This window comes from Arachis ipaensis, chromosome B7 (assembly GCF_059453495.1).
Source record: "Arachis ipaensis isolate K30076 ecotype BB chromosome B7, ASM5945349v1, whole genome shotgun sequence".
Taxonomy (NCBI): domain Eukaryota; kingdom Viridiplantae; phylum Streptophyta; class Magnoliopsida; order Fabales; family Fabaceae; genus Arachis; species Arachis ipaensis.
In genome coordinates, this window is record NC_142442.1 from 6,890,552 (window position 1) to 6,962,640 (window position 72,089).

Genomic DNA, 72,089 nt, shown 5'->3' on the forward strand with positions numbered 1-72,089 from the left:
TTTTCTTTTGATAAGATGTTATATGCTGAAGGGTAACTCAATAATTTTTTGGCTCCACTTTTTGATGTGATATTGAGAAATGAATATGCATATACTTTGTGTCCTTATGTTTTGGAGTTACATATATAGGGCTATAAAAGCTGTGTTACTTTGGCCATACATGACTTATTGATAACAAGTAACAGGACTTGAAAAGTGATAGGATTTGCATTCTTAACTTGCCACCTTAAAGTAACGGTTATCATGAACAATGTGGAATCATATATACATATAGATTCCCTATAATAAAAGGCATCTTATTAGTAGCTTCATTAATTACCAATAATCAATATACCTGTTGTTCAGTCTTGTTCACTCTTATTTATCTTTGTTTTTGTACCTGATTTAATTTGGAAAATTCTAATTCACCAACTATCAACCGGGATAAAATCAGAATTTTTTTTAGTCAAAATTAAAAATTCAAATTTTAGTCAGAGAATAAATGAATAATTTAACCATCTTTAATTACTAATACAATTATTTAAGAGTATTTTTAATGCTAATTCTAATTTTAGTTTTATTTTGGATCCTACAAAAATATTTGTAGGATCATGTCATAAATAGTGATTTACAATTAAAAGTAAAACTTGCTCCTCTAATGTTTAATTTTAGTTTATTTAAAATTTTATATTATTTTTAATTATTTTATCAATATAATTATACGAGTGTCAAAATTTTATTAGTTCTTCATCAAAATGATACCGTATCTCTAAGGTGATACCAATTTTATTTTATAAATCAATTTCAATACATATTTCAATTATAAATCAATTTATTTTTTTAAAGTACCAAAAATGATACTTTAAAAATACTCTATTAGAGATGTTCTAAAGTTCTAGTATTTCTGTTTAAAAATCTTGTGTTACTAATTTCAATTTATTCTTCTTGATGTAGTAATCATAATGATCATGCGTTATGATTGATGAATAATTGAATGTAGGTGTATTAATCTGCAGCTAACACATGATATCAACTTTATCTAAGATAAAGTTATTTTAAAGTGAGAGAGTGAATGAGTGTTCATTCTTTGATCAACAAAGTATGCTTTTATTAACAAGAATGAAAAATCTTAGTCTAGAGATAAGTCCATTTTAGAAGTAAATATTAAATTGTTAAAGTTAAATATACATAATAAATAATATACAAATAATATATTTATAGTCATTTTTTTATTTTTATTAAAATATACCGAATAAATAAATTAAAGTAATTAGATTTCACATAGCTGTAAAAAAATAACATAATTTAAAAAAAAAAATCATATACAAGTAATATTTTTTAAGAAAATTGAATCAGATAACTAAAATGTTTCATTTCAATATATATTACAACTCTATTTTTGAGTTAATTATTAGAAGAATAAATTACATGTTATAATTAGTAAAACATAATAATTAGAAGATGAATTGTGAACTATTATGAGTTATGAAAACGATTATCTAGAGACAAATTATTAAACTTTATTATTTAGTAGTAATAGTAATTAATAAATAGATTTAGCTAATATGTATTTTACTAAAAGTACTTGATAAATTTACTATTAGTGAAATATTTTAAATATTTATTTAATAAATACAAAACAAATACATTAAAAACTTAAATTTTTTTATATTTTTAATAAAAAAAATTTAATTTATAAACTTATAAATAAACCCTTAATATGTTCAGGAAAAAGCCTTTAATTTGCGCCGCTAAAATTAAAAGAGGGTTTTAGTTTTTCAGACTCAGAGACTTGGTTATGCCTTTCATTAATATTCATACATCATATTGGCTTTCCTACAAAGCAAATTAAGAGCATTGTGGTTTAATACTTTAATTATTTTGTTGGTGGAAATAATTAACATAATAAATTTGTTAGTTAGTAGTAATAGTAATTAATAAATTTGAGGAAGAAGTCTTTAATTTGCGCCGCTAAAATTAAAAGAGGGTTTTGATTTTTCAAAACAAAAAATTTGGTAATACCGTCCATTATTATTGATCCATTCTATTGGCTTTCCTACTAAGCAAATTAAAAGCATCGTGGTTTAATTAATGATCTTGTTTGGTTCATAAATTGTGAACTCTTATCAAATTGAAGCGTTCTGGCAATTTGCGTTGACAAATTGTAACCATTAATCTTAGACTAAGAAAGAGAAAAAAAAAAACACACTCTATTGAGTTAAATACTCCTCATAAAAAGTTAATTACCTTAGCTAATTAGTTCTCGTTCCGAGCTCAAAATTCTTCACTAATAATCTTCTCCTAAAAATTATTTAAAAAAAAAATCAGTAGATAATTTTTAGTGGACAGGGAAAATCTTGATTGAAACTCGGTATTTTTCACATATTTTAATTTATGTCAGAAAAATCATAGTTCTGTCCTGTCTTTTTCCCATAAATCTTTTTCTTTTTCTTTTTCTCCTCTTCTTCTTTTATTTACTTATTTATTATCTATTTTTCTTTTTTGTGGTCAGAATTTCCCCCTATGTTCCGTAAACTATTTTTGTATCTCTTATAACCAGTTATTCTTTTGAATAAGTATAATAAAAAAGATTTAAATTATTCATGGCAAAGAAACACATTTATCATCATTGTAAGCTAGCTCTTTATTATTATTATTTTTTTAATTTACGTAAATTGTTGTGTGCTGCGTATATGCATAGGCTACTAGCTTAGCCAATAAGAGAATAACTGCAAGAGAATGTCTCTCAGATTCTTCAGCCACATTGCATTTCCAAATATATATATATATATATATATATATATATACGCAATTCTACACTACTCCTCTTCGTCTTATTTTCTTCTTTATCATAAACAAAATAATAATAATAACAATAATTAAATTTAATAATATTGCTGCTACTAATATATAGAAAATAGATATAATCATATTATTTAAAATTATATGTAGTTTGAATTAGATATAGTTTGAAGAAAATAGAAAAAAAAAACTTTACGCACGTATATTATTTAGTGTCCCTTATCTTTGCCGTTTGTTAAAAAAAGGACAGAGGCTAAATTGTAAAATTTATTATTATTACTATTATATAATATGATAGACAGCATTGGAAGCTTACTAGTGTTATTTGGTCAAGTTAAAATTACTCCGAAAGTTAGGCATAGGGGATTTAATTTGATTTTGCCAACAAATTTGTAGGGCCATGCATGCATCATATGTAACGTCCAAAATCTCATTTGTAATAAATCACACATATCATGCATTGTGGGTCCTACTTTAACTGTTTGTTTGGATGCTATATAATAATAATTTAATGTGCACACAAACACAGAGCGAAATTTTTATTTTTAATATCGGAGTGGTAATGGTATTTTTTTAAAATGTGGATTGTTAGGGTTATACTTAAATGTGGAATCGTTTAACTAGAGAAGTAGAAATTAGACTGTTCGATTTATTATAGGTATATAAATCGGACTGTCCGATTTGTGTTTAAAAAATTAAAAAATTTGAAGTACAGAAATCGAACCCTCTAATTTATATATTTTCCACAATTTTAAAAAATACCAAAAATTACAATATTAAAATATATCACCACTTCTACTTTCATAACCAAAAAAAATTAGCCACACAGTGCATACTCCCCTTAAGAATTTCTCATCATATATTATATTACTATTTATCATCATTTTCAATAATTGTTCAAATGGCCCTAAATATTGAAAGCCCCACACCCACTTGTTAATTTCGTGACCAAATGGGACTTCAGAATTGGCGCTGTACTTGATGTTAGATTTTGTCGGATTTATTTCAGAGAATATAATATCAACGTAATTTAAATATAGATCAATAACAATACGTATTTGTAGAAGAAATTCATATATGATATGGTACTTGCGAAAAGTCTATACCTCCATTATATATTGGTACTCAAAAACACACCTATTTAATCTCTATATATGGAGATGGCATAAGATAGATTTGTTAGTTATTAAAAAAATTAGATAAGAGTATAGATAATTTTTTTTCTTAAAATATGTATATATAATGTTTAAATTTTAACTAAAAAAATTTAAATCATATTTTATATTATTATCTTATCTTATTATGTACACCAATTATAAAATTTAATAAGAACTAATTAATAATGCATTATGGTATTCAAAACTCGAAATGAAATCTCAGTCGCTTCATATATTTATGGTATTCAACTTATTTTAATAAAGACAAAAGTCAACAATCAATTCGTTACGAAAAATTCTAAATCTTGAGACAAAAGGATAATGATTCTATCTTTTCATCATTTTCCTGAATATTTTTACAACATGTATAAATGAACCACCCACACGTATACAATAATCATATATTGATGAATTATGGTAAATTTGAGAAGCAAAATAAATTAGGTGACGTGTTAAATTATTTCTAGTGTCCAAACAACTTTGTTTACATGATTGTTGAAAGTGCTTATGAGTAATGAGTATATTTCTGATTTTAACTACTTTTGCTGGTCCAAATTGAAATGATAGGCGTGTGAAGAGTAGTGGGGTCTGTGGCATATGTCATATGGCATAATGCTTAGAAAAATATTTATTGCATGCACTTTAGTGTTTTACCCTCCAAATACCAGATCTTTAGGCAACTTTCTTTTTGGTCAGACAAATCTTGAACAGCTATAGCAACTCTAGAACATACTTCATTCATATCCTACTTTTATGATGATGGCAACGAAATATTTTCAGGTTTGCTTTGTAGTAGTTATGATTCTTATCAATAAAATACAATTTGTTAATAAACAAGTGAGATGATGTTTGTGAATCTTTCATATACTTTTATGATTATGATTTCTATAGCCCCTCTCTCTTTTTTCCATTGTTAATGTGAAATTGTAAACGGATTCAAAATGTTGAATTTCACTATTGAAAGAATGGGAAAATCCCTCTAAAGTAGGAAGATTAATACAATGATAGAGTAAAGGATTAATTATTATTAATTTTATTATTTTTATAATGTGTGAATTATAATATTTTGATTGAAAGTGTTAGTGTTGTAAGTGAGAAAGGGTAGCTATTAGCTACACTTGATATAATAGATGTGTGGTGTGACCCTTCTTACTATATATAGCAGAAAAAACTCTTGTAAACATACTTTCTAATACAATTCCAAAAGCATGTTCTCTTCTAATTTTATTTCTCTTAATGAAAATCTAATATGATATCAAGAGCTTCAAGATCAAGTTTTTGATCATGGCCTTCCTTATTTCTACTTCATCCTTAACAAAACAACCTCTCATTCCCATAGCTGAAAAGCTTGATGACACCAATTTCAATACATGGTGCCATCAAGCATGGTTCATAATTCAGAGTCTTTCAATGGAGACTCATCTTAATTGGGCTAATGCTCCTAATAGATTTGAACATGTAACGAAGTCTCTGCTTGCAGCAGCATCAAAAGTTGATGCAACTACCAAATCGGATTCTGTAAAAGATACTGCAACAGATCTGCTACAAGAAACTGAAGCATTCAAGATCTGAAAGCAAGATGATCTCTCCCTTACCACATGGCTCATGGCTTCAATGACTACATCATACAAGAACAAGATTGTTCATTGTGCCCGCTTCTGTGATGCGTGGACCACCATCATCACCTACTTCTCCTCAACATCCAAGACAAGAATTCAAAACTTGAAATCCCACTTAAAATGTGTCAAGAGCACAGGTACAGTTTATGATTATCTCTCCAAAATTCAAAAGCTAGTTGACTCCCTTTCTGCTATTGGGTATCAATTGGATAATGATGATCCATCAGTAATAGCTTGGATATGATCATACGCTTGATCAATTGGATGATGATGATCATATCAATTGGATGATGATGATCATATCAAGCATATCAATTGGGCACTTTCTCTGTTAGCGAGGCAGAAATGATTCTTCAAGCGTACGATGATATGCTTGATAGATTCAAGACTCCATCCTCATCAATTTTCGTGGCAAATTTCACACAAGCTTTCTTCCCGTCATCAACTAGAGGAATGGGTGCAATACGAGGTCGTGGTGGTAGTAGATCCTAAAGGGGTGGTCGGAGCTCATGGCAACCTCCAAGAATAAACTTCCAAATTTGTGGCAGAGTAGGTCATGCAACATGGAGCTGCTACCATCGCTTTGATCAGCAGTTCCAATTAAACCCAGCACGTCCTACTCCTTCACCACAATTTTCTTTTTCCAATACATGCCCTTCATCACCATCTGTCTCATTCCATCAGCCACAAGCATATATGTTTACAACATCCTCCATTGGAGACTCATCCTGGTATGCTGACTCAGGAGCATCTCATCATGTCACTGCCAATCCCAACAATTTGTTCTCTCATTCTCCAAGCAATCTTGATCATGAGCAACTTTTTGTAGGTAATGGTGCAGGTATTTCTATTCATAAATCAGGTTCCTCTTTTCTCGTTAATAAAAATAACAATCTTGGTTTTAAATTGACAAATCTATTATATATTCCAACAATCACACAAAATTTACTCAGTGTTTCGAAATTTGTCCAAAAAAATAGTGTTTTCTTTGAATTTTGGCCTTATCATTGTACCATTCGTGATCAGGTAACTCGGGCCCCTCTTCTTCAGGGAATCACTAAGAATGGCATCTATACATTTGATGATCTTTATATGCCAAAATCAGTTCCTCTGTCTGAAACCCAATTGCATAATAACTCTCATACTGCTGCTACAAAATTTTCTTCTTCTATAAATTTTCATTGTAATTTAAACAATTATAAGCTTAGTTTTAGGAATCATAATGCTGCTTTAACAGCAACTTGTACAAGTGTTCATGATGTAGAAATTTGGCACAAACGATTGGGCCACACTTTAATGAATAATCTCTTTCGTGTTCTTAAACAATGTGATATTCCTTTACCTACAAAACCACCTCATTCTAAAATTTGTGAAATCTACTCTATTTCTAAGATTCATACTTTACCTTTTAGTGATTCTAATACTACATATAATTATCCTCTAGAGTTAATCTTTGCTGACATATGGGGACCATCCCCTATTGCATCTAGAAATGGTATGAAATATTACATTAGTTTTGTAAATGCGTGTACTAAATATACATATATTTACTTGTTGACTAATAAGTCCCAAGCTCTTAATGCCCTTCAGAACTTTAAAAATCAAATGGAGATGATGACTGGACATAAATTAAAATCTTTGCAAACAGATAATGGAAGAGAATTTGTATGTGCTGTCTTCACTACCTTTTTAACTGATAATGGTATTAGACATAGACTCTCATGTCCATATACACATCAACAGCAGGGTAGTGTAGAGAGAAGACATAGAAGTGTAGTTGAGATTGGTCTTTTATTATTGGCAACAGCATCTCTTCCCATGTAATTTTGGGAAGATGCTTTTGCTACTGCTGTTCATATAATGAATAGACTACCTACTGTTGTTCTTGATTTTATGTCACCATTTGAAAAATTGCATAATCGAAAACCAGATTATAGTGCGTTAAAGGTGTTTGGGTGCACTTGTTTTTCATTTCTTCGACCATACAATAAGCATAAACTTGAATATCACTTTGAGAAATGTTTATTTTTAGGCTATGACACTAAATTTCATGGATATAAATGTATGAGTAAGTCTGGAAAAGTTTATATATCTCGCCATGTGATCTTTGATGAGTTGAGTTTTTCTTATCATGATTTGTTTCAAAATTCTTTTGCTCACATAACTAACACTGAATCTGTTCCTAGCTATATTACTGATGCTTATTACAGCTTACCCTCCACATTAAAGTCACCAAATACTACCATGACAAGTAACTTGCTCGCAAATCAAACTCAAACTGGTGGAACAAATTTGCAATCACCTACACCTACTAGTTTGCAGGACATTAGTATTACCCCTAACCCAGTTTTAGAGACTAATGTCTCTATGCATAGTGAAGTCCCTAGTCAGGGACTTGATCCCCCTCCAAGTCAGGTTCCTCATCTAACCACCAATACACACAATATGGTAACAAGATCAAAGGCGGGTATACACAAGCCAAAGGCCTATATTACACATATTGATATTGATCTTAAACAACAAGTACCTAAAACTGCTGCTCAAGCTATCCAAACCTCTGACTAAAAGGAGGCTATGGATGCTGAGCTTAAAGCACTAAGGCAATGCAATACTTGGTGTCTTGTGACTCCCCCGCCGAATGCAACTATAGTAGGGAGCAAGTGGATTTTTGCCACTAAACGAAACACTAATAGTGAGGTTTTCATTATAAAGCTCGTCTGGTTGCCAAAGATTTTCATCAAACCGAAGGCATAGACTATGAGCAGATATATAGTCCTGTGATAAGACCTTCTTCTATTCGTGTTGTGCTTACTCTAGCCATCACACAAGGATGGGTTCTATGTCAGTTTGATTTTAATAATGCTTTCTTAAATGGAATTTTAATGGAACATGTTTTTATGACTCAACCACAAGGCTATGAGGACAGCAATACTAACCTGGTATGCAAGCTGAATAGGACCCTGTACGGCCTGAAACAGGCACCACGGACATGGTACTTAACTTTGAAAGAAACATTGACAAAGTTTGGGTTTGAAAGTACTCGATCTGATATTTTCCTGTTTATAAGAAAAAATCCTAAATCAGTCGTATACATGTTAGTATATATCGATGACATTGTTGTCACTGGAAATGATGCTAATGAAATTGATCTATTAATTAAGCAACTCAATACAAATTTCCCTCTTAAAGATCTTGGTAATTTAAATTTTTTTCTTGGCATAGAATTTTCTTATTTACAGGGAGGACGTGTACACCTATTTCAAAAGAAATATGCAATGAAAATTTTGAAAAAGGCCAACATGGAAACAGCAAATGCCTTACCTACTCCTATGGTTGGGAATTTGAAACTCTATACAAATGATTCTAAACCTTGCTCTGATCCGAAGCTTTATCGTTCTATAGTAGGGGCTCTCCAATATTTGACTATGACAAGGCCTGATCTTGTGTTTTATGTGAATAAAGTTTTCGCAATTTATGCACAACCCCACTCTTAATCACTGAAAAGCAGTGAAGAGGATCTTGCGGTATTTGAAAGGGACGGTAAGTGATGGATTATCTTTTCAAAGTGTACTAATTTTAGACTCTTGGATTTTGCTGATGCAGATTGGGCAAGTGATCTCGATGACCGGCGGTCTGTCACTGGCTACTGTGTATATCTAGGGACAAATCTAATTTCCTAGAAGTGCCATAAACAATCTAAAGTTAGTCATAGTAGCACAGAGACTGAGTATCGTGCGTTGGCTTCCGTGCAGTCTGAACTTGTGTCACTACAGCATCTTCTTAATGAACTGGGTGTGTCTCAAAAGATTGCTCCAACAATTTACTGTGACAACCAGAGTGCGTGTATGCTTGCAGCCAATCCAGTTCTCCATAGTCGTTGCAAACATTTGGAATTAGACTTGCATTCATTAAAAGAAATGGTGAATAAGAAAGAACTGTTTGTAGTTAACATTCCTGCACTTGACCAAATTGCAGATGTGTTAACAAAACCATTATCTTCTAGGTTGTTTGAATTTTTCAAAGGCAAACTTAGGATCAGTAGTTGACTCCCCCAAAGTTTGAGAGGGGGTGTTAGTGTTGTAAGTGAGAAAGGGTAGCTATTAGCTACACTTGATATAATAAGTGTGTGGTGTGACCCCTGTTACTATATATAGCAGAGAAAACTCTTGTAAACACACTTTCTAATATAATTCCAAAAGCATTTTTTCTTCTAATTTCATTTCTCTTACTAAAAATCTAATAGAAAGGTAATAAAAATTTTATTTTTTATTTTATTAATTATTTTTTTGGTGTCTACATATGAAAGGAGAAAAAAGAAAAAAACAAAAGAAAAAGAGAAAAAAAAAAGACAAATTAATTGGCTTAGTTTTATCTAAGGATACGAAATTATGCGAAAAAATTTGGTAACAAAAAGAATTAGGTAAAATTAGTCTGAATTTGTCTTATTTAAGATCCGTTTGGAAAGTTTTAAAAGTAATTTTTTTGAGTTTTTGACTTATGAAAAGTAGTAGTATAGTATTAATGTCTAATGTAATTTTCAAAACTAAATTGCAGCTTTTAGAAACTTATAGAGAAGTTAAAAAAAATGACTTCTCTTATAATACTACTATTTTTTATCACATTTCTATAAAATAAGCACTTTTAGAACTAAAAACCCAAATACAAAATAACTTATTTATAAGTTACTTTTAATATAATCATTTATTATTTAAGCTATTTTTCAAAAGGAACCTAATTAAGCTGCTTACCAAACTGAACCTTAATATTTATTAATTGTTGTAATAACTAATGAATGCTAAATAAAATAACTTTTGTCTAATTTTTTTTTATTTCCCTAATATTATTCATTTTAAAACTAAACTCAATCCACATAGTTTTCTGTCAAATAATGCTAGAAAGACAAAAAAAAAAAAATAAAATTTATCTTATTTAATATTTATTAATTATTATTAAAACTAATAAATACTAACTAAAACAAATTCTAACTATTTTTTGCTAATATTTTTTTGTTACCAAATACTTTTGTTTTCTGTATTTGAATTAATAGTTTAGTCATAAGATCAATTATATGATTAGTTGTTCTTTAAGTCAAAAGAATACAACTCTTTTAATTCCAACTCAGAGCCTCGTGAACCTTCCTTAACTGTTTCATCTTTGGAGAAGTTTGATATTGAAAGGATATATGGAACTTATTATATATAATTAATGATGAGATCTAACGTAGCTCTAAATGGATCTGTGAGCACAGAGGATCTATTGACGTGAGTTCTGCTAAGTTGGTAACTCTAACTTCCCATTCATTATCTCTATTTACCCTATTTCCAATTTGACTGAATAGTGGAAACATATAGATTTAAAAAAAAAAAAAAATCTTAAAACAAAGGTGAATTTAAATATTTAATGACTAATTTTACTAATTAATCTTAGAAACAATATACTAGTTGGAGGACTAAATTTGCACAGTGGTCCTAAAATTTACGATTTTTATTATTTTAGTCCCTCAAATTTAAAATTTATTATATTGATTTTCGAGATCCATCTCTAAGCACTATATTGATTCCTGAACCCTTTCTAGTATTGAGTCAATGAACGAAATGCTAAACTAGCTTTAATTTGTAACTTTAGACACATGATTAAACAGTATCTTTTGACTTTAACTCTTAAATAAGATAAAAACGAAATTGTTTTAAAGAATGAAAGAAGATATATTGATTTGCACATCATATAATTTTTTTTTATTTTTATCTTATTTAAGTGTCAAAAAAAAATAACGCTGTTTAACAATGTATCTAATATGACACGTCTTAACCAATTCAGCACTTAGTTTGCTTATTCAATACTAAAAGGAGTTCAGAAATTAATATAGTACTCACAACAGAATCTTAAGAATCAGTATAGATCATTTTAAATTTAAAAAATTAAAATAATAAAATTGTGAATTTAAAGGACCACTTTGAAGGTGAATTTAAAAGACCACTTTGAAGATTTAATCTGAAGGCTTAGAGGATCAAAGGAAGGTGAATAATAATAGTGTCTATGAACCCAAGCTGAATAATTGTGATACTGATATGTCATGTTGAGTTTTCTTTTTGTGAAAATCCAATGTCCATTTAGATCTTGTCCAATTTAGGCCATGACTTTTTGGAGTTTAGAACCCATTCATCATGTGTCGCTAAGCTATTAAAATAAGGCTTAGGCCCAAGGAAATTTGATATTACTATTTAGTAATCATTCTCAGCATCAACTTCAAGCAAGGGTTTTTCACTTTTTCTTCATCAATGAGAACCAAAAGACTGAATTTAATAAGTTAATAATCAAAGTCAGAAGACAAATTCCACTCTAATACTAATATAATGTGAAAGGTGTTGGGATAAACATGAAATGAATGCCCATTTATCAATTGGGCGGTTAATAATCTTTCCCATGCAAAGATTTATTTTCAAGGAAGAAATTTGAAGACCAACCTTTAATGAAGGTTGATTTTGTACTACTATAAATAAGGCATCATAGCCTTTACGTACAACACACAACAAGAAATAAAAATACTCTCTCTTTCTTTCTTACACAGAAGCAAGAAATCTATTCCCTCTTTATGCTACAATCAAATACTATTCTCCTTATATTTCTACTACAATTCTTTCTCCTATTTTATTTTATAAGTATTTTAAATTCTATTTTCTATTACTCTTTACATATAATATTAATAGCAATATTAACCATCTTTATTATATTGAAATTGCAACAATAAACAGATGCGATTCTCTCTCTCTTTATTTTTAATACTTCTTTCTATCTTTGTATATATATACACATTACAACATATAATATTATTATATATATATAAATTATTATTGGGCTAATTATTTTAATACTAGAGTCTTCTATTTGTACATCTCTATTATATATATCTTTTATTTCACAACACGTTATCAGCACGAGGCTCTGATCAAATCTTTAGGAAGACTCAGGTAACAAATTTTCATTATGTCGAAACTCTCTCATCTTGAATTCAATGCTCTCGATATATCTGGAAACAATTATTTATCATGGATACTAGATGCTGAAATCCATCTTGATTCAATGGATCTTGGAGATACCATTAAGGCTGAAAATAATGCATCCCAGAAGGATAAAGCTAAAGCCATGATTTTTCTCCGTCGTCATCTTGACGAAGGATTGAAAAATGAGTATCTTACATTAAAAGATCCTGCAGATCTTTGGAAAGACCTTGAAGAAAGGTATAATCATCAGAAAACGGTGATACTTCCTCAGGCCCGATATGAATGGACGCATTTGCGTTTACAAGATTTTAAATCTATAAATGAATATAATTCTGCAATGTTTCGAATCACCTCACGAATGAAATTGTGTGGGGAAAAAATAACTGATCATGATATGTTGGAGAAAACTTTCTCAACCTTCCATGCCTCGAATGTGCTCCTGCAGCAGCAGTATCGAGAGAAAGGGTTTAAGAAATATTCTGAGTTAATTTCTTGCCTTCTTGTTGCCGAACGCAACAATGAGTTGTTATTGAAAAATCATGAAGCGCGCCCAGCTGGCGCCGCCCCATTTCCTGAAGTAAATGCGGCAAATCATTACCCCAGAAGAGGTAAATGGCAAGCTTTTAATAACAAGAAAAATTATGGAAGGAAAAAGAATTATGTTCAAAAGAGAGGATCTCACCAGAAGTGGGACAAAGAAAAGAATATCGGGCAGAATAAATCAACTGAGGAGAAGTGTTTCCGCTGTGGTGGAAAGGGCCATTGGTCTCGTACCTGTCGTACCCCAAGGCACCTAGTCGATCTTTACCAGGCATCTTTGAAAAAGAACGACAAAGGGAAGGAAGCAAATTTTGTTTCAAATGATGCTGAGAACTCCACCACTCATTATGATGTATCTGATTTCTTTGAGGATCCTGAAGGAAATATTGGTCATTTGATCAATGATGGAATAGTTTAATCTATGGGATTGTGAAGTATATAGATAATGTAAAGAACTTATTGTTAAGTTTTATTTTCTATGTATTTAAGTTTCAAATGTGATGTACATAAATAATGAAATATTAATATTTATGAATTTTGAAATTATTAATTGTGTCAAATTTTAAAATAAAATTTCAGTATATGACATTATTTTATGTACAGTGTTTCTTAGAAAAATAATTCTGATCAAGTATTCAATTTAACTGTGCATACTACTCATTTAATTATTATTTGTTTTTGAAGAATGGCAAGGATATGTAATGAAGATGTATGCCTTGCGGATAGTGCAAGTTCACACACTATTCTCAAAAGTGATATATATTTTACCCATCTTGTGCCAAAAGAGGAATATGTTAACACTATTATTGGCTCAGGCAATGTGATAGAAGGCTCCGGAAGAGCTATAATTTTGTTTCCTGGAGGAACAAAATTTATAATAAATAATGCACTATTATCTACCAAGTCTCTGAGAAACTTGTTAAGTTTCAAAGATATTCGCCGAAATGGATATCATGTTGAGACGATGAATGAGGGAAATCATGAGTATTTATGTATAACAACTCATGATTCAAATAAGAAAGTTATATTAGAAAAATTACCCTCACTTTCATCTGGGTTGTATTATACCAAGATTAGTGCAATTGAATCACATGCCACTGTAAACCAGAAGTTTACTAACTCAAATGAGTTCATAACTTGGCACGACCGATTGGGTCATCCGGGAACAACCATGATGAGAAGAATTATTGAAAACTCTCATGGACATTCACTAAAGAACCAGAAGATTCTTAAATCTAGTGAATTTTGTTGTGCTGCATGTTCTCAAGGGAAATTAATTTTAAGGCCATCACCAGTAAAGATTGGATTTGAGTCCCCTGAATTCCTAGAAAGGATTCAAGGTGATATATGTGGACCTATTCATCCACCATGTGGATCCTTTAGATATTTTATGGTCCTGATAGACGCATCTTCGAGATGGTCACATGTGTGCTTATTATCTTCTCGCAACCTGGCGTTTGCGAGATTACTGGCTCAAATTATTCGATTAAAAGCACAATTTCCAGAAAATCCAATTAAAGCAATTCGTCTTGATAATGCTGGTGAATTTACTTCCCAAGCTTTTGATGCTTATTGTATGGCTAATGGAATAAGTGTTGAACATCCAGTAGCTTATGTTCACACACAAAATGGGTTAGCAGAATCACTTATTAAGCGCCTCCAATTAATTGCTAGACCCTTGCTTATGAGAACAAATCTCCCAACCTCGGTTTGGGGGCATGCTATTTTACATGCCGCAGCACTTATTCGTTTGAGGCCAACGAGTTATCATCAATTCTCTCCTATACAATTAGCTTTTGGCCAGCAGCCAAATGTTTCCCATTTAAGAATATTTGGGTGTGCGATATATGTTCCCATTGCACCACCTAATCGCACCAAAATGGGACCTCAAAGAAAATTGGGGATATATGTTGGATATGATTCTCCCTCTATAGTGAGGTATCTTGAGATACAAACTGGTGATGTGTTTAAAGCCCGGTTTGCGGATTGTCATTTTGATGAATCAAAATTTCCAACATTAGGGGGAGAGAATAAGCTTCCTGAAAAGGAACTTAATTGGAATGCATCATCATTGATGCATTTAGATCCTCGATCAGGGCAATGTGAACTGGAAGTTCAAAAGATTATACATTTGCAAAGAATAGCAAATGAATTGCCTGATGCATTTTCCGATACAAAGAGGATAACCAAGTCGTATATACCAGCGGAAAATGCCCCAATTCGAATTGATGTCCCAGTAGGACAAGTAGCCACTGAAGCAAATTCACGCCAGAAGCGTGGCAGGGCGGAAAATGCCCCAATTCGAATTGATGTCCCAGTTGGACAAACTGCCACTGAAGCAAATACACGCCAGAAGCGTGGCAGGCCTGTCGGTTCCAAAGACAAAAATCCTCGAAAGAGAAAAGAGGTAAATATGATTCCTGTTGAAAAAGACATAGTAGAGACACCCGCAGTTGTCCAAAATTCTGATATAACGCCAGAAGACGTTCAGGTACCTGAAAATTGTGAAAATGACGAGATCTCGATAAATTATGTCTTTACAGGAGAGAAATGGGACCGAAATAAGACAATTGTCAATGAAATATTTGCATATAATGTGGCATTAGATATCATGCATGAAAGTAAGGATCTTGAGCCAAGATCAGTTGAAGAATGTCGACAAAGAAATGATTGGCCAAAATGGGAAGCAGCCATGAAGGCTGAATTAGACTCACTTGCAAAACGTGAAGTCTTTGGACCTGTAGTCCGTACACCTGAAGATGTAAAACCTGTTGGATATAAGTGGGTATTTGTGAGAAAACGAAATGAGAAAAATGAAGTTGTGCGCTATAAAGCCCGACTTGTGGCACAAGGTTTTTCACAAAGGCCCGGTATAGATTATGAAGAAACGTATTCCCCTGTAGTGGATGCGATAACATTGCGTTATTTGGTCAGTTTATCTGCATATCATAAACTGCATATGCATTTAATGGATGTGGTAACAGCCTATTTATACGGCTCATTAGATCGTGATATCTATATGAAAGTCCCTGAAGGACTAAAGATATCTAAACCATCCAATGAATATTCGCAAGGGTTATACTCAGTCAAATTGCAAAGATCTTTATATGGTCTAAAGCAATCTGGACGAATGTGGTATAATCGTCTTACTGAGTATCTGGCCAAAAACGGATTCAAGAATGATGATATCTGCCCGTGTGTTTTCATAAAGAAATCTGCATCCGGATTCATTATAATTGCTGTGTACGTTGATGATTTAAATATCATTGGGACTCCTGAAGAGATTCCAACAATTATAAAAATTCTAAAAGAAGAGTTTGAGATGAAAGATCTTGGAAGAACTAAATTTTGTCTCGGCCTGCAGATCGAGCATATAAAAAGTGGGATCTTTATTCATCAAACAACATACACAGAAAAGATCTTGAAAAGATTTTATATGGATAAGTCACATCCATTAAGTACCCCAATGATTGTAAGATCTTTAGATGTGAAAAAGGATCAATTCCGTCCTAAAGAAGAAAATGAAGATATCCTTGGTCCTGAAGTACCATATCTTAGTGCCATTGGAGCACTAATGTATCTTGCTAATAATACGCGACCCGATATATCATTCGCGGTGAATTTACTAGCAAGGTATAGTTCCTCTCCAACCAGAAGACATTGGAGTGGAATCAAGCAAATTTTTCGATATCTTCATGGGACGGTTGATATGGGATTATTTTATCCCTATGGATCCAAGTCACAACTAGTTGGCTATGCAGATGCCGGATACCTGTCTGATCCACATAAAGGGAGGTCTCAAACAGGATACCTGTTCACATATGGTGGTACAGCTATCTCATGGAGGTCCACGAAACAAACGATTGCAGCAACCTCCTCTAATCATGCTGAAATACTGGCGATTCATGAAGCTAGTCGCGAGTGTTTTTGGCTGAGGAGTTTGATTCAATATATTATGTCATCATGTGGACTGATTGATCATAAGATAGCTCCAACTGTCCTGTTTGAAGATAATACAGCATGCATTGCTCAACTTAAGGGTGGATACATCAAAGGTGATAGAACAAAGCATATTTCTCCCAAATTCTTCTTCACTCATGACCTTCAAAATCAAGGGACAATTGATGTCCAACAGATCCGTTCAAGTGACAATCTGGCAGATTTATTCACAAAGTCACTCCCGAAATCCTCCTTTGAAAGATTGGTACATGAGATTGGAATGCGCCGATTTCGAGACATTAAATGATGTCGGCAAGAGGGGGAGACTGTACTCTTTTTCCCTTGGTCAGGTTTTTTCCCATTGGGTTTTTCTTGACAAGGTTTTTAATGAGGCAGTCCCCATCACTAAAGGATATTGTACTCTTTTTCCTTCACTAAGGTTTTTTCCCATTGGGTTTTCTTTAGTAAGGTTTTAACGAGGCATAATCCTTAATGGGCATTCAAGGGGGAGTGTTGGGATAAACATGAAATGAATGCCCATTTATCAATTGGGCGGTTAATAATCTTTCCCATGCAAAGATTTATTTTCAAGGAAGAAATTTGAAGACCAACCTTTAATGAAGGTTGATTTTGTACTACTATAAATAAGGCATCATAGCCTTTACGTACAACACACAACAAGAAATAAAAATACTCTCTCTTTTCTTTCTTACACAGAAGCAAGAAATCTATTCCCTCTTTATGCTACAATCAAATACTATTCTCCTTATATTTCTACTACAATTCTTTCTCCTATTTTATTTTATAAGTATTTTAAATTCTATTTTCTATTACTCTTTACATATAATATTAATAGCAATATTAACCATCTTTATTATATTGAAATTGCAACAATAAACAGATGCGATTCTCTCTCTCTTTATTTTTAATACTTCTTTCTATCTTTGTATATATATACACATTACAACATATAATATTATTATATATATATAAATTATTATTGGACTAATTATTTTAATACTAGAGTCTTCTATTTGTACATCTCTATTATATATATCTTTTATTTCACAACAAAAGGGAAGCATTCAAATCCATAATACATAATACCAGCAATCATTTAATTTTTTTCCCTCTTCTACATTTTTATATATAATAATATTTGCCTAAGATCATATTCCCTAGTTTCATCAAATGTGATCTTGACACAAAACTTAGGTCAGACTTGGAGAGAACAATCATCAAAGTCAAAATAATTCTTACTTCAAAAGACTTACTGAATTATTAACACACATGAAACAATACCATTTATTTATTAAATTAAATCACTAATTTGTGTGGAAAAAAAAAATAGCATACATTCTCCATTCTCAGGATCAGTGCCAGTAGATTACAATTTTTAGGTTCTAAGAAGCTTTAAGAAAAAAACTATCAGCTATCAGTATCAGACATTTGGCTAACTGATTTAAACCGTTCAAGCTCATCAGAGGGATCCCAATTCAATGTAGATGATTGAATCTTAGACAAAGTCATGAAAACCTCAGAGATGTTTGGTCTTGAATTGATGTCACGGGCAACACACTTTTTGGCCAATTCAGCCATAGAATATGCCAAATCCAAAGGATAAACACCCTCCAAAGAAGGATCCATGAATTCTCTAAGATTCTCCCTAACATTATCTCCTTCAAGAACTTGCCCTATAGTTGATGACAACAACACTTGGCGATCCTCACCAAATCCAACAGCTTCTCTTCCTGAAAGAAGCTCCAAAATCACAACCCCAAATGCAAAAACATCCATCTTTGGTGTGATCACTCCATTCTCAATGTACTCAGCTGGCATATAACCTTGTGTCCCAACAACATGCCTTGTCAATTGGAACCCTCCATCCCCATCATCACCTTGATCCTCAACGGCTCTTGCAAGCCCAAAGTTTGAAACTTTAGCCCTAAAATTACCATCCAATAGAATATTACCACTCTTCAAATTCTTATGAACATGAGAAGGGTTTGTATAGTTGTGAAGATAGTTAAGTGCATCAGCAACATCATGAGCAACCTGAACCCTTTGCTTCCAACTCAAGCCCAAATCTTTCTTCTTGTTACCATGATTATGAAGCCAATCATCAAGATCACCATTCTCAGCAAACTCATAAACAAGATAAGTGTTACCTTTGTGGACACAAAAACCAGACAATCTTGTAACATTGGTGTGATTGATCATCTTGAGAATGTTGATCTCAGCAGAAACATCACCTTTGAGAACCTTAACAGCAGCATCATCACCTTTAAAAGAAGCTCTATAAACAGAAGATCCCTTGATTCTATTATCCTCACCGAAGAATCCGGTAGCTTTCTGCAACTCCTCAAATCTGTAAACCGTTAAAGACTCAATTGCATAGCGTACACCTGCAGAAGAAATAGACCATGATTGAGTAGTAGAGGTGCTAGTTGTAGTAGTAACAACATCCAAAGAACCCTTTTTGACTTCTTCAGTGCTGGTAGAGTCATAGAAAGGCTTCGCCTTTGCCGCCTCCTCCGCCGTTTCCGGCTGCCGTGTACGGCGGCGGAAGCATATGAAAAACAGAACAAAACCTAGAACAAGAAGCAGAACGACAACCCCAATTACAACACCAACAACCACCCATTTCTTTGAATTCCCGGAGCCACCGCTTGGCGGAGTAGTCTCCACCGGTGGCGGCGGTGACTCCGGCGGCTGAGCCACCCTCTGCAACTTCTTTGGCGGCTCTGTTTTGAGAGGAACAGAGATCGGAGTAAAGTAGTAGATAACCGAACTTTCAGAAAGCTCATTAGCATCCAAAACGCTCTGTACATCAACCCCGAAGATCTCAGCAATGGAAGAAATCGATTCCCCCATGGAAACCAAGTAAGTGAGCAAGTACTTGAAGCCAGCATCACGCTGTTTTTTGGTGGGACACGCGCACCTGAGAGGCACGTGGACACGCTCACCGGCTTGAAGGTTTCGTTCGGGGAAAGAAGGGTTCTGAGCAATGAGAGCTTGACACGTGGTGAGTGCCTCGAAGGTGTTGTTGGCGAGGCTGAAGTAGGTGTCGTCGGCGGAGATAGTGTAGGTGGTGTTGTGCTGGTAATAGGTTTTGTTGAAGCATGAGCACGTGACGGGGATGGTGATGAGGGTGTCGGTTGGGATGACTTCAGAGACGGTTGAGAGGTTGTTGGAGGTGGTTATGTTGGTGGGTGTGGAGTTGAGGAGGGTGGAGATTGTGGAGGCTGTGTTGTGTTTTGTGGCGGATATGAAAGTGAGGTAGGATTGGCAGGTTGCGATGGAGTTGCAGGTGTTGCCTAAGGTTGAGTTGGTTATGGTGTCGCATGTTAGTTGGTCGTTGTTCAGGTATATCTGTTGCCCTTCTGTTAAGGTACTACTGATAAGGAACAAGAACAAGAAGGAGAAGAGTATGGAGGTTGTGGCCATGGTGTGGTGGTGTTTTCTGTTGAACTGGTTTTTGATTTTATGTTTATGTATTTGTGGTGGCTGGGTGTGATATAATAATAACCAAAGAACGCGTCTTTGTTTGCAAGTTTCTGACTTTGACTCTCTATATTCATATCTGCTCTCAAACTTGGAAGGTTTGGAAGCAAGTCAAACACGTCTGGCATAGAGTTTATGGATAATTTACTTTAATCTACTAACCCTGCTTTTTCAGTTTCAGTTGTATTTTGGGGTAACTACCAAGGTTTCAAATGAGAAAAATGTTACCCTTTTGATTCAGAATTGACAGAGGTTCAGACTTTAGAGCACTTGTATTAAGTAAGTCAACCTCACTATTTGTTATTATATTTTATTATTCCAAAGTGCATCAACTTGACAACTTGCTTTTGTTTCCACCTGTGTGTGTGTGTCTGCTGCTATAAAGAATTGTTCAAGGTGGAAATGGAAGACTTTAATGGAAGACTCACCACCGCATTTGAAGGGACAAACAAAGCATAGCGTCTACATCACTCAACTTAATTTTCACTATGTTTTGTTGGAAAATGAGAGTAGAAACATATGAAAACTACATATACGCAATGTAACCTATCTTTATTTTTTGTCTTGTCTGCATAGACTTCAAATAACAAGACACAAGCTAAACGTTAAGAAACATTAATATAAACATAGTTTACATGTATTCTATATGAACTGAGTCAAAAAGCAATCAATGAATCAATGGATTTAATGTTTCTTATTACTTTCATTTTTAGTACCATGTAATTGCTTTATACTGAAAATAATAATAATAATAATGTATGAATTGTGTGTTAACCACATGAGTCTCCAAAAGTGAAAAAATACCATTAGAATAATGCTAATCGTAATATAAAATTCAGTGAAAGTAGCAGATAAAGAAGTCAAATAAACAAGGAAAATAACTAAAATTTCACTAACTTAAACTATAAGCTGTTTTCATTTAGGATTAATTCATTAATGGAAACAGCATAAGAATACTACCCTATACATCTTATTGATCTATAATCACTGATGTTAATTAATTATGCAGAGGTTAAGAAGTGTTACACATTCTCCCTTTTGTGGGCTGTGTATGCAACACTATGCGTGTCGATCAATCGGGCTTCCTTTTGCTGCAGATTCCTTGTCGGGCGATTTTGATAACAGCATAAAGAAGCAGTACCAATACAAGAAGCAATACTGCAACGAAAAAAAAAAGAAAAAGGAAAAACATCATGAACTCAAAATCTCCATGTTTGTAAAACCAGAAATGCATTATACAATGAATAAATGCAGATAATCCAAGTTGGATTTGCAGATAGTTAAAGCAAATAGAAGTTAAGACAACTCACAAGCTAAGGAGACAAAAACTAGAATAGCGAGGCGATATCTGACAATCCATGGAAGACTAGATTCAGGAGTGCAGTTACATCCAGCAGCTTTCTCTGTGGAACAAGTCTGTGAATTTGATGCCTGTAGTTCTCTTAATGAAGTGTTGACACCTGAAACAGGACGGCCATTCTTGTCCCTGATTTCCAACTTCAGAGTTACTGGTTGAGATTCCCAGTTTATTTCAATAGCTCCAAAGTTCGGCTGGCCTAACAGAAATCCACATTTGAAACTTTAAAACATGAAAATCTAGGCGAACAAGGTTATCGAACTCTCCAGTTATCCTATACGAGTTTTACTAGTCTAGGTCTTGAAATCAAGTTTCTGAGTTGATCTTTGTGGTTTAAGTTTACCAAAGATCCACTAGTTTAGGATAACTCTAGAGTTTTGTTTCCTTGCAAGTGAAAAATAAAAATAAAAAATTAGGAGGAGAAGTTTACCATATATACAAGATTTGTATCTGCAGTTTTTGTCCTTCACCCTCATTGTGGATGGGACCAACCATGACACAAATCTCACAACAAAATGGAAGAAATCCGGCAGAGTCCCCTCAACTGATTGAGTAATCCCACTTGAGGTTACTTCATATAGCGGATAATCCCCGGCGCAATCATATCTTGAGATTTCCCCAAAGTGAACATCTCCACTTATGAAGAATACTCCACTCCTCTGCACACGAAGGACAACTAAGATTTTCGAGTAAATACCTTTTTCACAGCATGATGTAAATAATACCAATGTAAACCACCCCTAACAATAAATGTTAGATGTCAAATGTACAAGACAAAATGAATGCACTGAAGTTGTTACCTTACTATCTGCAATTAATTTGAAAAGGTGATCTCTTTCCTTCGGGTAACGAGTCCATGATTCCATATCAAAGAATGGCAGAGTGATTGCTGTATGATTTGGTATAACCTGGATATATAGAAAGTATATAATGAAATCAATACAACCAAGCAAGAGAAGGCCATTAAGAGAGAATTTCTCCTCATAAGCTTTCAAAGAATAAATCATGTAGTTTGGTTTATTCTAACAAAATGTCTCCATAGTGTTAGGAATTTAAGCATCACAAACTAAATTCACATAATGATGAATGTCAGAGATCACAAAGACTGATAGCTAAATATTGTACCTGAACAGAAGATGCAATGATGGTAATGGCTGTTGGAGGACCCTTTAGTTCTTTCTCAAACCATGACCATTGTGAATCACCCAACATGGTTCCATAACTTCCTACAGGGTCCCTATGGTATCTGGCATCCAAGAGGACAATCTGAAGCGTTTTGCACGGTAAACAACAATAGCATGTCTTAGCACAAGATGCATGCTTAAAACAACATCTAACATGTCTATTGGTAATAACATGTTAACATATTGAGTGCTTTATTTAAGTTGCAAGACATTTAAGGAGACCTTGTCGTGGCTACTGACACAGTGACCACGAGAAGATTTTATCATTGCAAGAAAAAGTTAAATTAGACATTCTAAATAAATAAATAAAACAGCAATGTTTCAGTTAATACCTTGACATCTCTACCTGCAGAACCATATGTATATGAGGTGTATACACCAGCCTGTTTCCGCCTGAAATACAAAACTGCAGTAAGTATCGAATTCTCTGATGCCTTTCAAAACATCTGAATCAGCGAATTCATATATATATACATTCAAATATTCAATTTCAATATGTATCAATAGTTCTCTTGGACAGAACATATATGAAATTCTAGCATGTAAATAGGTAGAACATGATAATTCAATGAAGGAGATTGTTGACCCACCTCGGGCTATCTTGAGGTTCATCTAAGAAATCAAGAAGTAACTTTTGGTTGGTTACTTTCCGATCAAACTCTTTTCCTGCATTATTTAATCCATAATCATGATCGTCCCATGTTCCAATAACCTATGACATTCCAAATATAAAAAAGTTAGGCTAAAGAAGTTGAGTAAACACATTCACCATTTCACTAAATGCACCCACATAAACATACTTTTTGACAAATATCTTTCCATGAGAATCTCAACCAGCAAAGAGGCATAGAAGCTTAGATTGAAGCACCTTAGCATTCTGACGAAGTCGAGTGTAGCCAGGGTGAGACTTAGCCTTCTTGTATTTAGCCTCCATCTCCTGCTCAGAGGAAGGAACAAATCGCGGAACATTCTTCCACGGTCCAATAGTCCTTTCCCGTCCAAATAGTTTAAACGGGTGTTTGATGTCTCCATAAATATTATCACCAAGCCATATAAAAACCTGGGGATGGAAGTCCACCACAGCATCCCAAATGGGCTGGCAGAACAACCAAAAAATTGGGATATGCATACATTAACATCCGAAATACAATTTGAAAGTTAAATCTAATATTCAGCTTGAGCCACATAGAAGACTGTTAAGTGTAAAGCATTGTTGAAAACTAAATTATCACTGAATCTGTAGCTCTAGCTCTGTGATTTCCAAAAATTTATATGTAGATGTAACATAATATAGATAGCTTGAATATGAAAAACTATAGAAGAGCATAAAAATATGTCATCAGGGTCCTACATATATATCATGTAGTAATATGCCACTACTACCTATACCTTCTAACCTAAAGGTGTGACTTCACTTTAGCCTGAACAATTTTTAAATGGTAAAAGTGCAAAACACACCTCCATAATAGAGTTATATCATGTCATGGATCATTATTCCAACCTATTCTTCACAGTTCACAGAACAGGGAACAGATTCTAGATATTAAGCTATAGCCAAATAGTATGTGTACTTAATCACTAATTGAATTGTTGAATAAAAATAGCAATATATACAAATGGATACTTTTTGGAAAAGAAATTCAAAGTCAAGCACAGAACCAAAGTTTGCTTAAGTTGACGTGACATGGAGATTGGAAATAGCATGTTGGTACGAGAATTGGGACATCATGAGTGAATCATTGAAATAACATACGACACTGCATCACATGGGTGAAACAGAAGAAAAAAAGAGAAGACAAAGAAGAAAGTACAAAAACAGAAAAAAGAAAACACTTCCAAAAGGAAAATAAATAAAAGACAGAAAATTTGGAACCTGAGGTGCACTTTGGTTGGAACATGATCCGAAGGCAATTCGAGACACCGTTTGTTGTTGTTGTTCGGAAGAAGTTAAGGTCACGGCCAACATTCCGACGAAGACGGCGCACCACCACCGCCACCGGCGAAGCTCGGAACCCATTCTGGCCAAAGTTCGAAACTTTGAAACAAATTTTTTGTGGGGTGATCAGAGAAAAGAGGACTTTCGGAAAAACAGAAGAACCTTTTTCTTCCTGTGTTTACGACATAAAACTTTTTTTTCTCCGTTTTTCTCTCTTGTTTTTGTTTTTGTTTTGCAATTGAAAAATTGAGAGAATTAAATAGCCTTTGCACCCTGTCACATTGAATGTTATTCTTTTGATGGAAAACAGTAATGTATAAGAAATAAAATAGAATGATTTTATGAGTATATTGTAACATTTATTTTCCTGTTTTAATGAACTCACATGCTCGGTTCTGTTATTGCATGATTCTTAAGATATGTCCAATAACATAAAATAAAAATCTTAAGAAAAAGGAAAGTCTGCAATTTAAGCTTTTTGATATTTTTAAAAGATTCATTTTTTTTATATATTATATTACTTAAAAAAATTTAACAAATGTCCAAATTTTTAACTATTCCTAAAATCAAATGTATAATTGTATAAAGCGCTTGACTGAGTCATTGTGTCGGAAATAATTGTAAGAAAAGGCAAAGTCTGTACAGGGAAAAAAAATGCAAAAGTCTGAATATATTTTAAGGGAAAAAAAAAAGAGTGAACAACTGAACTTAAATCCATGATATGAAGAAAGGACTTGGACTCTTGTGGCAATTCATTGAATCAGGTTATGAGCTGTGAACTGTTTGATGATCAAGGAATTTATGTTGACTGACTGTAGTTGACCAGTGACCAAACATGGAATCGATTTCTTCAAGAATAACATGACTGTAGTGTTTGTGAGTATCATTCTCATGCTTTCTTTTTTATCTTTTTAATTAGAAAAAAAATTGGAAATAAAAGCATGCCCTGAAAGCCAAAAATTCTGGACATCATTGCAACAAATCTACAATAATACCACCACCTTCAAAGCTTCAGCTTTCTAGACAGATTTACACTTTAATAGAAACAGCAACAGTTTCAACTTGTGATTTGTTAGTGGAGTTTTGGCTACATAAAGGTTTAATATGAATACATGATATATGCTTCAACTTGGCTACTCCTCCTAATTTGATGCAGACATAAATGTTTTAAAACTACTGCTTTTATTGACAAACTAACAAGCAAACATTAACCTTTCCAACAATGTTTTCGTGGAGATAAGTATGTACAATCATGCTACTTGTACACCAAAAATCAACTACCAAATCAGTTATCTGTAATTCTGTATAGAATCCATATTGGAATATAAAATACACATTGAAAGAAGCATTAGTTATCTTATGCGAGTCGTTGCATAAGCAGTGGCTACATACATTCCTTCAGGTGTAACTTTGGGAATTTTGGTAGGTGGGAATCCTTCCTCCCTGTATGGATTTGGTGTCTTCTGCACATAACCAGCACCCATCTTAGATACCAAACGTGCACCACACTTCTTTATTTTGGAACATCTTTTACTATTACTCCCCTCAATCATCATCTTATTCCCTGTGCCATTGTTGTTTATAGCATAAAACATTAGTTTAACTTTGTTTTCATCATGTTGCCAAAAGTTAACAGGATAATAATACATCAAAATGTGAGGGCATTTATAGTTTGGTATCCACTTAATCCATTCAGCATCTTCAATGTTGATTTCCTGTTTTTCCTCAGAATTAGCACTATGAACTTGACTAAAGCAATATAGGCCATCATAGTACTGCAATGGTGCAGATTCTGGATTGCCTTCTATCACAAGGCATACAGCAATTCCCCAAAATTCACTCTGACTACAAGATTCTGGTATTTCCAGGATTATTGATACGGCTGACTCGAATTGAATTCCAAAATGTTCTAGAAATTGTTTGTCTGGCACAAAATAATCTTCATTCTGAAAGCATGCAGGAAGTTCTGTTCCAGGAATCTCCAGTATAGGCCGAAACCGAGAGAATTTCATTGAAGAATCAGGATCCTCCACCTCCTGTTATAAAGAAACTCTCATGTTAAACACTAATTACTTAACAAGATAACTATCAGAAAGAAAAGCATGTATAATTAGACCTCTAAGTCAATTGCTTCCAATAGACTCCATATTTGTTCTGGATCTGATAAAGGTTTCAGTGAAACACTCTGGCATGCATCTACTCGCTGCACCGTTGGTGGAAGCTTAGGCAATGACTCGAGGCGAGGACAATTGTACAAGTAAACATGTGCTGCATTTGGTGGAAGATCAGGCAATGACACAAGGCTTTGGCAATCAATTCCTTCAACATTCTCATACCTGATATAGAAGGAGGCAACACCAAGCTCATTGAAATCGGTGGATGATAACTCTTGAAGCCGAATATCTGTGCTATTGGTTGAATGATGTTCCATGAGTTGGAAGTTTCCTGAACTTTACATCCAGCTATAATGAGCCACATAAGATTCTTCAAATGAACAATAGAAGAAGGTATTTCTCTTAATGCAGTTAAACTTGCATTAAGATATTCTAATGCTTCATTTTCATTTAAATTCTCCGGCAGCTTAGAGAAGTTTGAGCAACAGCAGATATTGAGCTTTGTAAGAGATTTCAAATTGCCAAAAGTTTTTGGCAAGCAAATGAGATTTTGACAACTCTCTAAATTCAAAGTGCGAAGAGCAGTTACATGACCAAGAGAAGGAGGCAATTCTGCTATGGCGATGTTGCGCAAATCGAGCTCCTCTAGATGTATCATATTTTCCCCAAACTCAGGAAGCTTTCTGACATTTGTGCAGCCATGGAGGTCTAAGCACTTCAGAGATTCCATTTCCAATTTTCTTGGAAGTTTCTTGAGATTTCTGCAGTCAGCTAATGACACTTTGACAAGCTTTCTGTGCTTTCCAAGAGATGGATGAACCTCAAACAGGTTTATGCATTCATCAAGATACAGTATTTCCAGATTGGGGATTCCGGTAAAATCTGGAGTGCTAGTCAGGCTTAGAGAATGACTTAAATAGATGGATTTCATCTTAGCAAAGTACTGATCATCAAAACATAGAAAGTTATTAAAAAAAGAAGAAAAGGATAGCAAAACAAGAAGACTAGCTTCTTGAAGCTTCATTAAGCATTATGCTAGCACATCTTGAGTTACCTGCATTCCATTCCAAAGTTGTTTTAGATTGCTGTGAGGCATTTTGAGGCGAACGAGTTCATCCAGAGGGACTCCAAGTGGTAAAGCGTTTAAGGGACATTCCCTCCATACAAGGACTTTTAATCCACTAGATAGACATTTTAGGCCAAGTGGAAGGTGCAAGTTACTTGACAAGATAAGTAGTCTAAGGATCTCCATATTTGAGAACCCTTCAGGGTGCCAGCGAGCTTCATGATGCAAATGCCATAATTCGAGTACTATGCCTTGTGTTGATTCATTTACCTGGTAAAGATTATTGATGAAAATTAGCAGTGACTTGGAGAACTTATAAACAAAGTTCATAAAGAGTTTTTATCACCTTATTTTTTCTTAGCACATGATCAATGTCATCCAAAGACCACAACCTGCTACGTTTACCAGCAATTTCAGGAGATTCTTCAAAGACAATACTCCTTCCCATGTCTTGAAGTGAATCATGCATCCCCAGAACCCCTGAATCATAAGTTACCAGTGATTTTTCAATAAGAATTTCGATTCCAATTGGAGGATAACGGCCGCAATCATTCAGTATTTGTTTCACTTGATCTTTAGTCCACCCTTTGAAGAAACAAGCAATGTCTAGAAATAGTCCTTTATATCGCCTCGGTAGTCCATCATAGCTTATTCCAAGTGTCCTATGAAGACTATCACTCTCAGGAACTTCTTTTATCTGTTCCAAAACCTCCTTCCATTGTGACACACTTCGTTCGCAAAGAAGTGAGCCGAGAAGCTTGAGTGTCAAAGGAAGGCCTCCAGCATATTTGATCACGGCTTTCGACAGCTTCAGAAAATGCTCTGGAGGTTCATCTCTCTTAAAGGCTTTCCTTGAAAAGAGTTGAAGGGATTCTTCATGGTTCAAGAAATCAATCTCATACTTTTCTGATATTCCATGAGACGTCAACAGTTGCATGTCTCTTGTAGTCACTATTACTCTACTCCCTGGACCAAACCATTCCTTTTCTGCTAAATTCTCTAATTGGCTCATATCACTTACATCATCAAGAACAAGTAGAACCTTTTTATTGAAGAGAAAGTTTCTAATAGTGTCTATTCCTTGATACTCATCTTCTATCTTTGTGTCCATAATTTTCAGCTTACTAAGAAGTTCTCTTTGCAAGTTTAGCAGGCCATGTCTTTGACCGGAAGCTTCTCTAACATTGTCAAGGGTGCAACTAATTTCGAATTTTCTTCGAATTTTCATATACAAGACTTTAGCAAGAGTTGTCTTTCCTATGCCTCCCATGCCCCATATGCCTATAAAGCGAACATCCTTTACATCTGGTCTTAAAAGTGAGTTCATGTCTTCTAGCTTCTTATCAATTCCAACCAATCCATCCCTAAATGTTGGCAATTTAGGTTGCAGCCTTGTCCAAACAGTTGTGACAATTTCTTCAATTAGTTCTGCTTCCAACCTGCATAAGAGAAAAATAATCTAACATGGACCAAGCATGAATAGTAATAAATAATAGAACAAAAAGAATATGTATGTTCCAAGAATGAAATGATTATATCTTAATTTCCAACAATAATGTAGCATTCACATGATGAGTGAACTCTTAAAAGCACATATTGCTGATTTTCTTCTAGCTGTAGTTTCCATTGCATTGCACACAACTTTGACAAAACAATACAAGATTTTCTGCATTAGGATAAATTCTTGAGGTTCAATACCATATTCAAAAGGTTCCAACTTAACATGAAATTTTCTAATAGGCTACCTAAAGTGAGATTCAATAAAAAAATTAACAAGTAAGCATGCAGCAACATGATTATGCAGAGAGCCACTCAGAATTCTAAGACCTAATTTTTAAAATGCCATCAAAACTTTTCCTATTCTAATAACAAATAAATTGATAAATTTTTTTGTCGAAACTATAGGTTATATCCTCCTGTTAGAGAGCCAAAATTGTTGAGAACAGCAACAAAATTCTGAATATGTGTGTATGTATGTGATGCTCACCTTTTTTTGGAGCCCCAACCACTTAAACCAGCAACTTGTGTTAAGGCATCTCTCCATTTTTGAACCTTATCTCCATCATACCTCTTCTCATGTTTCTCAAAGGCCTCAGCAAAACTTCCCTTTTGGTATCTAACATCTGATGCTTCCACATCATAGAAGATTGGGAAAACTTCAAGTTTGGACTCAAGAATGCAGTGAAGCTCCTCCAAGCACCAAGTGGAAGTAGCATATTTTGGTGAGAGGATAACAATGGCAGAGAGTGAGTCCTTGATTGCTCTTGGAAGTTCTTCTGATATGACATCTCCAACTTCAAGAATCTTGTCATCTCTGAAAACTATGATCCCAGCATCCTTTAAAGCAGAATACAAGTGGTTTGTGAAGCCTTTTCTTGTGTCTGCTCCCCTAAAACTCAAAAAACATGGTAACTCCATCTTCTGTTGTTGTTAGAGGTTGATGATGGTGCTGGTGATGAAACTCCTTCCTCATTTACCATGTTTTATCATTGGAATGTTGCAGAACTCAACTGATTAAAGTTAGTGTTGCAGTTTACAATTGCAACTTCATTCTATATTAGACTAGGGTCAATGTAGAAATAGTATTATACAGAAAATGTAATGTAATAAGTGCATAACATGTTAGAGATTTGTGCTTGGGATTTTTATATTAATGTTAAGATATTATATTGTCACATGTCAGGGCCTATTATTGGTCATGGTTAGTTCCTAGAAATTACTGATATACTGCAGTCCCTGTCACTTTTTCAATATCTTACAGCCTGAATTTCAATGTTGGGTACATAACACGTGGCAATAAACTACAGTGAGTGCTCAGAATTGTATATACTAGCAAAACATGTTTTGTCAATGCCACAAGTAGCAAAATAAAAAGAAAGTAGTATCTTAATTCTTAAATGAACCATTCACAGACCAATTCATTTAATCCATTAAATTTTTGCTTTGTTGACCTTCTCTTATGTTCCAACTAATTCAGCAATATGCTAATGATGATTCCTTGAAGGATGCAACTTTTGACCAAAGAAAAAATCAGAGTAGAATTATGTATTAATGGCATGGACAGAGTGTTAATCTGTTGACTGTAGTATCAACAAATTTAAAACTTTGTTTACAATGAAATTACATTTGCAGCCACAAAAACTTAGCTAAAACATAAAAAATCACTCATCTATATGAAAAATTTGAAGACAAAAGAAAAGAAAAGAAAAGAAAAAAATTTTAATTGGCTTATGAGTAACATATGCTGTATTAATGTACTCTATATATTTCTTTATTTAAAAGGATGCAACCAAGAGTGAGCTACAATCCTGAACCAGTTTCTGGTTCTCTATATGCAATAACTTTGCAAAAACACCAACTAAGGGGGCAGTGTTATATGTGCAAGCCTCAGTTTGCATGAAATTGTTCCTCTGATCTTCAAAATTGTCTTGCCAATCAGGCCCTCCAACCAATGCACCAACAAGAACATTAGGGTTAGGTTCTTGGCTATTGTACCAATTATCATAACCTTGTGTACACCCTATGAACCCTTTATTCTCCTTGTATGACACAATGGAAGCACCTCTATGGTGCACCCTTTTAGGGTACCTTGGCCCATAGCCCACCAAATAGCTCATGTTCATTGGGTTTGAGCCCAAAATGTAATCAATTTGTGACTTAGCAAAGCTTAGAATCTCTTCATGATCCACTGTGCCACCATGACAATTTAGATTTTGGTTTGTGCTTTTGAGGAAATCAGAATACACAGAGAGCAAGAATGAAGCTGTTGAAACATATTGCATGTTGTTCCATTGTCTTACATAGAGCAATCCACCTGGGGTTCTTTGGACATTGCTATCATTGTTGTTCTTGTTTAGACATGAACATATATAGTACTCAGCTTTTGATCTATATTGCTCAAGTATATCACTATGCTTCTTGTGTTTTTCTTGGTTTAGGAACTGCAACAAATACAACGAAACTATTGTAAGATTAAAAATAATTGCAACTCTTATGATCCATATGTAGTACTGAATTAAAATTTGGTGTTTCATGCACCAAGATAATACAATAGTATAAATTTAATAGAAGTTATCGGTGCAAAACTATATTAAAATTTATACTATTGGATTTTCTTAGTGTATGATGCACTAACTTTATCTCGGTACTTAATAATATTCTCTATAATTGGACTAATAAGCCTAAAACTCTTCAAATTAACCACTAATTTTTATTTTTATTTTTTCAAATTAGAAAATTGAAATATCTAACTTCATTTTTCTCATTGAATGTGTTCAAAGGTAGGTCAACAAGACCCAAGAAACAGGGTGGGTCAAGAGCAGCACATGTGAAGTTCTGAGCCATGTGTATGTAGCATGGTTCAATCAATAGTTTGATAGTTAACATTTTTTTTTTCTTTCTTTTTGTTTCTTGTGCTGTGAATTATCTAGAAATATTGTTCAATATTAGCAAATCTTATGTATGAAAGCTATTCTCCAACAATTTAGGAGTGATGAAACTCATTCCATCTGATTATAAAAACAAAACAAAACAAAAATGTGATGTGTGAATCTTAAGTTAGCATTGAAGGTGGGCCACACAACTGCAGTTTCTGACCTCACACTTTGATGGTATTAGCATATCAGTTAGATATGCCATTATTAATTCATAAGGTACATACACATAAAATGAAATTTATAAAAAAAAATAGTCTTTTTTATAATGCAGTAATGTGGTAAATACTAAATTACTCAGGTGAAAGCTTTCTCTTGTTATGTGTATGAAATTTTCTGTTTATTTTTTAACTAAGTTGTATTATTATTATTGTGGAGGCTAAGTAGAAAATTTTTATGTTGAAGGGTAAAGTGAGTCATTGAGCTACAAATCTAGGCTCAACCACAAGCCAGATCACTTTGATTGTAGTGTGATTCAAAGCAAAAGCTTTCAAACTCTGCACATGACATTGTTCATGTGTACACACTTTTTAGGTATTAGCAACCATATATAGATAATGTACCTTAACTAGTGTATACTCCACAGGTGACTTTTTTAAAATAAAGTGCTACAAGATTTAACCCCTATATTTTTAGATTAGAAAAGTAAAGATGTTAGACTAAGCTAGAGAGAAATAGGTCACTATTAACAGAAACACACATACAAATAAAAAGTTTAAAAATTGAAGAAAAGTAGGATTGAAAAACAAGTAAAATACAAACACAGTTATACAACATTTGACTTAATTTCAATGCCTTGAAGGAAGAGACATCAGGCATTATCATAGAGTGATTGAAGGGAAAAGTAAAACACTTTTTCTTTTGTTAGCAGTACTATTTAAGCATTATCGTATTCTAAGTCGACAGATCAGATCATCGATCCACCCTTGTTTTACTGTGGACGAGTGATATGTCGGCTCAGAATACGATAATGAGTACCCGAAAGAATTTACCTTTGAGGCAAGGAGTTGAAGACCAGCATACTTAACATCCCAGCTGAACTCAGAAATGGACCAACCAGTGCCACCAAAAGAGTGAGCCTTTGAAATAAAGTACTGAAAATACATTTCACTGTCGGTGGCCTTGTACAGCCACATGGCTGCCCACAATAACTCATCCTTGTAACCACTCACCGACGCATAGTAGCTCTTCACCACTCCAACACTCTCATCATACTTCCCTCTATGCTTGTCCCCAAATTCAAACAACTGCACCACAACACATTCAATTCAATAGTCCCTTCAATTATTACCCTACTGTGTATGTATCCAGATACATAACATTAATTTTAATTTAATTACGTACTAAAAATGATAATGACATATTATGGTACCTAGACCATACTAATTAATGCAGAAAACTAAAGCACATATATATATAGCTGATTAATTAATCACTAGAGATTAGTCAACTAAATTAATTCTAGAGAAGCAGGATCAGAACCAAAAGTAGCTACCTGCTGAGCATGGTGTAGGAGTAGGTGAGAATAATGTGGGTTTGTGTTCTTGAACACAATTGAGGCTGCAGCCATGGCAGCTGCTGTTTCTGCAGCCAGATCTGAACCAGGTTTTTCCTCATCTATCTTGAATGCTTGCCTTGAGGTAGTCATGTCCTCTGGCCTTTGCCAACAATAATGGTCTGTGTCACCATCACCAACCTTCAAAACCCAACAACAACAATCTTGAATCTCTTGAACCAAACTAGTCCGAAACTGTCTCGAGACAGAAATACAAAGACACAGATAGATTTTCTGTATCTACATTATTTATACTGCCTCAACGTCTGTATTTTCTGTCCTGAAACAGTTATCGAACCGGAGGAATTTGAAGAGTATATATGTGTGTATGTATGTATATATGTATTAAGATACCTCTGCCCAAAGGACATTGGGGCTGGTGTGAGCTTTGATGAAGTAATCAGTGCCCCATTTGATAGCCTCCAAAGTGTGTTGAAGCTCACCAGCATCTGAAATGTGTTGCAAATATTCAATGGCACCCCATGAAAGCATTGTCACTGTGAAAGCCATTGGCAATCCAAACTTCACATGATCACCTGCATCATAGTACCCTCCAACCAAGTCCACCTTCAAAAGCAAGAACATATATACTTCAATTTTCAACTTGGGAATTATCACAAACACCTAGAAATCTAGAACTAGAAATTGGCGTAACTAACTAACCCCTTGTTCTAGACCATCAGTGAGGCCGGAATGGTGACGCCAAGAGACGCGCTGGTTGTAAGGAATTCTTCCTGAACGCTGTGCCTCAAAGTAAAGGAGGCTCTTTGAGAGTGCATCACCATAATCAAAGGCTTGTTGAGCATTGGTAGTAGTGATGAAAATGGTTGTTATGGTGATGAAGAAGAACAAGAACCAAAGAGAAGAAGAACAACAATGCTGTACAAGTACCAAGGGGGGAACAATCTTGGAATCTCCAAAACTACTAGTTTGTTTCCTATGATATTGATGATGTTGTGTTTGTTCCTCCATTGTTGTTCCCCCTCTCCCTTCTTTCCCTCCTAAACAAGTTTAATTCTTTTTAGGAGTGAAGAAGGAAGGAATGGGAAACAAAAATGAGAAAATAAAAAAAATAGTGTGACTTAGGATTATTCAATAACATACACTATACACCATACTCCTATGGTGTGAGATTTGAAGGGTGTTTGGAAGATTGTGATATATGTAACATGTGTATGTGTGCCTATAATGTAGGAGGGGTCTCTCTTCTTTAGCCCCACATTGATCTCAATGTGAAACTTTGGTATTTGTCTGTACAAATAAATATGAAATTTCTAAGACTTTGATACCTGGATGTCTTTGTTAGTGCCTAAAACAGAAAATAAACCCCCCTTCTCTCTTGGAAAAATATTATTTTCCCAAACAGATTTATTTTCATTGCTTGCTAGTAAATGTTACATCCATTATCTACTAAAAAAAAAATTTAAGACTTTTGTTTGTTTATTTAATTTTTTTTTTATTAAAGATAGGACGAATTGAACTGTGATATCTAGATGAGTATAGAGAGATTATATGAGTATAGAGAGATTTGTTGACAAATTTAAGATGAATACGGAGAGATTATACTGTTTGTTGATAAATTTAAGACTTCTGTTATATGACTAAAATTTAAAAAATTCATGTTTATTTTTTTATTATTGTTTAATATTTTGTTGTTATAAATTTATTAATGTTACTTTTTTATGGAAATATTATACATAATTTATGTTTTTTATGTTTCGTTTGAGTTTTACAGAATAACGTCAAATGTTTGTTTTTTTAATATAAATCATGTTAGGTTAGTGAGTTTTATGTATAATTCTAAAAATTCATTAGCCTAATATGATTTATGTCTATTTATCTTCGTTAGTAAATCATCACTTATAAATTAAGAAAGACGTCAAATATATAACCATTTTCAGTTTAGGGTTATATAATAAATATCAATTTTTATTTTATTTAGATAAAATGGCTGAAATTTTAATATTATTATGGAATACATAGTATTGATAATATAGATGTTAAAAAATATATTTAATGACCAATAAATTATAACTTAAATGGCATAATTTTATCATATTCATTTAGAAGTTTTTTTAGGGCTAATTATTTTTATGAGAAGTGCTAGGGAGCCAGCAACTTTTGGTATTTGTAGCCATCAAATAGCTATCAATGATGGATTTAATGGTGTGAGATTGGTGTGAGATTTCATCCAATGGCTCACTTTTCCTTGCTGGTTACATGCTGGCCAGAATTTGAAAAAGTTGCTGGCCCCTAGACTTTTCCTATTTTTAATATGAGGTTGACATGTGAGTTATGCTGAATTATGGAGTATTAGGGAGATATACACGGTTGTGGCGACGTTCAATTTTTTGTTTTAGTGGGAAGAAATCGGACCGCTCGATTTCATTGCAGAGAGAGAGGGGCACAAATCGGAACCAAGATTTTCTGAAATCGGACCAGGATTTTTATTGCAGAATTTTATGGATACTGAAATCGGATCCAGAGTTTTCTGTCAGTACACAAATCGGATCCAGAGTTTTCAGTACATCCAATCGGACGGTCTGATTTCTCTTGAACAGCCATCATATGCCAGTGAATCACCATACACCCCTATAGTTTAGATATACACCAATCCTTTCTTCATATTAAAAATAAAAAGTTCGTTTTTTTAGTGACTTATTCATTTAGAGGTTAAGGATTAAATTTGGTTTCTAATTTTGGGAAAAAAAGATAAAAGTATATTTAATGTATAGTATGGAGCATCCTTTGCACGTGTAGTTTTTTTTTTGTTTAATGATTTGCTTGTGTATCACACTATCACTGTAGCTTCGAGAGTTGGACCTGAGGACCTTTGTTTTTAGTGACTAAGTCAAACAAAGTATTACTAGATTTATTCATTAATAATACTGTTACTTAAAAAAAAATATTAAAAACTGACAGATTGATATCATGCAAAATAATTGGCAAAATCTCTAGTAATAATGTAGCTAGTTTGTCAGAAATATTTGATAATCAAGATGAATTAATAAAAAATAGTTAAAATTTATTTTATTTAATTTTTATTAATGATTATAACAATTAATAATATTAAATAAAATACATTTTAACTTTTTTTTTGTCTATTTAGCATGATCACTAATTTGTCCATTCATGTGTTTTCATCAAAAAACACCAAATTAAGTTAAACAAACAACATAAAAATTTATGCATTCTAAAATCAAACCATTTTAAATATATAAGATTTTTTTTATGTGTTATCAATCACACCTTTATAATAGTATTTGTCTAAATTTTATATCAACAAAATCAATTTTTTAGTGATTTTTTTTTTTTTTTGCTTGCCCGTCGACCCGCCAATCCGATATAAAGCGGAACAAGCTAGCATTTTAAACTTATTTTAGTTGGCGGAGCAAGCGATCCGCCCCGTTTATAGGACGGATGATTTAGGCGGGGCGGGCCGAGTTGGGATGGGCCGACCCGCTTTGCCACCCCTAATTCTTTGGTCACACTTGTGTATGATTAATAATCCCTTTAATTATTTACTAATATCTGCAAGATATCATTGAAGCCATAAGTTTTACCGTGAATGAAGGAACTTGACCAAAAAAAAAAACTTCCACTATCCAGAATTTATTTTTCAATGATATTTATCCAACTATTTGCGGTTAAAATTTTGTGATTGTCTCGCGTGGCTAATCTAATTCAAACTCACGTTGATCTGTTTGAATTAAAATTTTGTGTAATCACAAACAAGTTTTATGTCTAGTAGATTATTAGCATTCTTTAAGTTGTTAAATGGTTAATCCAGAGCAAGAAATGAAGTCAATAATTTTATTATAAATAGCTATGTAGTTATCTAAACTCTAGTTAAAAAGATGGTTAATATTAAGTATGATAATAATCAAATTTCTCTAATAATCATAAAATATATCATAGAGGGTAACATACCCCTTGTTTGAGAGAGGGTTGGCTAGAATTTATTTTAAAATTTTAATTTTAAATCTATATAAATAAAATTAAAAGTTATAGTATAATTTTTCATGTTATAGGAATTGATAGATCGGAACTCCATTTTCTCATTCCTAATTATCAATTTATCATCGTGCGAATCGCGGAATATAATAAATCACATGCAAAAAAGGGTTGTTAAAAATTTCTAGAAGATCTCTAAAGAGATCTCAACACAGTTTATATTTTCACACCTTTAACTTTATGGTATACGAAATTCGATATTTACAACCAATATATTCGTCCGCACGATACGTATTATAATGTAAACTTTTATACGCACTTTATTTTTCTTATAATAAAGGGAAAAAAAAAATGTTCACGTACACCACGTATTGTAAAATGGTTATGTATGTAGACGCATGCATAGTTGTATATATAGTTTAGAACTTAAGGAATGAATTGGAAACTTGGTAAACTAATTGGAGTCATTGGAAGAAGGGTTTGCTACTTGAGTTTGGCTACTCCATTAATGCTTCTTTGTAAATATATAGTTTTTATTTCATTATTATTATTCCATGTGTATCCAATATGCACCAATTTTAATCTGAACAAAATATGGCACTTTTATGGCCAAAAGTTGGTCAATTTCTTGCATCAAAAGCGATGTGCATGCTGCTTTCAAACACTAGCTTGATCCAAGAAAATAATTAAATAAATAAAATTGATAAATATCACTACTTATCTAGTGATAAAACGATACGAAACAAAAATAACAATAATACTCCTAGCAAACAGTGGGACGGAGTTTGAAGAAAATTTTTTTAGTTTGTTCCTAATATGATAATAAAAAAATAACTATACAAATAAAGATTGTAAAAAAACTTTAGAATGATGCTTTTTGAATCGTAAATAATTTAAGGGTAAAGTACTAAATTGGTCTCCTAGGTTTGAGCGTAATTCTGTTTTGGTCCTTAAGGTTTAAAGTGTTCTATTTGAATCCAAAAAAGTTTCATTTAGCATCAATTTAGTCCCACAGTGAGGTCAAAATTAAATAATTAACAAAATGTCCTACATAACAACAGTACAAGAACAAAATCGAATCTCATCTTGTGCATGCAGCAACCTATTGGCCAATGGCAAACCTTTAAATGAAACTCAGTACCGCGACAAATTAATCCTTGACCTGTCAGATTGAGGGAGACAGTAGAAACAAAAAAAAAATTTGTTATGTTATATCTCCTTATTAACTATGTTCTTTAAATTTCATAATTTCCTTGTAGCTAAGATTTAGAAGCACCCATTTAGGATTCTATATTTATATATAGGCCTAATGTTAATTTTATTTATTTTTAAAGTATGAAAATTTTTATTTCTTGTTTAAAAAAACTAAATAAATTTAATATTATTCTTTTATTAAATCAAGAAAAAAATATTTAATAATTATAGAAATTTATTTATTCAAAACATAAATTTTAATACTTAAAAATTAATATTATTAATTTTTCTTATTTATTAGTAACATTTATTAAATATATACTAACGATATTAAGTATTTTATTTATATTTAATAATAGAATAATATTAAATTTATTGACAAAACATAATACTTTAAATATTAAAAGCAAAAATAAAAAAGGCACATATATAATTACTCAAAGGAAAATGTTTGCTATAAAAGTTCATTCTCTATATCACACATATATACACATATTTTTACTGCTAAGAATAACAAAAATATGAAAAAAAAAATTTGTTTCTTTTTTGCTGACAGGATATGCAAAAATAAATAAATAAAAATCTCGTTTTCGTTGGTTATGAATATATGTATCTTTTAAATTTATTTTTGTATTTATTGATTATAAACATGACATTAAATACATAAATTGATAAATAAAAGTTTTTATTTAAATAAAAAATTCCCGTCCTGACCTCCATTGTCAAAATTAAACTCCGGCTCTGCCAGCAAATAATTCATCTAAAAAACTAGAGGTTGAAAATCATTTGGTGAAGCATATACCTAGCTCTTCCTTCTCTCAATGTCTTTCTTTATTTGCTCAGGGTTTTGAAACAAAAAAGAACTAATAATTATGTGAGGATGATAATAACCCCCCTTTTTTTGTTATGTTTGCATGATATTAAATGTCCCTAATATTTAAGAGATAATAAAAAATCAGTTTAAATAATTAAAAATTATTTTATTAATTATTATTATTAAAATAAATATATAATTATAAATATTTGTATATAAAATTATAAATATTATATTATATAAAATAATTTTAAATAATATTTTTTAATAGCACTGATGCATTGCATGTACCTTTATTTCGTCGGCAACATATTATAATTCAATTTTCATACCAAAAGTTTGACTCATATTATTAGAACGGAAATAAATTTATCTTCTCATATTATTTCGTAAGGGGAATGCTAGAGGGACAATAAATTTGGTGAATAATATGAACAATGGGTCCGAAATTAGCCCAATTAGTTTATTAACATAGGTATTCTCGTAAACACCCACCTTCCCTAAATCCTAATTTTAATTATCTTAATTACTTCCATCGTAATCACCCCATCCACTCCCCCCTTCTTTGACCCAACAGGAAAAACCTTTCCCCTTCTTTACGTTTTGAACACCATTCAGGAAAGGAAACATTAGCCTTCCCTCACAGCCATTTGAAATGGCATTGACGAAGGGACCACGTTAGCCGCTTCTTTTTCGTTGCAATCCGTCGTCCACCCTGCCACCCGCCGAACTGACCATCTATCGGCGCCTCCGTTGTGAAGACGTGAAGCAGCAGGCGAGCATCCGTGGCCCCGTCGCCTCCGTAGGTTATAGTCCTTACATGTTCGTGTCGCTTGGAGTCATCCTCGAATACAACAAAGAGTAGGTAATTATTCGCTTGTGTTCTTCTAATGTTACAAAACCTGCCTATATATAAGGTTTTTGAACTAGTTTGGGGTTATTTGATACCCTTTTAATAACAGTTAATAGTGTAATATACATTTTACATGATTACTATCTTATTTTGTTATTTGGTTGACCATGGATGTTCTATTTTAAATAAGATATATAAGATCACATGATCATTCTAGATACAAAATAAATTAACATTAATTCATGATAAATTAAATGTTAGTTATTTAATTTTTTGTGTTCGGAATATATTTTAAGAAAATGACAAAGGGTCATTTTTTATTTTATTTTTGGTATGAAATCAGTTTGAGTTGATTAACAATATTTCAACCGTCTTAATTTGTATGTATTTATATTTCGTTTGAGTTAATTTGAAATGATATCTGTTAGGGATGTTTGGTTTTGTAAGACACCTTGATGCAATTTTGAGGCAAACTTTTGTGTTGAAGTAACTCGTGATATATTATTTCGGTTCTGAATTTTATGGAAGACTAATTATAACGGTAGAAAAAATTGTGTATATAGTTCTAAAATTCGGTTGGTCTTATTCGTTTTTGTTTTTTCATCACTCTCACAATGAAAATACCATACAGATATGCTTCGGGCAATGAGAGTGGAGATTATGGAAGATATTGTCATGGGAGCACACAATGGATCAATTGAACAGGTGCGAACTTTGTTGGACCAAAATGAAGAATGTCGAGGTTAAATCACCCTTCACAGCACCAAGCACTATGACATTGATGAACTTGTGAGGAAGAATCGGAATCGAAGAAAGCAATAGATGTACTTAGAGCCCGTTTGGGAAGTAGCAGAAACTACTTTTTATTTTATTTATTTTTTTTACTTTTGAATTATGAAAAGTCACAATAAAAAAATAAAAAACAGCAACAAAATATACATTGACACACATTTCATATTTATTTTTTATTTTTACCTATCATATCATGCAAAATAAAACAACAAATACTAACTACACAATAATTTTTTTGGCATTGCCATCAAGATTATTGTGAATTAGAATTTTAATATCCATCCTCTTGTGTAAAAAAATTGTATTTTTTGAGTTATTTATCCAAACACTACAACTTTAAAATAAGTACTTTTATAACTAAAAATCAACACAAATTAACTTATTTATAAGTTGCTATTAATAAAAGTCCTTCTATTTTAAGCTCTTTTTTCAAAAGAGCTTATTTAAATTGTTAACCCAAATTGGGCCTTAGTCTTAAGACCACAAATACCTTTTTCACATTGTTTACGTGTTTTCGCGGTGGAGTTTTGTTACAACAGAAAGGATAGATTTCCATAGTGAATAACATTTTTAGTTCTCTAACTTCTTTTATTCTGTTTCAAGATGTTAAAAGCTACTAGTTAAGAATAACCATTTGGATACCAATAAAATAACCATCCGCTATCATATGGAATCGAACATCTAGCCTCTACTATTTGTTACTATTTACACACACTACACCAAGACTATTACAAATAACAATTTGGGTGACAATAGAGATAACCATCTATTAGTCTATAGAATCGAACATCCAACCTTTACTACTTGTAACTGATCACATACTCTACACCAAGACTATTACGAATAACCATCTGGGTACCAGTAAAAATAACCATCCGCTATCCTCTTGAATCGAACATCCATATTAAAATACTTGTAACTGATCACACACTACACCCATATTATTCCGAATAACCATTTGGGTACCAATAGAAATAAACATCCGCTAGCCTATTGATTCGAACATCTAGATTAAACAGCTTGTAACAATTTATAAACACCACACCAAGGCCGTTACATTATAACCCTCCTGATTACAATGAATAGATTGACTAATCAGTTCCTTTGTCCTCCTGTCATAATTTGTGTTCCGTATCTTACTTACGAAATCGACTTTCTTTGCGTATATCGCATAAAAATCTTGGGCCAACTTCAAATGCTTAGACCGCATTCCAACTCTTGGTATTTCGTCTTCGCTAAGGCAACTGTGATCCGGTAACTACGAATCAGTTCAAAACAAATATCATTCGATGAACATGAGGATTAATGGTCGATTCAAACATGAGGTTCACAAAAAAAATAGCAATATACTAGAGTTCAGATGTCATCAACAAGATCCGTGTTATCACTTCCAAACTCATTAATGTCCATATATTCTATTGCCTACAATCAAACATATACAAACAAACTTATTAAATACGGTACTATTAAACAAGTGTCATGTAAAAATATTTTATTCATACTTTTTCTAAGAATATCATTAAAAATTTATTACTGTAAACGCCTTTTAACAGAAATCATAACAATGAGTAGTGTATTCAGAAAAATTCTCACCTAACTAATTAGGCTTGTATTAATTAATTATTTATATATAGTATGCATGGCCGCCACATATGAAACACACCTACACAACATAAAACCAAGTTTTTTTCTATGCTTTGAAAAGTAAAAAGCTCATTATTAGTTGCTGTACTTTTTTTTCCTTACATATGTAGTCATATTTGGTTCTGCATGCATGACATGGGAGTATAGTGATAGGGATTCAAAACAACCTAATGGCAACCATGAGCAATGTTTTCTCCGTTAACACTAAACCTATAATGAACCAATTTCAGTAAAACTTATTAAAAAGGTAACAATAGTTTATCGAATCAAAAAAATAAATGGTTCATCTTCTTCAATAGAAATTAATCTATGATTTATTATGCTTTAACTAATTACTATATTGATGAACCAGAACACCATAAAAAAATTTTTGAATTGAATACAATCAACGTTTAAGAATGTTGGACTTAGAATAACCATCTCATTTATATGAAAATAAAGTACCAATTCACTAACATACATTGCTTACCTTGTTAGACTTTTCACCTTCCACGTCGAAAGAATTGAGAAGATTGTCATTTGAAAGCGTGATATTGCCGTCGATGAAGAAAGTTGGGGCATGAGAAACCGGTTCAACAAAATTGGAGTCCATTGAAGGGATTTTGAGAGGTCACGTACCTATGAAGCGGCAACCGCAACTCTCCCCTATATTAGGCCGGATCAGTCCGAGACGAAGATGCGGTGAGGATGGACGCGTTGGGGGCTGCAGGGTGCGTGGGCGCGGTGGCCTGCGGGGGCCTGCGCGTGTTGTGGGCTGTGGGGAAAAAAATTTCCATCGATTAGGGGGCTGGTCGGACGTTGACGCAATGGGAGGTGGCGTCGGCTCTGGGTACGCGGCTATGGCTGGCGTCCAGGGCGGTGAAAGTCCACTGAGAGTGAGAGAGGAGATACGGCTAGAGGAGATGAAAGATTTGTAATTGTTTAATATGCAAACCCTTATTTTTTAAAATTTAAAATATGGTTATTATTATAATTTAATTAATCAAATCATTAATTACATTTAGGATTAATTTACTTTTTTAACTCCATTGTTCATATTGTTCACCAATGTTATTGTTCACCTATACTTTTCCTATTCGTAATAAGGATCGGAGGAGGAGAAAGAAATACAAGAGACAAACCCCTGGAAAATTTTCCCAAAAAAAGACGAAACTCATGATGATTCTTAGTTACACCAATCAACAAAAGATTAGGGGTAACATTCAATTAAGGAAACATAATAATTAGTCTCGGATCAATAAAAAGGAAAACATAATAATGATGGCACCTCATTATCAAATCCTCAATAAACTAGTCCACCAAAACAAACTCACTCTTGTCATTTTATGAGTAAACTTAATTGTCACATCATTGCATCTGTTGACTTAGTAATTAAAGCCATAAAAAGTGATAATTAATTAAGATTAAAGGTTAATTAATTAGATCTAAAAACTAAAAAGTGGACGGATCATATATTATTTCTTATTAAAAGTAGCGGTCCCCAATGAAACATCATCCTTGTAAATAATATTGCATTTTCTGTTTTATATGTAATAGAGATGGTTGTTTTGATTATTTCTTTTGTGTCCATAAATTAATATATATAATAGATAAATTTTGATAAACTACTTTAATTTTAATCTCTATAATATATATTCACCTATAATTCGCTCCAATTCCTCTATAAAAACTTTAATTTAGTTTCATCTTAACTAATTATTAAGACAACGTTGAATCATCTATAGATAGAGGAAATTACATAGATATATAAAAATTATTATTATTATTATTATTTACACAATATATATAGTACTTAATTATTTTTAATTTTTAATTTTTTATTTGGTTCTTGATTTAACACCGACATAGTACCTATAGCTATATATGCAATACACGTGTTCCAAATTTGAAGCTCACGTTGTTTTCTTTGTTCTTCTTAATGCCTGGTTTACATCAATCCATTTAAACATCGCTCTCATGTATCAGATACAAAAATATTATTTATATCTATGTGGAGCTAATAACTCTTTTAAATACAAAATTTGATATTTCTTCTCTCTAGCTACTTAATTAGTTCTTATTATTTTTCTTTTTCCTTTCCCTTGGTGATGTTACAGCTTACATTTAGCATTGTTGTATCAAATTTGCTTATTAAATTATTAATCTCTTGCCTGTAAATTTTGTTACTTTTATTTTATACGATGAATTTTATTAGAACAAAAGTTGGCTAAATCCAAATACGAATTATGCTAGAGTTAATTATATATAGATAAATTAATTACAATCCTAATTTAAAGTGATTATAATAGTAATTGATTGAATAATAAAATGATAAAACTTAAATCTAATTTTAGCTAAACAAAATAACTTAAAATTTAAGATAAAACTTTAATTATTATGTATCTTTAAGAGCTTAAAATTTAAGATAAAAGTTTATTAGTTTATGAATTGTTTAATAGATAATCAATTTTAAATTTTATCATTTAAAAATTATTTAAATGCATGAATCTACACGGATCATTGTGTAAAGCTTTTCTTACAAATGACAAAGATTCAATGTATTTACTATGGCACAAATTTTTTGGTGACTGAAAATATCAAAAAATAAAGAAACAAAATACAAGTCAAATCAAACTAGCTAGAATCAGTTGCCTTTTTTACTATGATTTGTTCCAAATATGTACCAGGTTTATCCAAGAAATATGAGCTGAATCACTTTTTGTTCTAGATTTAGCTAACCAATCAGCGACACTATTAGCTTCCCTTCAAATTAGATAGAACTAGATCTTTCAGTCTTTGGACAAAAAATCTTGGAGTTTTAACACAATATTCTTCACCTCATGTGTTGTGTGGCAAGTGATGTTACTCAACACAAGATAAGCATCTAGCGAGTCCGTTTCACAAATAACCCTCTGGCAACCAGCTTCCCAGGCTAACATCAGCCCCTGCCAAAAAGCCAGCAGCTCACAACGATAAACAGACCAAAAAGGAAGAGCACCTGAACGGCCCAACACCTATCTCCCTCTATCATCCCTCAGAACACAACCAAAATCAGCTCGCTGGACTCCCTGAAGAACACTCGCATCACAGTTGACCTTGAAAGTGCCATTGGGTAGAGGCACCCACTTAAATTTTCTTTCAATATCTGAATAGATAATCTAGTTGTAATGAAGGTTTCTAAGATCAAAGCTCATATTTCTAGTTAGGATCGCCACTTTCTTATCGGACCAAACTTCATCCGAGTTGAAAACCTCATGACATTGATACCTCCATATCCACCAAATTCCGGATGCGAAGAGGCAGCCCATACTAGATATGCCCTGTTTGACCCAAGGAGCTAAATCAGACGATCCTCTAGTCTCGATGAACGAAGGGTCGATGATATTCCAAACAGTTTTGGCCCTATCGCAATCTCTAAAACAATGCAGAATTGATTCCGAATGGGCACCACACCTCTTACAAATATCACTAGGTGTTAACTTGCGCTTGAACTGGAGGGCGTCAGTAGGGGCAACATTGTGAAGAGAAAGCCAGAGCAAGAATTTGATCTTCTCCGGGATGAAAGGCTTCCATATCTAATTCCAGTCTTCGCTTTCATCCCATTGGAATTTTCTTTTCGCCAACCAAAGATATCCACTTCTAGAAGAATACTCTTTTGTTGCGGCAGCAGCCCAAACCCACCCTGGGCCATAGTGGTTGTTACCAGGAACAAGAAACTCAATTAGGGGCGAACGGATATGATGAGGAAGAGGAGAATAGAGGTTGCTAAGATCCCATCGACCATTGCAAATAACGTCATCTAGAGAAAGGTGGAGGTCAGTTATATGAACGTATGGAATTAAGTCTGCAAGTTTACCCAAAGGAGACCATTGATCAAACCACAAGGATTGATCCAAAGTACCACACCACCACGCAAAGCCCTCTTTCAAACTATTGAACGATTTAATCACACTTTTTCAAACATAAGAAGCCCCAATAACCTCCACAAAAATTTTCTCAGTAGCCAGATACTTCTTGGTTAGGAGTTGTACCCATAGTTTCTCTTTGCAATGAAGAAGTTGCCAAACAAGCTTTTCCAGAAGGGCAATGTTCGCACACCTAGAGTCCCTCAGCCCTAGGCCTCCGTGTTTTCTCAGAGCGACAACCTTAATCCAATTCACAAGGGGTAGTCCCCTCCCATCAGTCTGACCCTTCCAAAGAAATTGTCTCATCATCGAATCAATTTTTTCACAAGCATAAGAGGGGAAAAAAGGCTACTTGCATATTATACACTGGAATGGAAGTCAACACAGACTTAACCAAACATAACCTTCCTGCCTTGTTAAGTAGCCTACCTTTTCAGCTAGCTAGCCTCCTTTGGACCTTGTCAATAACCTCTTGCACCGTCTTTTTTGCCGCTCTATCATTGCCAATGTTTACCCCCAAATATCTGCCTATGTTCCGAGTTAAGTGAATCTGAGAAACCCTTGACAAGACCTCCTTCCTCCGCTGAGTGATGTTCTTAGAGCATTGAGCCTTAGATTTGGCCAGATTAACTTTCAATCCAGATGCCTTTGTAAAGAGTTCAAGAACCTGCATAACCATTTCAACCAGCGACCTTGTTACTTTGCAGAAAAGGAGAAGGTCATCAGCAAACATAAGATGTGAAATCCTAGATCCCTATTTGGAGATGGCAACAGGGACCCAAGATCCATTAGACACATAATGAGAGATAAGGCACGCCAATCGTTCCATACACATAACAAAGAGATACGAAGATAGAGGGTCACCTTGTCTTAGCCCTCTTTGAGGATTAAAATTCTATAATCTCTCACCATTCCATAGGATTGAAAGAGAAGAAGAGCAAACACACCTCATGATTAGGCTAGTTATGTTCTGTGGGAAGCCAAAACTAGTAAGAATATGTTGAAGAAATCTCCAATCTACCCTATCATATGCCTTCTCTAAATCAATTTTGAAAGCTATAGTACCTTTCTTGGACTTGGTCTTGCGCATAAAATTAAGGATCTCTTGCGCAATAATGATATTCTCGCTCATTCCTCTCCCCGGGATAAATCCCCCTTGAAAGGGACCAATGACCTCCGTAAGGAAAGGACGGAAGCGATTAACAAGGACCTTAGTTAAAATTTTGTATATGACATTACATAGGCTTATAGGCCTAAATTCTTTCATGACCGTCGGCTTAATTAAAAGGATCATTAATTTTTTATGATTAACTCATTATTTAATTTATGTTTTCATAAAAAAGAGGTAATCCATATGAATACAAACTTTATATGGTTATTTTGCTAATAGAAAACAATTGATATATGGTAAATTTTATCTAACTCTCTCAAAAATAATATATAATTCATTTTTTTTATGACGTGTCAACTTTTGATTGGTTGATATTTTAATTAATTTGATTATTGATTATATTAATAACTTAAAATTTACTCCCTCTAATAAATTTCACTCTATTTTAATGTTTTTGGTCATGAATATTTAATTGTTGCAAAATTAGATAATACTAAAAGTTAAAATTAGAGTCTATATTTGTTATTGTAAGGTCATCAAATTAGAAATTAAAGAAATATACTTTCAAACATGATATTGCATCGAATGTTATATAATAACAATTTTTTTTATATATTTGAATGATAAATGATTTCTTTTGCTTAAGAATGATATTTCTTTCTCGTGGCCATTGTTTTCTAATTAAATCAAAACCTCTAAAAACTTTTTAAACTGTATCTAAATGTTCTTTATGCTAAGACGAGTTTCCATTGCTTTGTTCTAGCTATAGGGTCTAATTCATAGTTATCAGACCCGACTCGACCCGGTCGGTTCGACCGGAAATTCGGTCACCTGGCCGGGCCGAGCCACACGTTGAACTGGACATGCATTGGACCCGGTGGAACCCGGTTCAACCCGGCGGGTTTTGACTAAAACCGGTGACCCGGACGGGTTATTTGACCCGGTCCGGGTGGTGCCTTTTTTTTAATATCCTAAACCTAAACGGCGTCGTTCTACTATCCCCCCCCCCCTTTTCGTTGAAACTGAAACCCTAGGCTATCCCCATTTCCCCCATTGCGTCACCCTCACATCTCTGATCTCCCTATGGCATCTGAGAGACTGAGACAGATCTCTTGAGAGTTGAGTGAGTGTCTGAGACTGAGTTCATCAATCGGCCTCATCAGTCACCGCCGAAGTCACCAGTCACCGCCGATACCCCCCTCAGCGAACCTCGTCTCTCCGTCTCTCCGTCACCCTCGTCGTCACTATCCGCGGCGTCGTTACTTCTCCCGGCCGTCACTGCTTCTCCCTTCACCTCGCCGTGTTCGTTGTTATATTGGTCGTTTGTGGGTTGTGCTTCTTCTGGTTCTACTTCGTTGCTTTTGCTTCTGTCCTTTGTCGGTACCTCACCTGGTCGTCAGAAAGCTCAGAGCCTCTGCTCCCTCAGGTCAGTGCCTCTGCTATTGACCTATTGACTATTGTTATGGAATTGGAATCTGTTGATATATTAGTTAAAATTGTTCTTGAATTGTATTATTGCTGGTTGCTGATTGGTATATTAGTTAAAATCTATTCTTGAATTGGTATATTAGTTAAAACCTGGTTGATATATTAGTTAAATTTGTTCTTGAATTTTAGTTAAAATTGCTGTATTTTCCCTGTTGCTGTTGCTGGTTGCTGTGTTGGTAATTTGGTATATAGTTTTTTAGTTGCTGGTTGCTGCTAATTGCTATTGTATTTTACTGTAGTTTTTTTAGAGCTGTTGTTGTTTATTGCTGGTTTGTTTAGAGTTGCTAAATCAGGGAACTTTGGTGAAATGGTGGTGATTGATGTGTTGCTTAAAAACTGATTTAAGCAAATCCTTTGTTGCTGAAAATATTTTTGGTTTCTTTGCTAGAATTTTAAAAATGGCTTCATCTCAAACACCATCAGAAACGCCACCATCTCAAGAACAAGCATCATCAGCAACTCCTACCCCTGATCTTACCACTAAAAGAGTTTATAATAATAGAGGAAAGACTGATCCAGCTTGGGGTCATTGTAAACAAATTGTGGAAAAAATAGGGAAAATTACTACGATGTCCATATATTGTGACAAACCTGTTAGAGGAGGTGGGATTAATCGATTTAAGTATCACTTGGCTGGAAAAGGAGGAGATGTTGAGAAGTGCAAAAAGGTTCTACCTGTTGTTGCTTATCAATTTGGGCAAAATATTGAAGAATTTATGAATAAGAAAAGGAAAACTCAAGAAAATTATGCAGAAAGTTATAGAGCATGTGATGATGTTGAAAGAGAATTTGATAGAATGGAAGAGCTTGAAGCACGGCAGCAACAACTCCAACATTCAAGGACAAGGTTGCCACCACCTGCAGCTAGGAAAGGGAAAAAAAACTACTGGAATAGAGACTTTTTTCCATCTTCAACAACACCTGGAGCCCAACCAACGATAAAAAGTGTATTGCAAAGTAAAGAAATTGTGGAAAAATGTGACATTGCCATTGCAAAGTGGATGGTTGATGCTTCTGTGCCATTTAATGCAGTTAATTCAGCATATTACCAACCAATGATTGATGCTATTGCAAACATGGGTGCAGGATATAAAGGTCCAAACTTTGGTAGAGTTCGTGGGTATTTGTTGAGTAAGTTGGTGGAGGATGTGAAAAAGATGATTGAACAGTATCATGAAATTTGAAAGCGAACTGGATGTACTATCATGGCTGATGGATGGACTGATCGTTGTAGGCGCACTTTAATTAACTTCTTGGTTTATTGTCCTAAAGGAACTATCTTCCTAAAGTCTGTTGATGCTTCTCATGCCTCCAAAACTGCTGAATTATTATTTAAGCTTTTTAAGGATGTTGTCAACTTTGTCGGTCCTGAAAATGTTGTTCACATAGTGACAGACAATGCTGCAAATTATGTTGCTGCTGGACGGTTGTTGGAAGCTAAATTTCCTAAGTTGTATTGGTCTCCTTGTGATGCGCATTGTATTAATTTGATGTTGCAAGATATTGAAAAGTTGAATAAAGTCAGTGAGACAGTTTCACATGCTTCAAAGATTACTAAATACATATATAATCATTGTCATCCACTGTATCTTATGAGGAAGTTTACCGGTGGACGAGAAATACTTCGTCCAGCTCCAACTCGCTTTGCTACCAATTTCATAGTTTTACAAAGTATTTTGGCTCAAAAAGATGCATTAAGAGCTATGGTAACTTCTAAAGAATGGACAATCTCAGCCTACTCCAAAGAAGCTAAAGCTAAAACATTTGTGGATCAAATTTTAGACTCTAAGTTTTGGAATCAATGTACAGATGTTGTCAAGCTTACTGAGCCACTTGTTCGTGTGCTTCGTATTGTGGATAGTGAAGATAAAGCTGCAATGGGTTTTCTTTATCAAGCTTTTAATATGGCTAGAGAAGAGATGGTGAAGAGGTTTCGACGAAGAAAGAAGATTGTGGAGCCTTACTTGAAGATTTTGGATACTCGTTGGGATTCACAACTTAAAAAAAATCTTCATGCTGCTGGCTATTGGTTAAACCCTGCTTTTCGATTCAACGCTGCTAAATTTAAAAAACATAAGCAAATCACTTCTGGCCTACTAGATGTAATTGAGAAATATTCATATGATGATCCAGAATTGAATACTAAGTTGACAAGTGAGAAGAGAATATATTCTAATGCTGAAGATGATTTTGGAAGACAATCTGCACTGCGTGAATGAAGCACAGTGATGCCAGGTAAATATATTTATTTAGTTTTATCTTTTTTTATTCATTTATTTATTTAAAAAGGCTAATTATAATGCATTGCCTCTTTTGATTTTAAGACCAATGGTGGGAGTCTTATGGAACTGGAGCACCAAATTTACAAAAGTTAGCCATTCGTGTTTTAAGTCAAACTTGTAGTTTTTCTGATTGTGAGCGAAATTGGAGTATTTTTTAACACATCCACACAAAGAAGAGGAATCGGTTAGAACATCAAAAGCTTAATGATCTTGTTTTCGTTCATTATAACTTGAGGCTACAACAAAGGTATCTTCTATAATTATTTATCTAATTTTAAAAAGTATTGTTCATTAAAATTTAATCTTTAGTTTAGTAATTACATAACTTGATAACATAGGAATCTAATGAGAAAGCAAAGCTATGATCCAATTTGTCTTGATACATTTGATGACCATTCGGATTGGATATTGGAAGATTCACCGCCCTTTTTAACTCCTGAAGAGGTTGATGCTCTACGAAATGATTTGGCAAATATGTCCATTCAACCAACTTTGGATGATCTTGGTAAATTCTTCAATTGCTTGAATATTTTAATTGTCAGTTGCTATTACGAATTATTCTTGATATTGATTTGTCAAAAATACACAAATGTAGATCAATTAAATTTGGACAATGACCAAGATAATGATGGACCAAGTAACAATGCTATGGAAGATATGGATACAAATTAAAATGAGGGAAATGTTAATCAAGCTCCTAATTTGCCCTATGAAGATGTTGATGCCGACTTTGAGCTCACCCTTTGGACATGATTTAATAATTGTGTTATCTTTAACTTGCTCTTGTTGATTTAAATTGAGAACATATTTTATACTAGAAACTAGTTTATTAACTCTTCTTTTAGATTATTAGTTATGTTTAAGACTTGATATTTGATTATTAATGTTTGTAAGACTCGCATTTTAAGTTTTAAGACATTATTTCAATTTTATTAATATAATTTTATATTTTTTTAGTTATGACCGGGTTAACCGGGTGAATTAGTGATCCACCAATTGAACCAGTAACCCGGTGACCCGGTCATATGACCGGATTGATTATTGGGTCGGTTCTGATAACTATGGTCTAATTATTTGTTAATTAGAACCAATATTATTAAGTTAGTAAATTTGTTATATATGGTTCTTCAATAACTTCTTCCATTATATTATTGCAACAATTTTTTCTTCTTTGACGAAGAAGATGATCTATTTTAAATAACAAGCTAATTATAAATGGTCTCTATTATAATTAAAATATTAATTTTAGTTAAATTTAAGCAATTTAAATTATTAGTGTAATTAGTAATGAAATTAAAATATTAATTAATAAAAAATTAATAAAACAAAAATAAATTATATGTTATTTTAGAAATAATTTAATAGAATTCTCCACCTTAATATATGCATAAAAGCGAGAAATTTAAAATTATATGAGATAAATGATTAAGTAGAGATTTGATCGAGATTGAAAGGATGCTAATAAGCTAAGCTTATTTTTTAAAACTATTCTGATATATTTGATCCATATAATATAAATATATAATTTTGTGTAGTGGGACCGACGAGGTGTAAAAAATAAAAAAAAAATTATTTTTTATATAAATTTATTTTTCATCAAAAAATTACTTTTATTTTTATGATATAAAAGATAAATTTATAATCTTTTTTCACATATTAGTCATTTAAAACATAAAAAATTTATAAAATATATTTTATTTAATAAAAAAATGACAGAAAAATAATCTCTTAACAAATCTATTAAAATAGATCTTGAACGTTATTGAATTAGAATATCTGCAAAAATACTTTAACTTTTAAATTAAAAAAAAAAAGTCAAAGAGATGTGTAATTAGAGTTTGTGTCATATCTAAAAACATGTGCTATTTCTTTTTATATATATAATATACTTTAGGACAAATCAAGTAGTGATAAAATCGAATATTTTTCAATTTGAAAGATTTCATATAAAATTATCCTTATAAAATGAAATAAAAAATAAAAAGAAATTTTTTTTATTTTTATTTGTTTAATAAACTGAAATATATATATATATATATATATATATATATATATATATAACAAATAACATATTATATAAGTGAATATATTTATTAGGTATAGTTGTAGATCTAAAATGTCTAATAATGATATTGCAAAAAGAGAATTTGTGAAGGACAAATTTTCAACAAATTTGTGAAGGACAAATTTGCAATAAATTTGCCACTTTTCTCTATGTATACTTTTGTCCGATGATAATATGTCAAATTAAAATTAAACTCCAATGATACGCAATGTTCTTTATCTAGTTGGCATTACCTGTACTTGTATTTTTAGAGTACTCCTGATATTAAAGCGATAAATATGTTAGCTGAAATAATATTTGTGAGAAAATGTATCATAACTAAAATTGCGTAACACGGATTAGAACCATATGACAGAATTTTTTAATATATAAGTTTTCTAATCCACATGTATTAATAGATAGTTCTTTAAGATTAATCATTTTTTTATTATCTGTTGTTAAAATAGTTTGTGCCGATTTACTTGTCTGAGATGACTCTGGCTAAAATTAAAGGAGTACTCAACATTGGGTTTCAAATGATAATCACAGTCAGAATCCTAAATGCAAATCTCATCAACTATGCAACTTTAAAATATAAAAATGAATGGAGAGTATCTTTGGGAGTTGGAGCTGTGTCAGCATTTTTGCTGTGTGTAGGGTCTCTTTGCTTAGAGAAAACACCAAACTCTTTGATTGAAAGAGCAACACGTAAAAGTCAAGACAATGTTGTAGAAAATTTGTGGCACTAACAATGTTGATGAGAAATATCAAGATCTTGTTTATGCAAGTGAGGCAGCTAGTAAGGTGGAAAATTCGTGGAAGAACATTATAGGCCACAACTCACTTTCTGCTCTTTTATTCTGGTCTCCCAACAACTCATCGGAATTGATGTCATCATGTTTTATGCTCCAGTACTTTTTACCATTTTGGGCTTTGGCAGTGATGCCTCCCTCATGTCTGCAGTTATTGTTGGGCCACCGTGAAGAGCTCTCGACCAGTAGGGAGACTTCGGAGAGAAATCAAGTGGTATCAGAGCCGATGTTAGCCCGACAAGGGGTATCAGAGCTGATGGTTAATCGGTCATGGTGGCCCAATAAGTAGTATCAGAGTTAATGGTGGCATAACAAGTGGTATCAGAGCCGATAGTTAATCGGTCCAGTTTAAGGAGTATTCAAGGTAAAGCATTGAAAGTCTTTCCGACAAAGATAGTTCATTAGGCGTGTTCCGCGGTGTGGTGCGACAATGTGATGGACGAATAATCAAATGTGGTGGAGGAGTTAGAGGAGAGTTGATACTTGATGTGGAGATGATTCACACTTGAGGGGGAGATTGATGTTGCAAGTGTGAGGAGTAGTATATGAAATTAGTTGTACATTGAAAAAAGCAATAAAGAGTGAGGAGTTTATAAGATGAGAGACCCATTAACTTACTACCTTAAGGATTTGAGTTGGATGTGGTGTCTTCTCATCTTATGTTCTCTCATTTGATTCCTTTCCAAAATCTTCCTGGTGGTCGAGAGCTCCCCACAATTGCTTAACAAGTGGTATCAGAGCCAATGGTGGCCCAACAAGAGGTATCAGAGCCGATGGTGGCCTAACAGTTATCATAAGAGGTGTTAGTGTTAATGTTCTTGTTACACTTGTTTCTATTTTTTTGTGTAGGCAAATTTAAAAAAAGGATATTATTTCTCGAAAGTGGCAGACAAACTTGGAAGAAGGATATTATTTCTCGAAGGTGGCATTCAGATGTTTGTTTGTCAGGTAAAAAACAAATTTATGGAGCAAATTAATTATCTGGTAAAATATCTCCGTATAAAAGTAATAACTAAAAGGTTAATATATATTATATTAAACGGTTTAATTAGTTATTATCTTCACAAGACATCTTGTATAGGTAGTCATATTAATATTTTCTATTCAGTAATTTTGTGTAACTAAAGAACGAAAGAATAATGTTGATGTATTTGCAAGGGAGCGCTCTAGTAGTTAATGAATTAGTTAAGGAAGGTACAATGCTTTCTGATCTCGCCATCTGAGTCGGTAAAGCAGTAAAAATATTTTTGAGAAGGACGCAAGGCTTAATTACCCTATTGACCTGGGTTAAAATAAATTGCTTTCTTGAATCTTGCTCGACCACATGTTTTGATTAAGTGTTAACATTAATTAAAAAAGATCATTAACTTTTTTATGGTTAACTCATTATTTAATTTATGTTTTCATAAAAAAGAGGTGATCCATATGAATACAAACTTTACATGGTTATTTTGCTAATAAAAAACAATTGATATATGATCAATTTTATTTAACTCTCTCAAAAATAACATATAATTTATTTTTTATGACGTGTCAACTTTTGATTGGTTGATATTTTAATTAATTTGATTATTGACTATATTAATAACTTAAAATTTACTCCCTCTCTAATAAATTTCACTCCATTTTAATATTTTTGGTCATGAATCATTAATTGTTGTCAAAATTAGATAATACTAAAAGTTAAAATTAGAGTTTATATTTGTTATTATAAGGTCATCAAATTAGAAAAAAATGTTTTCAAACATGATATTGCACCGAATATTATAATAACAATTTTTTTATATATTTAAATGATAAATTATTTCTTTTGCTTAAGAATGATATTTTTTCTCATGGACATTGTTTTCTGATTAAATCAAAACCTCTAAAAATTTCCCAAATTGTATCTAAATGTTCTTCATGCTAGGACGAGTTTTCATTGCTTTGTTCTAGCTATAGGGTCTAATTATTTGTTAATTAGAACCAATATTGTTTAAGTTAGTAAATTTAATTTGTTATATATGGTTTTTCAATAACTTCTTCCATTATATTATTCCAACCGTTTCTTTTTCTTTGGCGAAGAAGATGATCTATTTTAAATAACAAACTAATTATAAATGATCTCTATTATAATTAAAATATTAATTTTAGTTAAATTTAAACAATTTAAATTATTAGTATAATTAGTAATTAAATTAAAATATTAATTAATAAAAAATTAACAAATCATAAAAAATAAATTATATATTATTTTAAAAATAATTTAATAGAATTCACCACCTTAATATATGCATAAAAGTGAAAAATTTTAAATTATATGAGATAAATGATTATGACACAAATTAAAGAAAAATTGAACAAGAAGTTTAATAGAAAAGGTCTTGGACACAAAAGAAAAAAGGACTTAAATTAAAGAGAGGTTTTGGTTAGAAGTCAGTGCTTAATATCATTTCCAAAAATGTTGATATAATTATTACTTCTACATATATATATTTCTCGAAGTATTTAATTATGCATGCTAATTAAGTACTAATCATCATATCACATAAAAACGTATGGTAATAATTATATTATTGTTATTAGTATCTAGCTTTCACACCGTGTTATCTAATTATCTATATAATCTATTAATCAAAGTGACGCTGTTTCCGATAAGAATCGATGTTTTATTGTTAAGATTATGCTTTATACATACTTAATTACAATCTCTAATATAATTAAAACCCAGCTCTCTATTATTCCTATTTAAACTATGCTTTGCACTTAGGTATCTTAATCGAAAGTAAGATTAAATGTAGTCCTTTCTAACAATTAACTTCTTTAACACTTAATTGATTATTTTTCTTAAAGTATAATTCCCTTGTTACCGCAATAAACCTTTATTAGTGATTGAAAAGTTGTTACATATTTACACATATACACAAATAGACAAATATTGTTTTTCTTTTAAAAGATTTTATTTTTTATATTTACTTTATTCGTAAATATAGAGAATTAATTTTTAATTAGTCAATATTAATCCATTTTTTAAAATTATCTTTTTAACCTGCACATTTTGGAAGAATTAGGATTTACCATCAAAATTTAAAATTTAAAATTTATATTTTAAGAAATATACTTTCAAACATGATATTGCACCGAATGTTATAATAATAATTTTTTTATATATTTGAATGATAAATGATTTCTTTTGCTTAAGAATGATATTTTTTTTCGTGGCTATTGTTTTCTGATTAAATCAAAATCTTTAAAAGCTTTTCAAACTGTATCTAAATGTTCTTTATGCTAAGACGAGTTTTTATTGCTTTGTTCTAGCTATAGGGTCTAATTATTTGTTAATTAGAACCAATATTGTTTAAGTTAGTAAATTTATTATATATGCTTCTTCAATAACTTCTTCTATTATATTATTCCAACAGCTTTTTCTTCTTTGGCAAAGAAGATGATCTATTTTAAATAACAAGCTAATTATAAATGGTCTCTATTATAATTAAAATATTAATTAATAAAAAATTAATAAAACAAAAAATAAATTATATATTATTTTAGAAATAATTTAATAGAATTCTCCACCTTAATATATGCATAAAAGCAAGAAATTTAAAATTATATGAGATAAATGATTAAGTAGAGATTTGATCCGGATTAAAAAGATGCTAATAAGCTAAGCTTATTTTTGAAAACAATTCTGATATATCTGATCCATATAATATAAATATATAATTTTGTGTGGTGGAGCCAACGAGGTGTAAAAAATAAAAAAATTCTATTTTTTATATAAATTTATTTTTCATAAAAAAATTCACTTTTATTTTTATGGTATAAAAGATAAGTTTATAATCTTTTTTCACATATTAATCATTTAAAACATAAAAAATTTATAAAATGTACTTTATTTAATAAAAAAATGACAGAAAAATAATCTCTTGACAAATCTATTAAAATAGATCTTGAACGTTATTGAATTAGAATATTCGAAAAAATACTTTAACTCTTAAATTTCAAAAAAAAAGTCAAAGAGATGTGTAGTCAGAGTTTGTGTCATATCTAAAAATACGTGCTATTTCTTTTTATATATATATAATATACTCTAGGACGAATCAAATAGTGATAAAATCGAATATTTTTTAATTTGAAAGATTCCATATAAAATTACGCTTATAAAATGAAATAAAAAATAAAAAGAAATTTTTTTATTTTTATTTGTTTAATATATATATATATATATATATATATATATATATATATATATATATATATATATATATATATATTGTAGATCTAAAATGTCTAATAATGATATTGCAAAAAGAGAATTTGTGACGGACAAATTTTCAACAAATTTATGAAGGACAAATTTTCAACAAATTTGCCACTTCGCTCTATGTATACTTTTGTCCAATGATAATATGTCAAATTAAAATTAAACTCCAATGATACGCAATGTTCTTTATGTAGTTGGCATTACCTGTACTTGTATTTTTAGAGTACTCCCGACATTAAAGCGACAAATATGTTAGTTGAAACAATATTTGTGGGGAAATGTATCATAACTGAAATTGCGTAACACGGATTAGAACCACATGACAGAATTTTTTAATATATAAGTTTTCTAATCCACATGCATTAATAGTTAGTTCTTTAAGACTAATCATTTTTTTTATTATCTGTTGTTAAAATAGTTTGTACCGATTTACTTGTCTGAGATGACTTTGGCTAAAATTAGAGGAGTACTCAACATTGGGTTTCAAATGATGATCACAGTCAAAATCCTAAGCACAAATCTCATCAACTATGCAACTTCAAAGCATAAAAATGGATGGAGAGTGTCTTTGGGAATTGGAGCTGTGTGAGCATTTTTGTTGTGTGTAGGATCTCTTTGCTTAGAGAAAACATCAAACTCTTTGATTGAAAGAACAACACGTAAAAGTCAAGACAATGTTGCAGAAAATTTGTGGCAGTAAAAATATTGATGAGAACTATCAAGATTTTGTTTATGCAAGTGAGGTAGCTAGTAAGGTGGAAAATTCGTGGAAGAACATTATACAATATAGATATAGGCCACAACTCACTTTCTGCTCTTTTATTCTGGTCTCCTAACAACTCACTGGAATTAATATCATCATGTTTTATGCTCCAGTACTTTTTACCATTTTGGGCTTTGGTAGTGATGCCTCCCTCATGTCTGCGGTTATTGTTGGGCCGCCGTGGAGAGCTCTCGACCAGCAGGGAGACTTTGGAGAGAAATCAAGTGGTATCAGAGCCGATGTTGGCCCGACAAGGGGTATCAGAGCTGATGGTTAATCGGTTATGGTGACCCAACAAGTAGTATCAGAGTTAATGGTGGCATAACAAGTGGTATCAGAGCCGATAGTTAATCGGTCCAGTTTAAGGAGTATTCAAGGTGAAGCATTGAAAGTCTTTCCGACAAAGATAGTTCAGTAGGCGTGTTCCGCAGTGTGGTGCGACAATGTGATGGACGAATAATCAAATGTGGTGGAGGAGTTAGAGGAGAGTTGATGCTTGATGTGGAGATGATTCACACTTAAGGGGGAGATTGATGTTACAAGTGTGAGGAGTAGTGTATGAAATTAGTTTTACATTGAAAAAAGCAATAAAGAGTGAGGAGTTTATAAGATGAGAGACCCATTAACTTACTACCTTAAGGATTTGAGTTGGATGTGGTGTCTTCTCATCTTATGTTCTCTCATTTGATTCCTTCCCGAAATCTTCCTGGTGGTCGAAAGCTCCCCACAGTTGCCTAACAAGTGGTATCAGAGCCAATGGTGGCCTAACAAGAGGTATCAGAGCTGATGGTGGCCTAACAGTTATCATAAGAGGTGTTTGTGTTAATGTTCTTGTTACACTTGTTTCTATTTTTTGTGTAAACAAATTTAGAAGAAGGCTATTGTTTCTCGAAGGTGGTAGACAAATTTGAAAGAAGGATATTGTTTCTCGAAGGTGGCATTCAGATGCTTGTTTGTCAGGTAAAAAACAAATTTATGGAACAAATTAATTATCCGGTAAAATATTTCCGTTTAAAAGTAATAACTAAAAAAGTTAATATATATTATATTAAACGGTTTAATTAGTTATTATCTTTACAAGACATCTTGTATAGGTAGTCATATTAATATTTTCTATTCAATAATTTTGTGTAACTAAAGAACGAAAGAATAATGTTGATGTGTTTGCAAGGGAGTGCTCTAGTAGTTAATGAATTAGTTGAGGAAGGTACAATGCTTTCTAATCTCGCCATCTGAGTCGGTGAAGCAGTAAAGACGCTTTCGAGAAGGATGCATGGCTTAATTACCCTATTGATCCGGGTTGAAAGAAATTGCTTTCTTGAATCCTGCTCGACCAAATGTTTTGATTAAGTGTTGACATTAATTAAAAAGGATCATTAATTTTTTTATGGTTAACTCATTATTTAATTTATGTTTTCATAAAAAAGAGGTGATCCATATGAATACAAACTTTACATGGTTATTTTGCTAATAAAAAATAATTGATATATGATAAATTTTATCTTTTTTTTTATGAGGAAGGGGGTCAAAGACCCAAACAAAAAGAAACAAAAACAGCAAAACAAAACTAGGAGCCCCTAGGACGCATACAGCCAAAGCAATCTAAATCTAATGCCAAAGATATATCAGGAGGGGGCACATCATAAATATGGAGGCCAAGGGGAAGTGTCTGTCCTTTTTTTGCAAGGATGTCTGCGACATAATTTGCTTCTCGCAAAATGTGGGTCCATTCAGAGATAGTCAGACGTTGAGATTGAATGTTGATATCTGCGAGGAGTGATGCACATGGGTGTCTTGTAGCGCAACCGCTCTTTACGAACTCCAAAACTGATGTAGAATCTGTTTCAACAATGATTTGGTGGAAGTTCTTTGCCACTGCAATTTGGAGGCCACGCACAACCCCCCAAATTTCAGCTTGCATTATAGAGCAACTACCCAAATTACAAGAGAAACCAGCAATAAATCTCCCCAAGTGATCTCTAAAAACTCCCCCACATGCTGCATTATTCTGATTTTCATAAAAGGAGCCATCAACATTAAGTTTAATAACATCTTCTGCAGGAGGGAACCAGCGTATGAGGTTGTTGTGGGCTGGAACGGTGTGCTTCATTTTCCACCGGCTCTCCATAACTCTTAGGTATTCCTCATGTCTCGCTTTAATATTGAAAACAGCCAAGGTAGAGGGAATCAACTTATTCTCAAACACCAAACTGTTTCGGCAGAACCACAGGTGGGAAGTCGCATAACCAAACAAATTTGACCAGTTTGTTTCTTTTGATATATTGCTTAAAAGCCAGTTCGAAAGATCAGAGCCGAAGAATGAAGGCAGTTGACCTGAAGGAAGGAGATTGCACCAGATGCTCTTGGCGAAGAAGCAGTCACGAATGACATGTAAAGTGGATTCTTCATTGCTGCTACACCTGGGGCAGCGATCATCACTTGTCATGTGTCGTCTCTTCCTTGCTGCATTAGTAAGGATAGCGTCATGAGCCACTAACCATAGGAACATGCGGATGCGTTCTGGACCTTTCCACTTCCAAACAAGGCTGAAGATGTTGTTGGGTTGACCGGTGGTATCATGAATATCTTGATAAGCCGATTTAAGTTTAAAAGACCCATCTGAGGTGAGCGCCCAAGCGATTTGGTCTTTCTCCTTCCAAGGGGATGGTGGGGCCAATGCATTGATCTTTTTGACAATATCGTTCGGGAGCCATTCCTTAATCCTCTTGATGTCCCAATCCCCTGAAATAGACAGAAAATCTGTGAGGGAGCTATTATAGTCAATAGTATCAATACTTACCTGGTGAACATGCTTATCCAGGCTCCCTAAATTAGGCACCCAATTATGTTTCCAGAAATTGATTTTCGAGCCATCTCCAATCCGCCAAATGGTGTGTTTTTTGACATTGTCCCAGTGTTCGCAAACTCCTTTCCACAGATTTGAGTTGCTCTGTTTTCGCTCTACTCTCGGGATAATGTCTTCACCTCCTCCATATTTGGATCGCAGAACTCTAGCCCAAAGAGCATCCTTCTTCTCAATGAGGCCCCAACCCACTTTCATCATGAAGGCTCGATTGAGGATACGAGCATGACGAATGCCCAATCCACTATTATTTTTATGCTCGCCAACTTTTCTCCAACTCAAGCGATGAATCTTTTTTGATTGAGTGGTTTCTCCCCAGAGAAAATTCCTGCATTTACGATCAATAGCATTACAAGTAGTAGAGGGAAGTAAGGCGGTTTGCATAGTGTATGATGGAATAGAAGAAAGGACAGATTTCACCAGGGTGTTTCTTCCTACCAAGGAGAGGGATGAAGCCTTCCAAGAGTTGAGTCTCGTGTTGAGTTTGCTAATGATATCATCGAAAGTACTACCAGACACCTTATTGTGATGGAGAGGAACTCCAAGATATTTTCCCAAGTTGTCTGTTCTGGCAAAGCCTAAGGCATCACTGATCTCTTCTCTGATGGGTCCCCCAACATTGCTAGAAAAGAAGATACGAGTTTTTTCCTGGCTAACTGTTTTCCCAGAGCTCTCACAGAAGGCATTCAGACATCTTCTTATAACACTAGCCTGGTCCATATTAGCCTCAGCAAAAAGAATCAAGTCGTCTGCAAAGCATAGGTGAGATAGTGCCGGACCCCGCCTCTTGATGCGAATCGGCTTCCAAAAATCGTGATTGACCGCACAGTTAATAAGCTGAGATAGGCGTTCAATGCACAAGACAAAAATATAAGGAGATATTGGGTCCCCTTGTCGAATACCCCTTGTTGGTTTAAACTCCTCCAATTCTTCACCATTCCAAAGAACTCGCATTCTTGCGGAGGAGATACAGGAGAGAATAAGTTCAATAGTATTGGAAGGAAGCCCAATGTCCTTTAAAGTATCTTCCACAAAAGACCATTTGAGCTTATCATACGCCTTTTCGAGATCGATCTTGATCGCCATCCATCCCTGCCTCCCTTTTTTATTTCCATGGAGTGGATTACTTCCTGTGCAATGATAATGTTATCTGAACTTTGTCTTCCTGGCACAAAGCTGCATTGAGTCGGACTAACCAGCTTCTCCATGATTCTCCTCATACGACTAGCCAGAATTTTAGTAACAATCTTGTACGAAACATTACATAGGCTTATTGGCCTCATTTGTTTGAGGTTAGACACAGAATCTACCTTTGGTATAAGGGTGATGAGGGTCTCATTCAGCTCACTGACGTGCTTGGGATTGTGGAAGACAGTTTGGATCAACCTACAGAGGTCAGGTCCGACTTTATCCCAATACTGTTGGTAAAAAACAGCTTGTATGCCATCCCTGCCCGGCGCTTTTAGGCTCCCAATACCAAATAAAGTATCCTTAATCTTCTGGTGCATCACTTCACCACCCAAGATATTAAGCTTAGTAGTGTTAAGAGTCGGAAATTTATTTTTTAGCACATAGGGAGGGTTATCGCTGGTATCTTGGTAAAGATTTGAGAAAAAAGAGAAAGCAAGCTGCTCCAAATCGTTTTTCTTAGTGACCCAAGTACCATCATCATTTTGTAAGGCAAGAACTTTGTTTCTTCTTCTTCGAATCATCGTATATCCATGGAAGAACTTGGTATTACGATCGCCAAATTCGATCCAATTACTCCGAGATTTTTGGAACCACAAAATTCCTCCTGAGCAAGCACTTCTTCATATTCTTTGCATAGCCGAAATTGCAAATCCTCTAAGTAGTGGTTGACTCCATTAGAGAGGGAATTTGCAATGCCTTGAAGTCGAAAGAGAATTCTTTTTTTCCTTTTGAAAATATTTCCAAAAACTGAATTGTTCCAATCCTTGAGAGCTCTCTGAAAATTGTGAACACTGTTTGACCAAGAACTTTCAAACTTCCAACAGTTTCTAACCATGCCATCAAATTCTGGGTGGTGCAGCCAAGCAGCAAGGAAGTGAAACGGTCTTTTCCTTCCATTACCCATACTATTATGAGATAATTGAAGGCAGAGGGGGGCATGATCTGATTTGAGCATAGGCAAATGTTTAATGCAAGCATCAGGGAATTGGATTTGCCAATCTAAATTCCCCAAAGCACGATCCAGCTAAATTACCTCTTTTTCAGGTAAACGGCCAGCCCACAAACCCCAAATCAATCAAACCACAATCAGAAACACAATTCTGAAAGTCAAAGCAAGCGCCAGAGTCATTTCTAAATGCACCTCTGCGTCTTTCATGGTCATGTAAAGTAGCATTGAAATCACCAATTAAGCACCATGAAGCATTAATGTTCTCAGCCAGATTCCTCAAATTGTTCCACAAAAACTTTCTGTTTATTTTTTGGGGGCTACCATAAATGGCTGTGAGTAACCAAGTGGTAGAATTATTACAAGAGACCAAAAGATGAATAAATTATCTATTATGGCCAAGGATATCAACCTTCCAAATACTTGAATCCCAAAGAGCCCATATACCGCCGGAGTGGCCATTTGCTTCCTCCACAAAGCAACCATCAAAGCCTAATTTATTTCTAACTTCTTTCCCCCGATCCCCACTTAAATGAGTTTCAAATAAGAGAAGAAAATTAGCATCAAATTCACGCCTTAAATCTCTAATAAGATAAGGAAAGGATTTAGCACCAGCACCTCTACAATTCCAGCTAATAATATTCATAAGGAATATATAACAAAATAAGGTTATGAAAAACCTGGAAAACATCTCTGGGAATTCGCCTTTTGCTTCAGGCCAATCCGGTTCCGGGATAAGCTCCCCTCTTTATTTTTGACTGTTGGTAAAATAATCACCTGCCCATCAGGTGGTTTGCTCGGCTGGCTAATCGTGGTTTGCTCCATCATGACGCCACTAGGTGTGGAACTTTCGGTCATTCTGCACTTGGGGAGATCAGTTCTTACAAGGTTCCGATCAATGGACTTACCGGGCTCCTTCATTGCTAGATATGCCTCCGTTTGCTCTTGCTGAAGGCAACGCATGCTCTCAAGCATTACTAATTCCATAGCTTCTACTTCTGGGTCCCTGCACTTTGATCCCTGGGGAGAGGGGGCTTCGATGGCTTCATCGTGAATGGCTACTTGTTTTCCCTGATTCTGGACTTTAGGAAGAATAGATTTCTCATTCCTTGTAACTCCTATTTTGGCATTTGGGCCATTCTTGTGACTAGCTTGGTTTTTTGAATTATTAACCTTAAGGGATCTTTTTCTCAATGCTTGTTCTTTGTCTAACCCACCTTGGGCCTTAACAAATAAAGGTCCATTCTCCTTAAGTCCATTTTCCTTTTTTCCATTTGGGTTTTCATGAGATAAATTTCCTTCCTCATAAAGGGCATTGAAGCGTGACCCCGCTTCCAAATAAATGGCTTCCTGATTAGTTTCCCTTTCTATATTAGAATTGGAATCATAATCATAATGAGCTCCTTTCTTTTTAGGAAAGGAAATATCTTTTTTCCTTCTAATTGGCTTTTTAACTAGCATCCATGGGCCAAAATCCAGAGAGTCTTTAACACTGGGCTCCTGTGCATTAATTCCTGGATTATTGTTTCCATTTTGGTCTTCCTCACCGTCAACAGTAGCTCCTCTCCCGGTCGTCTCACCGCCACCTGGGTTTGCCGGTTGTGACGGCATTTGTCCTCCAAGATTTTCGTAGCAAGAGTCAAGTCGATGTCCATATTTTCCACAAGCGAAGCAGATTTGATGTAACCCTTCATACTCAATATTTAGTTCACTACCCAACACAGAGATTCGAGGCACCAATTTTTTAGCCAGATCAATTTCCACACATATTCTAGCGATTTTTTCTCTTGAATGTATAGAAGTCGTACGATCGATTTTGAGCATATGACCAATGGCTGATCCCACCCTCCACAGGAAGCGTTGATTATAAAGCTCAATGGGCAAGTTAGGTATGCGAATCCAAACAGCAATCCTTCGAACAATATCTTCTGATGTGAGGAAAAAAGGTCTCCATCTTTAGACGATGAGATAGTGACCCGCAATCATCCATGGTCCTTCCATAAGCGCATGAGAGTAGTCCTCGTCATCTGAAAAGTGAACAAGAAAGTAGTCACGGTCCATATCAATAACATTGATAGTACCATTTCTTACCCAGTCCCTCTTCAGACGTTGTTCCATGAAGGCTAAACCAACCCTTTTGCCCAGCAATTTCACAATAAGAGCATTTTTCCACGGCTTGCACCAATCTTCAAATTCTTCCTTTGATACCGGAATAACTGAGCATGGGTCAAATTCCTTGACATTTTCCTGTTGATCATTATTTTCTTGATACCATCGATCCTCTGGGTTAGAATCGTCTTCCGTTATATCATCATCTAGATCAATGTCTGGGATACCTTCAAGTCTCGGCCCGGATATAGTCAACAACGAATCCTTATACGTAACTTTTTCACTATACGTTCAGTAGCTGCCACCCCGTCCGAAATGTCCATCGACTCTCCCGGTTGGTTTAGATCCACTTCATCGCGAGTTTTGACTTTTTTCGTACTTCGTTCAACCAAATCTTCCTCCTGAGAAGAAACCCCAGCAGAGCAATCCATCTATATGAATTGATCTAATTTAATCTAAAGTGTTAACCATCAAAAACGATAACTTTTATCTAACTCTCTCAAAAATAACATATAATTTATTTTTTATGACGTGTCAACTTTTGATTGGTTGATATTTTAATTAATTTGATTATTGACTATATTAATAACTTAAAATTTACTCCCTCTCTAATAAATTTCACTCCATTTTAATAATTTTGGTCATGAATCTTTAATTGTTGTCAAAATTAGATAATACTAAAAGTTAAAATTAGAGCCTATATTTGTTATTGTAAGGTCATCAAATTAAAAAAAAATGTACTTTCAAACATGATATTGCACCGAATATTATAATAACAATTTTTTTTACATATTTGAATGATAAATTATTTCTTTTGCTTAAGAATAATATTTTTTCTCGTGGCCATTGTTATCTAATTAAATCAAAACCTCTAAAAACTTCCCAAACTGTATCTAAATGTTCTTCATGCTAGGACGAATTTCCATTACTTTATTCTAGCTATAGGGTCTAATTATTTGTTAATTATAACCAATATTGTTTAAGTTAGTAAATTTGTTATATATGATTTTTCAATAACTTCTTCCATTATATTATTCCAACAGTTTCTTTTTCTTTAGCGAAAAAGATGATCTATTTTAAATAACAAACTAATTATAAATGGTCTCTATTATAATTAAAATATTAATTTTAGTTAAATTTAAATAATTTAAATTATTAATATAATTAGTAATTAAATTAAAATATTAATTAATAAAAAATTAACAAATCATAAAACATAAATTATATGTTATTTTAAAAATAATTTAATAGAATTCACCACCTTAATATATGCATAAAAGTGAGAAATTTAAAATTATATGAGATAAATGATTATGGCACAAATTAAAGAAAAATTGAACAAGAAGTTTAATAGAAAAGGTTTTGTCCACAACAGAAAAAAGGACTTAAATTAAAGAGAGGTTTTGGTTAGAAATCAGTGCTTAATATCATTTTCAAAAATGTTAATATAATTATTAATTATATATATATATTTCTCGAAGTATTTAATTATGCATGCTAATTAAGTACTAATCATCATATCACATAAAAACGTATGGTAATAATTATATTATTGTTAGTATCTAGCTTTCACACCGTGTTATCTAATTATCTATATGATCTATTAATCAAAGTGACGCTGTTTCCGATGAGAATCGACGTTTTATTGTTTTTTTTTTTTTTTTTTACCAAAGATAGGAGACTCGAACCCGCAACCTATTGAGTATGAGGAGACTATGCCATTTGAGCTATTATTCATTGGGTAAAATTTGAAAAGATAGGAGACTCGAACCCGCAACCTCTTAATTGAGTATGGGAAATCTATACCATTTGAGCTATTACTCATTGACAATCGACGTTTTATTGTTAAGATTATGCTTTATACATACTTAATTACAATAATTTGATTTCTAATATAATTAAAACTCTGCTCTCTATTATTCCTATTTAAACTATGCTTTGCACTTAGGTATCTTAATCGAGAGACTTGCTTTCACTGACCAAATAATAATTGGCTTATCTGTTCCGATCCTAACATCAAAATCAAGTTCCTACTGACCTTTTCAATTCTGGGGAACTTTTAGCATCATTACATACATTAGAGTAAGATTAAATGTAGTCCTTTCTAACAATTAACTTCTTTAACACTTAATTGATTATTTTTCTTAAAGTATAATTCCCTTGTTACCGCAATAAACATTTATTAGTGATTGATAAGTTATTACATATTTACATATATACACAAATAGACAAATATTGTTTTTCTTCTAAAAGATTTTATTTTTCATATTTACTTTATTCATAAATATAAAAGATTAATTTTTAATTAGTCAATATTAATCAATTTTTTTAATCTGCACATTTTGGAGGAATTAAGATTTAGGATTAGAATTTATAAATTAAAAAAAAAAAGCTGCAAAATAGTTAGTTCCCTAATTTAATTAACTCGTGATTAATATTTTTTACCCTTGAGTAGTTGACTTTAAATTCAAATCAAATAAAATCTGTATAAAACATGAATATGAATTTCAAACGTTAGGTTTTCTAATTTTATTCTCAACAAAATTTCTACTAATGAAAATGTTTATTATTCGCAATTTATTTTAACAATCCTTTCCTTATTACTGCTTTATAATAAAAAAAAAAAAACATAGTTGACATAATAGTTGACACAATTTTTTTAACCGAGTAATTATTTGAAGAACTCGAGATATTTAGAGTATAAAGTTGAGTGGTATATGGCCAAAGCCCAAAGGTGCACCCAATTCATGAGGCACCGACGAATAATGCTAAATATTTCATGAAATTGTGTCCATATCTCAATTACTTTTATTAAGACATTATATATATACACCAACCCATTTAGAATTAATTAAATACAGTGTCTTACGTGTGGACCAATCCGGAATAATTAATAAAGTTCCACTTCCACAACCACAAAGTCACATTATGCATAATACTAATAATAATGAACAAAAAGTCTCGAATAATCCTAGTACTAATCAAAATCAATTGATGTTTATTAGCTACGAATAATCCAAAAATATAATATACTTAGCTATCAATATGATTTAGTTAATTTATCAAATTAATTAGGGTTCATTTTGTTCTCTGTGTTTATATAAGGTGATGACGAGGATCGGAACATTCGAAATTGGTCCACCACGTATATTAAGGTACGGATTTTAAATGTTGGCTGCATTATTATTGTTATTTCTCAAAAATAATTATGCGGGACACGAAACTTTATGAATAATTTTGGGAGAAAATATATATAGTAGTCGGTGATATAGTTTCTTGCTCAAAATATTTATGTAGGCCAATGCAAATCTCATCAGTATTATCGCGTCTAACTTGTGGCCCAACTTTATGAATTCACGTTTGACTGATTAACATGAATCTTGTAAAGCGAATAAATTGATAAAGTAATAAAGTGAAGTATTAATTATTTTTAAATTAAGATAGTAAAATATATATTTTATAAGAGTTATAAATTTAATGATAAATAATTATTTATTTTATTATTTTATCAACTTTTTTAATTTAAAGGATTTAAAATCGATTAATATATAGATGATGTTTAATATGAGGTTTAATTATTCTATTAGTCTCTATAATTTTACTAAGTTTTTAATAAGATTTTATATTTTATTTTTTAATTAGATTTTTATATTATTTTTAATTTTGTAATTAGGTATTTTGGAATTAACTGAATATTTCTTCACAAATTAAAGATATTTATAATTCAAAATTTAATTAAATTTTTAACCACATGTATTTTGGGAGAAATATTCTCTTAATTTTAATGTTTTTGATATAAAAAAATTTAACTATAAAATTAAAAATAGTGTAAAGATTCATTTAAAAATAAAAATATAAAAATTTAATTAAAATTTTAATAAAACTATAAAAACTTACATCTTAATGATTTAACCTTAATATAATTATAATTATTATATGTATAAGATGCAATGCCACATGCCAAATTGAAGTAATTTTATTTTATATATAACTTTTAGAAAATGTGAATGGGTGCATGATGAGGGCATAATGCAGCACTTGTGACAAAAAGGTGTCATTATATGGATGAGGACACTCTCAGGAATCATAACATGAAACCAAAAACATATACTCTCTCAAAGGAAACAAGAAAATAGATTTGTTCCTAGCTACAATCCTATCCTCTCTGCTCCACAACAACTCAAAATATTTCTTTTATGATATTTTTTTTAGTTTAGTAGAACAAAGATTAATTTATTATAGACCAAAATTTTGTTTACAAATTTATTGTTACTCAGTAAATTATTACTATTACAAAAGAAAATTCAAACTCTTAACAATTGGTTAAGGGGACAAGTCAATCTAAATTGATAAACTCAAACTCTAATTTTGATTAATGTTTTTATGACCAGTGGTCACTTTAATTGTTTTTTTAATGGGCTAGTGTGTTACAACAGGTATGGGCCGGCCAAAAAATCCAATACACCCCTCCAAAAAAATTCACTCCACCGCGTTTTTTTTAATTGATTATGAATATGAATTCAACAAAACAAATGCATAATCAAATATCATGTGTTCTTAATTACAAAAAAATAAAAATAAAAATATCATGTGTTCTTTTAATAGAAAGACCCCCCAAAAAATTTATAGAAATTATAGTGTATGTGATATATAAATGGAATAAATATATAATAATAAGATCATACTTATATATATACTTCTGGAGAAAATGATCTTCAAATAATGTTGCTATATATGGATTTATAACTGTCTCTTTTTGTAGCACTTAAATTAGGAAGGGATCCTGATGAGTGTTTTTTTTTTATATATATATATATATGGGAAATAAAAATGTGAGTGGAGGCGTCATCAGTATGATAAAGTGTGCTAATTGGAATATATTCCTATAAAAAGGGCAGAATATAGTGCCAAAT

At 32.9% G+C, this 72,089-nt stretch overlaps 6 protein-coding genes and 1 pseudogene across 6 annotated transcripts in view; 1 reads left to right on the plus strand and 6 right to left on the minus strand.

The window, feature by feature from the left end:
- LOC107608958 (Major facilitator superfamily protein) overlaps positions 1–183 on the minus strand; it is a 3,300-nt gene extending 3,117 nt beyond the window's left edge. Inside the window, exon 1 of the mRNA XM_016310750.3 lies at positions 1–183. This exon is cut by the window's left edge and continues 86 nt beyond it. The gene's annotated coding sequence lies outside the window, so the exon portion shown is untranslated.
- An 18,128-nt stretch (positions 184–18,311) lies between these two features.
- On the minus strand, positions 18,312–20,874 carry LYK5 (Protein kinase superfamily protein). The gene has a single exon (XM_016311331.3). It carries the CDS (start codon positions 20,482–20,484, stop codon positions 18,466–18,468), a length of 2,019 nt encoding a protein of 672 aa, XP_016166817.1. The 5' UTR covers positions 20,485–20,874; the 3' UTR covers positions 18,312–18,465.
- Positions 20,875–21,324: 450 nt separating this feature from the next.
- On the minus strand, positions 21,325–25,365 carry LOC107609987 (Calcineurin-like metallo-phosphoesterase superfamily protein). The gene is made up of 9 exons (XM_016312052.3): positions 24,956–25,365; positions 23,951–24,178; positions 23,673–23,794; positions 23,415–23,475; positions 23,024–23,164; positions 22,699–22,806; positions 22,329–22,557; positions 21,852–22,097; positions 21,325–21,699 (listed from the first exon to the last, which is right to left on the minus strand). The coding sequence occupies exons 1-9, from the start codon at positions 25,097–25,099 to the stop codon at positions 21,614–21,616; spliced, it is 1,365 nt and encodes a 454-aa protein (XP_016167538.1). The 5' UTR covers positions 25,100–25,365; the 3' UTR covers positions 21,325–21,613.
- An 816-nt stretch (positions 25,366–26,181) lies between these two features.
- On the minus strand, positions 26,182–30,819 carry LOC107609711 (disease resistance protein Roq1-like). Its single transcript, XM_021107170.1, has 6 exons — positions 30,186–30,819; positions 28,545–29,637; positions 28,187–28,468; positions 27,355–28,075; positions 27,135–27,286; positions 26,182–27,054 (listed from the first exon to the last, which is right to left on the minus strand). The coding sequence occupies exons 1-6, from the start codon at positions 30,614–30,616 to the stop codon at positions 26,371–26,373; spliced, it is 3,363 nt and encodes a 1,120-aa protein (XP_020962829.1). The 5' UTR covers positions 30,617–30,819; the 3' UTR covers positions 26,182–26,370.
- Positions 30,820–31,231: 412 nt separating this feature from the next.
- Positions 31,232–35,346, minus strand: LOC107609994 (endoglucanase 11). The gene is made up of 5 exons (XM_016312061.3): positions 34,850–35,346; positions 34,541–34,753; positions 34,127–34,327; positions 33,624–33,878; positions 31,232–32,139 (listed from the first exon to the last, which is right to left on the minus strand). Exons 1-5 carry the CDS (start codon positions 35,156–35,158, stop codon positions 31,474–31,476), a joined length of 1,644 nt encoding a protein of 547 aa, XP_016167547.1. The 5' UTR covers positions 35,159–35,346; the 3' UTR covers positions 31,232–31,473.
- A 15,779-nt stretch (positions 35,347–51,125) lies between these two features.
- On the plus strand, positions 51,126–52,139 carry LOC148550248 (uncharacterized). The gene has a single exon (XM_088494389.1). It carries the CDS (start codon positions 51,126–51,128, stop codon positions 52,137–52,139), a length of 1,014 nt encoding a protein of 337 aa, XP_088350515.1.
- Positions 52,140–64,638: 12,499 nt separating this feature from the next.
- LOC148550249 (uncharacterized) lies at positions 64,639–67,607 on the minus strand (annotated as a pseudogene).
- Between the last annotated feature and the right edge of the window lie 4,482 nt (positions 67,608–72,089).

Excerpts from the sequence above, each read along its gene's own strand:
- LOC107609994 (XM_016312061.3), bottom strand. The coding sequence starts at position 35,158 with ATGGAGGAACAAACACAACATCATCAATATCATAGGAAACAAACTAGT. Across the intron at positions 34,328-34,540 it reads CCAATGTCCTTTGGGCAGAG|GTTGGTGATGGTGACACAGA; the intron begins GTATCTTAATAC and ends TGGGTTTTGAAG. Across the intron at positions 32,140-33,623 it reads TTCAACTCCTTGCCTCAAAG|TTCCTAAACCAAGAAAAACA; the intron begins GTAAATTCTTTC and ends TATTTGTTGCAG.
- LOC148550248 (XM_088494389.1), top strand. The coding sequence starts at position 51,126 with ATGGCTGATGGATGGACTGATCGTTGTAGGCGCACTTTAATTAACTTC.
- LYK5 (XM_016311331.3), bottom strand. The coding sequence starts at position 20,484 with ATGGCCACAACCTCCATACTCTTCTCCTTCTTGTTCTTGTTCCTTATC.
- LOC107609987 (XM_016312052.3), bottom strand. The coding sequence starts at position 25,099 with ATGGGTTCCGAGCTTCGCCGGTGGCGGTGGTGGTGCGCCGTCTTCGTC. Across the intron at positions 22,558-22,698 it reads AATTAATTGCAGATAGTAAG|AGGAGTGGAGTATTCTTCAT; the intron begins GTAACAACTTCA and ends CTTCGTGTGCAG. Across the intron at positions 22,098-22,328 it reads ATACAAATCTTGTATATATG|GCCAGCCGAACTTTGGAGCT; the intron begins GTAAACTTCTCC and ends GATTTCTGTTAG.
- LOC107609711 (XM_021107170.1), bottom strand. The coding sequence starts at position 30,616 with ATGGAGTTACCATGTTTTTTGAGTTTTAGGGGAGCAGACACAAGAAAA. Across the intron at positions 28,076-28,186 it reads AACTTTGGAATGGAATGCAG|TACTTTGCTAAGATGAAATC; the intron begins GTAACTCAAGAT and ends TTTGATGATCAG. Across the intron at positions 27,287-27,354 it reads GTTGCCTCCTTCTATATCAG|CACATGTTTACTTGTACAAT; the intron begins GTATGAGAATGT and ends CACCAAATGCAG.